We start from the raw sequence: 72,089 nt of genomic DNA, 5'->3' as shown, positions 1-72,089 counted from the left end.
GATTGGTACAGAGAACAGGCATTTCTCACAGCACTTGGCCCCACCATTCTCTCTCAAAGGGTGATCTCTGGACTATTTGCATCAGTCTCCCCTGGGAATTTGTGAGAAATCCAAATTCTTGGACCCATCTAAAACTGACTAGAGCTGAAAATCTTAAGGTCAGGCCCATCAATCTGCATTTGAATTGTCCCTCTGGGTGGTTCTGATATACATTCAAGTTTGAGAACCACTGATATATACACTTGACACATTAAAATATGAGTGACCATCCTCACATTTACACCACGCAACCTCAGGACTGGAGGGTGCTGGTAGCCCAGGACGCTACCTGAGTTGCTCTATGAACATCCTTGTTTACTACTAGTGCCTTATTTTTGAATTTTAATATAAATAGCTAGCTAACTAGACAGACACAGATGTAGATATAGACAGTGGATACAGAGAAGTGTAGACCTGTATTTCAGCCCCAAGTTAGTGATTAATCACAGAGAAGAGAACCCAAGATGGAATGGAAATAGACTTGGATTCCTATAGAGCAGAATTTGAATGAAGGTTGTTCGCTTCCTTCTCTTCTCTCTCTCCAGTCTCCCATAGTGCTTCATTCTCCCCATACCCCTCCAAGCTGATGGTTGTTTTGTCAACATATGTGAGATGAATATGCACATTAAAGAATCTCTTAGGTAAAGGTAGGCAAGCTTTCCCAACCCATTTATTTTAGTGAAGAGAAAACCAAGGCTCAGAGAGACCCCTCTTGCTCAACTGGATTTTACTAACTCTTTGGAGTGCCTCAGATAACCAGCAAGAAAATTCTGTTTTCTAATATATTAGTGCTGGAAAACATGCTCTTCACCCAGGGGACACTCAACAAAACCAGGGAAAAATCAACAAAGAGCAGCGGTTGGTGCCAGTCAGCCTGAATGCAGGCGTCTTGATAACAATAGATGGCAAAGCTAAAGTTCACAAAGGTGAGGATTTAATTCTCTTCTCAGGCTTCACGCTATTTGTTTTCATAATGCCTGAAATGCTCTCTACATCTTTGAGGAAACGCACACTCTCAGTGCCTTTTTCAGAGAAAAGAAAAAGTACAGCATTATTCTGAAGAGTAATTACATTTAAAATATGTTCATCTAAATTATAAAAAAAATCTATAAAATTTTATATAATAATTTTGCAAAAAATAAGAAATATGTATTTTTCATTAAGCTTATGAATAAAATAAAAAGCTTATTCATTCCTTTCTTCTCCAGAGATTTGCATAATGCGTAGCTATAATAGATGCTCACTAAATCTGTTAATTGGATGACTGAATGAATTAATACAGGAAAAAACCCTCACTGTTCATGAGTTGAGTCTCAATTTCTAAGAATTCATTTATTCATGGCTTCTTATCACACCACCATCTGAGATAGAAGGTAATACTTGATTCAACAAATTTCTACTGAGTACTTAATCTATACTCAACACGGACTTCTAAACAAATACTTGTCAGTGTTGGGTAATAAATGCAACAAAAATAGTATTTACTTGGCACTAAAATAATACAGGTGGTATCATTTATTTTTTCCAAAGGGTCAAGAAATTCTTGTACCTAAAAGTAAAATTGAAGCTGGTTTTGAAGAGTGAGTGTGAGTATTGAAAGGCAGGCAACGGAGGGCCTTTCAGGAGCTAGGAAGGGTGTGCACCAAGGTTTAGAGCCTTTCAAAGGTGGCACCTTGCGTCTGCTCTGCTGTGTTTTTTGAATGAATCACAGTGGTCCAATTTCTAGAACTGATCAAGAGGTACATTTTTTTAAACCACATGCTTGAAGGAGGATCCTATACATCCAACAAACCTTTATTCCAAGACACTTTTCTGAATGTTTCCTTGGATACTGGGTGTAGATGCCCTCCAAGAAACCAACTCCTCTGTGAACTACTTAAGTAGTTCTCTGTGTAGATACAGTCCTTGAAGCAAACGGTGTTATCTTACTTTCAGTGATAAAGTACCTGCTGTTCTCTTCTCTCCTAGCCCTGTCCTGATATTTTCTGTAATTGTATTAAACGGATTTGTTCCAGGAACACCTTTACTGTAATTATCGTTAAGGAAATGAACTTCACACCTGAGTATCCAGACCTGCAAGATTTTATCTGAACATCAATGTTGAATTATTAGTTTGTAACACTGGCCAGGTTGGTGAGAAAATAAATGCATGCAGGCCACACTGAAGAGATAAGAATCAGCAAGCCCTGATTACTGGAAACAGCCTTTGAGGTCCTTTGCTAGGCATTGTGCTGTACAGTGTCACTTGAATTGCTGCCTGGCATCATTGGCAATAAAATGTCCTTGCAGAAACGTGTAGTTTCCTGATGAGCATGCACTCACAGCAGGAAACAAAACATCGTCTTACTTCATTTGATTCATTACCTATGTGTTCTTTCATGCAGTAGATTCGCAGAGGTTTTATTACATTTAGAATTTCGGGAGATATTTTATAATGCTCGTTAAAAGGATTATACAACAGAGAATGTCTTTCTCAGGAAGAATGCACTAAAGCCAGTTACTATACCAAGATGTACCATAGACTGGTTAACTTGTGGGTTAAACGACATCTTCCTATGGTAATAATGACTTGCAGAAATATACTAATCCTTTATTTTTACTTTTTTTTTTTAAGACAGGGTCTTGCTCTGTCGCCCAAATTGGAGAGCTGTGGCGATCTCAGCTCACAGCAACCACCTTCTCCCAGGCTCAAACGATGCCCCCACTTCTCAGCCTTGAATTACCTGGGACTACAGGCATGCACCACCACTCCCAGCTAATTTTTGTATTTTTTGTAGAATCAAGATTTTGCAGCGTTGCCCATACTGGTCTTGAACTCCTGAGCGCAAGCGATCCACCTGCCTGCCTTGGCCTCCCAAAGTGCTGGTATTACAGGTGTGAGCCATGGCGCCTGGTCTAGTCCTTACTGTTTATTGAGAACATGTTTAGAAATACCAGTTAGTAAGTGAAAAAGCCATGATTCAAACACTGCTGCTGCCAAAGCCCAGATGCTTCCGCCTTATGTGTATACTTGTGTTTGGGGGTGGAAGGAGGATGTTGTCTGTCTACACTAGCCAGAAGCACAACTGCACGTCTTCAACTCCTTCATCTCTTACCCTTTGCTTTTATCACACTAACCTTTCTTGGGTCCTCTGTCACCTAAACAAGCTGAGTCCCAGTTTACTCATTAAAAAAAAAAATAAAAGGAGTAGAGTAATAATTCTCATTGCATAGGGTCCTTCTGAAGGTTAAATGTAATCATGTCTGTAGATTGCTCGGTGCATGCAAATTTAATTTCGTCTCCGTTTTGTGCTTCCTTGTTATGAAAATTTGCTCAAGGGATTGTGCTTATTTCTGTGTTTATTGTTGTTTCAATCATGCTGGTGTTTAGGATCATTGAAGACCCATGACTACCTTCTTGATTCTAGCCACAGGAGTATTAATATAAATAGGGAATAGATTCTGACTTCAGGGTCTTCCTAAGTGGAGTGCAAAGTACACAGAAACAGCTCTGTGTGTTAAGCTCCACAATAGCAACGTGAGATAAGGTCTGGGAGGTCACAAAGAATAAATAAGCAATTATACATGCAAGTCCTAGGGAAAGAGTGTGGTCCTGATGTTAACACCTTTTGTTCTCCATTTTATTGCCTTAGGCTATTAGTTACTTAGCACATAGCCCTAATAGATATTGATAAGATATAGTTATCAGGAGCAATGCAATCCATCAAAAGACCCTCCTCTGAATCTTGTTTTTTTAAAATACATTGTTGGTTTATAGGTTTATAAAGCATATAAAAATATCTGGATCTACCGTGTTAAATAAGTAAAAAGTAAATGTATTTTGCTGTTCCTTGTTAACTATATTAATTGATAGTATCTATTTGTAGACAATCTGATTGTTAAGACTTTTAAATAATGAGTCTGGTCTGCCCAGAATTGCTGACACTTACTGAATACATAAAATAAGATTTCTGTCAAATGTACTTTTTAAGTGATATTTCCCATTATTCTGACCATATGCTATTGCAATGTCATTTTCTGTGTATCATGGAAACTTGTGCTTCCATTTTCCATGCTGGCGATGTTGCAGGGCTTAGGACCTTTGCCACCAGGAGCATGTACAGCTGACAACACCAGCTCTGTGGCCACTGGGCTCTACCACAACCTGGGACCTCCCAGATGGTAATCATCCGGGACAGGGCTGGCTCGTAGCAGCTCCTCTATCTATCCTTGAGAGAAAGATTGCAGGGAGTGAGATAATAGAGTAGATTTTCCTAGGGTAAAAGCTCTCAAAAGTAAACATTCCAAAGCATTATACATCTGTGTCTATTTTTCTTTAGTCTTAGATTACAAACAGGCAAACATTTCCTGGGAGCGTTGATAGCACAAGTGTGGCTTGCAGAGCAGAAAGGATTTTTCATGTTACCATGGGGACACCTGAGTGTGAAAAAATATAACCTTTCTCTCCCCTTAGCTCTTAAGATAAGTGCAGAGCTTGAAGCCTTTTATCTGTGGCCATTTATTTATTTTTATATATCTTTTAAAAACTACAACTTGCTTCATTTTCTTTCATGACAATTTCATGAAAGGCAGTGTCTTTTAAGCAGCCGTGTCTTTACTGCAGTGTGAGTTTTCACTACAGTGGACGGACCCCTTGCTGGACGTCAGCCCGGCCCCTGGCATGTGCAGCACTGAGCCTGGGCTCCTGCCCCACAGAGACAGGCAGTGGAAGGAGAGCGGCATGACCAGAGCTCAGGACTTTGTGAGACCCCCTGCATCCAGATCCCGACTTTCCTGCTTCAGAGGACAAACATAGTTCCAACTTTCTCACAACTGAGAAAATGTTAGCCAATTGCCTAACACACAGAGGTGAACTGCTGATGATTATTCGTTATAAATGAAGTGACTTTTGACCCAGAATAAACCCTAGCAGATTGCACACCCACCCTGTCTCTTGAGTCAAAAGACGCTGTGCCGCCCAGATGCACTGGTCGGCAGAGGAGCAAAGGCGGTTCCCTGGAGGGAGAGAGGATGCTCCATGTCCCCGGGGATCCAGGCATCCTCCTCCCTTCTAAGGGGCATAGAACATCTGAGGAAAGTTGATAACTTTCTCAAGAATCAGCTCATTTCAGCACAAATCTTGATGTATAGATTTGCTTAATAAAATGAATTTATGAATGAGGAGTGAGGGACATCATGCTTCAAAAGTTGCATTCAAAAAACACCGAAGAAGAATCCCATCTACTGAGGAGGCAGAAAGTGGTCAGAAAGTGTCACTTTCACACAACTGATAAGAAAAAGTTAATATAGTTACAGAATTATAACCTGTCCGAGTCCCCTAAAGAAGTGAAAAACTCCACAGACGAGAGAAAGGACTCAGAATCCCGTTCACATCTGGAAGATTTGGGGGGTGAAGGTGATGGACATAAAGGCACTGAAGAAGGCTGTGGACATTTCATTGCCTTCTGAAAGTCAGGTGTAGGCTGACGGCACAGTGCCTGGGTCCCCAGAGCCTCAGTGAGTCCTCACTCAGGAGTGCCTGCCCCTGGGGCACCAGTCCCCCAACCTCCCACCTCTCCAAGGCCTGGACTACCACACTTGGTTCTCAGTTGGCTGGAGTCTAGAAATCGTGAATATATTTACCCTCCGTCCAGAAGCAGAAAGGCCCTAAAATATTTTCATTCCTCTCTTCCTGTCTTGGTTATATGTAATGGTTTTGAGTATTTTAGCTACGTTGTATTTTAACCTGATGAAATGCTGGTATTATTCTAAGTCAAGCTTGTTTATATTAATTGCATACTTTTCATTCTTCCCTCTTTATTCCTCCTTCAAAACTTTCAGCCGGGATTACTCTCTTTCGACCTGATATACAACTTTTAATATTTCTTTTAAAGCAGATCTTCTGGTGGTTCATTCTCTTATTTTTTGTTTGTCTGGATTTTTTTTCCCCGTCCTCATTCTTAAATTAGGTCATATAATTACAGGTTGAGAAATGTCTTTTCTCAGCACATTGAAGGTACCTCACTGAAATCTGGTTTCCATTCGTGACATTCAAAATCTTGTTGGCCAGGCATGATGGCTCACACCTATAATTCTTGCTCTTTGAGTGGCCAAGGTAGACGGATCACTTGAGCTCAGGAGTCCAAGATCAGTCCGGGCAACGTAGCAAGACTCTGTCTCTACCTACCGCCTCTGCTCCTCAACAAAAAAAATCTTGTCAATGTAACTCTGGCTCTTTTGCAGATACATGTCTTTTTTGTCTTGCTACTTTCTAGGATTTATTTCTACACTATCCATTCCGTTCCATTTATTTATCATTTTGCTCATTGTAGTAAATTTCAGTGATATTTCTGATGTTGAACATGTTTCTTACATTACTGAAATAAATACAAGTTAATTAAGGTATATGTTTTAATACAACATTTATTTGTTTATCTAATACATATTTAAGGATTTTGCATTTACAATCATAAATGAAGTAAGTTCTGAAGTTTTTCATTTTCCTCCTTCATTTTTAGAATCAAACTTGTATTAACATAATAAAATGTTTATTGTATTAAAAAGTAACAGTGGGGAGAGGAAAAAGTGTTTATAAGATCTTTGATGACTGTTTCAAATCCATTTAAGGTTGTTAGTCTACTCAGGAATTTTGTTTCTTTTCAACCCATTGTTAACATTCTGTATTTTCTAGCAACTCATCTATTACACTTGGACCACCAAAGTTATTCATATATACTTATTTTATTTATTTTTTCTGTAATCTCTGTTATCGGCTTGGCTGTTTCCCAATTTCTTAATTTAGTGTTGTATTTTCTTCTGTTTTTCTTTTCTTTTTTTTGCAACGTGTGGTGCATGAGCTTGTTACATCCAACAACTGGAGTTGTTAAACTTCTTAATTGCTTTGTTTTTGACATTATTTGATGACCCGGGCTTGTAAAACTCTTTTATTACTTTTTTTCAGACATTACTTTCTGTTAAACTGATTTCTGCCTCGCATTTATTATATGTCTTTTCTACTTTCGTCAGTATTTTAATTTGTTCATCTTCCAACAATTTCTTTTGAAACCCTAGCTCATTCATGTATTCTGACGAATGTAAAGGTATAAAATTATTTTCATGATCTGATATTAGTATGTGCTCCAAATTCTGACACATAGCATTTACAGTGTTGATTTATAATTATTTCCCAATTTCCTCAATGCTGTTTTTCCTCAACTCAAACTATTTTATAATGTTATATAATTTTCAGATACCAGAAATTTCTTTTTGCTTTCATTTTGTTAACATTTTCTCATTTTATTGCATTCAATAAAGTGGGTATAAAGTTGATCCTTGGAAATTAATGTGTGTGTTTGTGTGTGTGTATGCTAACGCCCAGTAAAATTTCATGAATAATTCATATATTATTTTAAAAATAAAGTCTCTGTTTTGTGTAAAGTTCATGCACACATATCTATATTAAACCTTATTGTTATTCATATCTTCTATGTCTTTGCTTATTTTTTACTTTCTTGATCTACCTATTTAGGAAAGTTATGTTAAAAAAATTCCCAACTATATTTGTTAGTTGATATATTTTACCTGGTAATTTTATCTGTTGTTGTTTTATTATTTGGGGTTGGTTATGCTAAAAATTCATATGTTCATCAATATTATTTCTTCTTGATGCATTTTTTTCTCTTGCTGATATGAAATGTCCCTTTCTATTCATTGTCATTTTTTGTCTTAAAATTAAATCTATTTTTTTGATAGTCAAATAGGTACTCTTCCTTTCTTTGCTCTATACTTCTTAGCTATCTTTTTAAATTTTCAAAGTTTATGTGTCTTATCTTTCTGTTTTTAAGTACTTCTCTTATAAAAAACAAGGGCAGAGAATTGTATGGTATTGTTTGTTATTATTTCATTTTAAACAATCCCAAGAGTTTATATTTTGGTTGGTGGATTTAATTCATTAGCATTTATTGTAATTACCAAATCTTCATTCCCAAACATGCTTTATAACTTTATCTTTGTATTTTCTAGTATTTCTCACTCTCATTTTTTATTTTTATTTTTTGGACATCAAGTACAAAAAATAAATGGGTACTTCTGCTTAGAGCATGAAATCATTATGGGTATATGCAAAATTCTTTCTTAGTTTATGAACTCATTTACTATTTTATCTATTTGCTTGTTTATTTTTCCTTTTCTTATATTCCTGTTCTACATGCTCATTTCTTTCCCAACTGTAGAAAGCCAACTCATTGTGTTCAGTTGTGCCTATCATTACTATTTGACTATGATTTTGTAAAATATCTACTGTCGTTTTATACTGTGACTTTAATTGAGCAAAATACTGTAATATCATGCATCTCCTTCAATTTATTTCTTTTGTCTACTCTTAGTGCCATATGTTGAAGATGCATACTTATTACTCTTAACCACCTTTTATAAGCTTAGACTCATATATCTCAGTATAAACTGGCTATTTACACTAATGGCTACAATATCTCATAAGAGACACCCAAATGGAAAGTCATCAGGTTTACTGAAAATGGGCATTTCTTCCCACGTAAACTATGACATAATCCCCCAACCCCCTGCTCAAGTATAAAAATCTCACAGTGAAAACAGAAATCTAAACTCTATTATGGACTAAGTCCATGCCTTCATTCACTGTATTAGAGTATTCAGTTAATCACCTATTGCTGTAGGTTGTATTTCCTGAACCGCTCTCGGATCACTACCTGTGCCTAAGTGAAGTACCTCATTGCCTCTGTCTATGTCATTGTAAAAATAATCTAAGAGCCCACCTCTTTAAGCCTCCAGAAGTGGCTCTCTAACATCTTACATGTTGTTTCTGGTGGACTTTCTAGAGCACATGTCTGGTCAGCTTATGGGTCTTCAGTGCTTTCTCGTCACATATGGGGTACAGTCTAAGTTTCCTGGTTAAAACCAAACCCTCCCTGTTTTTCCTCTTTCCACTTTTACCTGGACCCTATGATTCAGCCACACACAAAGGCTGCTGATCCCTGGGCCTCCTGCTTTACACCTCCGTGTTTTGCATACGACAGTTTATCCACTGGGCTCCTTTCCTCATTCTTTTTTTGTTTTTTGTTGTTGTTGTTGTTCTTTGCAAAACTACTCATTTTAAAGGATTTAACTCAGAAATCCGCTCTTCTATAGAAGGCTATTCTCCTCTCACGTCCACCCCCAACCTAAATTTAAGCTTTCCTCTGCTAGAGTCCCTTTGTTCTTACATTCCGTTTTCTCTGACATCAGAGCATTTAAACTTGTGGCTTCCTTGCTTGGAATTCTCTTCCACAAGCTATTTGCAGAGGTCAACTTTTGCCCAAATACCACTTTATAAGAGAACCTCTCTCTGCAGTGCTATAACATGGCAACTCCCCTCCCATACACTCTCACCCCTTCATATCGTCCTTTATTCTCCTTGACTTGTAATGTTCATGCATTGCTCCACTGTGGTCTGCACCTGCAACAGTAACAGTCAATGAACTCAAGTGAATTTAACTCTGTTGCACTATGATTTCTCTTACTTTAAGTAGACCTCTAAATTAGAATACATTCTTTGTTATATTCCAATCAAAATGATGAAAATCTTCTAAAACTTCCATTACAAAGGTTATATACTGATTGTAAATGTTTGCAAAACATAAACATAGCACAAAAATATAAATAATAATTACTCATAAGCTTACCACTCAAAGGCAACCATTTATTTCTAGTATTCATCTATCATTGATTTATGTTCATTTTAATGCTTATCTAGTTATTGTTCTAGCTAAAGAATTGTATTATCTGCACTTTTTTCATGCACATGCTATATAAACTCTTCATAAATATTACTTTTAAATTGTTGTACTTTATTCTGTTAAATATAAACATCAAAATCAAAATATAGTTAATAATTTCAAAGCAGTTGGGACCACAGACTATTTCCAATTATATAAACATCACACAAGATGTGTATTTTTTAAAGAAAGAATTTTTCCTGCATTTTTATTCTTTCCTTAAGATAGTCTCTTATACTTATCAAAATAAGAGATATAAATTATTTTAGATTTATTTATGTATCACCCATTTAAAAAATAACTTTTCAAATGAGGTCTAAATTTCAAAAATTCAGACAAATTTTCTGGTCTTAGTGGGTGAATTTTATGGGCTTAGTGTCCCTATGAAACAGTTCCAAAGGAGCTTGTTCTCCCCTTCCACAATTTGAGGACACAGTTAGGGGCCACTGTCTGGGAGCCAGAAAGCGGGCCCTCGTCAGATGCCAAATCTGTCAGCACTTTGACTTTGGACTGTCTTTCCTCTGGAACTGTGAGCAATACACTTCTGCTGTTTATAAGCCACCCAGTCTATGTTATTTTGTTATAGCAGCCTGAACAAACTGGCACTCAAATAGCTGTGGTAATATATTACAGATACCATGTTCCTTTTTCAAGATGATGAGTTGTTTTATGTGTATTTATATGAATGAAATAATTAGTTCTCTTAGTTTATTCACACAAGAGAAATGATCAAAGAGATTTTAATATAATTGCCCTGTGTATTACTCAGTTCTCACACTGTTATAAAGAAATACCTAGACTGGGTCATGTATAAAGAAAAAAGGTTTAATTGGCTCATAGTTCTGCAGACTGTACAGGAAACATAGCAGCTTCTGGGGAGATATCAGGAAACTTACAGTCATGACAGAGAGAGAAGGAGAAGCAGGCACATTTTACATGACTGGAGCAGGATAAAGAAAGAGATGGGGAATATGCTATACACTTTTAAGCAAACAGATCCCCTGAAAACTCTATCATTAAAACAGCATCAAAGGGGGAAACCTGCCTCCAGGATACAATCACCTTCCACCAGGACCCACCTCCAACACTGGGGATTATAATTCAACATGAGATCTGAGTGGGGACACAGATCCAAATCATATCATTCCATCCCCGGCTCCTCCCAAATCTCATGTCCTTCTCACATTGCAAAACACAATTATGTCTTTCCAACATCCCCCAAAGTTTTAACTCTTTTCAGCATTACTCAAATGTCCACAGTCCAAAGCATCATTGGAGACAAGTTTAGTCCCTTCCACCTATGAGCCTGTAAAATAACAACAAAAAAAATGTTGCTTCCGAGATAAAATGGAGTTACAGTCATTGGATAAATACTACAATCACAAAAGAGAAAAACTGGCCAAAAGAAAGGGGCTACAGGCCCTTTGCAAGTTTGAAACCCAAGAAGGCAGTCATTAAACCTTAAATATTTAAAATAATCCCCTTTGACTCCATCTCTCACATCCAGGACACACTGGTGCAAGGGGTGAGCTCCCACAGCCTTGGGCAGCCCCCTCCCTGAGGCTTTGCAAAGTACAGCCCCTTCTACTACCTCAGCTGCTTTCATGAGCTGGCATAAAGTGCCTGTAGCTTTTCCAGGCACAGGGTGCAAGCTGTCAGTGGATCTGCCATTCTGGGGCCTGGAAGATGGTGGCCTCTTCTCACAGATCCTCTAGGTGGTTCCCAGTGGGGTATCTCTGTGGTGGTTTCAACCCCACATTTATCCTCTGCACTGCTGTAGTAGAGGTTCTCTATAAGGGCCCTACCCCTGCAGCAGGCTTCTGCCTGGACATCCAGGCTTTTCCATATATAATCTGAAATATAGGCAGAGGCTCCCAACCCTCAATTCTTGCATTCTGTGCACCCACAGGCTTTACATTAGGTGAAAACCAGCAAGGCTTATGGCTTACACCCTCTGAAGCAGCAGCCAAAGCTCTACCTAGGCCTCTTTTAGCCACGACTTGTGCTGGAGCTGCTAGGATGCCAGGAGCAGTGCCCTGAACCTGTGAAGGACAGTAGGATTCTGGGCCCGGCCAGGGAAACCACTCTTCCTTCCTAGGTCTCTAGGCATGTGATGGGAAAGGCTACTGCAAAAATCTCTAAAATGCCTTCAAGGCCTTTTTCCCTATTGCCTTTGCTTTCAGCATTTGCTTTCCTTTTAATCATGCAAATTTCTGTAGCAAGCTTGAATTCCTCTCCAAAAAATGGGCTTTTCTTTTCTGCTGCATGACTACAATGTAAATTCTCCAAATTTTTAGTCTGCTTCCCTTTTAAATATAAGTTTCAGTTTCAGATCATTTATTTGCTCATGCATATGAGCATAGGCTTCTAGAAGCATCCAGGCCACATCTTAAATGCTTTGCTGCTTAGAAATTTCTTTTGTCAGATGCACTAAATCATCACTCTCAAGTCAAAAGTTCCACAGATATTTAGAACAGGGGTTCAATGCCTCCCACCTTTTTGCTAACACATAAAAAAGCGACCTTTACTCCAGTTCCCAATAAGTTTGCTATTTCCATCTGTGACCTCCCTCAGCTTGACCTTCTCTTTCAGCAATTGTGTAACAAGCACTCAAGCAATCTCTAGGGAGCTGCAACCTTTTCCTCATCTTTCTGTCTTCTTCTGAGCCCTCCAAACTGTTCTGACTTCTGCCCATTACCTAGTTCCAAGGCTGCTTTCACATTTTCAGATATCTTTAGAGCAATGCCTCACTCCTCAGTATTAATTTTCTGTATTAGTCAGTTATCATACTACCATAAAAATACCTGAGTCTGAGTAATTTCTAAATAAAAGAGGTTTAATTGACTTACAGTTCTGAAGTCTGTACGGAAAGGAGAGCAGCTTCTGAGGAGGCTTCAGTAAACTTACAATCCTGATAGAGGGCAAAGGAGAAGCAAGCATGTCTTACATGGCCAAATCAGGAGAGACACGGGGGGGAAATGCCACACTTTTAGAAATTCAGATCTCATGAGAACTTGGTCACAAGAACAGTACCAAAGGGGGAAGCCCTGTTACGTGATCCAATCACATCATACCAGACCCATCTTCAGCATTGAGGATTACATTTAACATGACATTTGGGTGGGGACACAGATCCAAATCATATCACCCTTCTTCCTATATGCTCACAATAGTGAAACCTAGGGCAGTTAATACCCAAACTTTTGTCATAAATATCAGTAGAGTTACAGATTCTTTCTGAATTTTTATTATCTTAATATTTTCTAGCCATTGTTAATCTTAATTATCCAAGCTCTTTTTTACATGGCAAAACTAGAGGAATAAAAATTTTATAACATATTCTGTATATCTAATTTATACAGTTTGTATTTTTATAAATAGATAAACATGACCAATATAGCTGTGTTTATACAAAAATTTTTTTTTGTTTTTCAGCTGTACTAATTTCTGGATCATTACCTGCATAGAGAGAATACACACTTTTCTGAGATGTAGGAGTCTATGCAGAGATCACAACTGAGTTGGCATTAGCTAATGGTTTTTACTATAAAGGCCATAGAATATCATAAGTAAGCATAATTAGTTAAGATTAGCTGTTGCCTTCTCAATAGTTCTGAAGAGTCGTCTATTTAATTTTCTTTACATTAGCTAAATGTAGCTGTAACAGACTTTAATCTGAATCACCACTAACTAGATGTCCCAAAGCAAACTGAGCTTACTTATAATCAATAGCAAATAAAGAATAATGGCTATGAAAGTCATAAAAAGGTCAAATTTCTATAAATTATGTCAGGAAAAAAGTCAAAGTGTATGTTAGTTCAATTTTGGATAATGCACAGCAAAAGCTTGTTATAAATAGCAGAATATGACTTGGTCCTCACTTGATTTATATGGTTAATGGTTATTTTGCTTTCATAGGACAATTTATGGGTAGTTTCAGAAATCTCTTTTATTAGATAAAAAATAAAATTAGAGTGCTAAATAGAAACTTTAAAGAAATAATCAAAAGTACTTTTTCATCTTTAAATTAGGCTTTAAAGGGGGTTAAAAAGTATTGCTTTGAAGTCATGAAATGAATGCTCTAACTCTACACTTTGCATATAGCACTTTATTTTTAGATCACATTTTATAACCCCTTATTTTTTAACATAAGTTTTCAGAAAGAAGAGTATGATTTACGTGTTTAAAACAACCTGACAATACTCTCTCCGGTTTTATAAAATTGAGATGAAAAGTTGAAAATAGTATACCATTTCTTTAAGCAAGAGATTATGGATTTTTACTTTTACTAGAAAATATGTGTACATTAGAAGAACAGGGAGTTCCCTTCTCTCTTGCTATTAATTGTCTGTTTTAATGCTGTCAGCCAATTCACTGCTTTGCCCTGCTATTGTAAACATCAAGGTCATTTTGAGGTTCTGCCAAAATGAAGATCATTATCTACAGAGCAGTATTAAAATACAGTGGCTCAGCCCTGGGGCTGTCAAGAGCTCTGAAGAATGAGCCACTCAGTTAATGCTGTTTCTCTGTAAAGGCAGACTGCTGCTTAAGGAAGATATCTTACATAGTCAGGTGAACTGACAGTAACTGCTATGGAAATATTTTTCCCTTGCATGCAAATATGTGTTCAATGTTGTTTCTCAAAGCCCACATGAAAAAAAGCAATGGTGGAGGGATGTGTCACTTGGGTCCTCCAGGAAATAATTGCTAGGACATCAACTTCTAGTGCAGCAACAGGATGATCTCCCTTGACCATCTCCCCTGAAAAACTAGAAGAAATTATTATCATTACTATTGTTGTTATTTTCAGACAGGGTCTTGCTCTGTTGCTCAGGCTGGACTGCAGTGGTGCAATCTTGACACACTGCAGCTACCAACTTTTAGGCTCCAGCAATCCTCCCACCTCAGCCTCTGGAGTAGCTGGGACTACAGGCACTGTGCCACTATGCTCGGCTAATTTTTAAATTTTCTGTAGAGATGAGGTCTTACTGTATTGCCCAGGGCTGGTCTCAATCTCCTGGGTTCAATTAATCTTCCTTCCTCAGCATCCAAAAGTGCTGGGATTACAGACATGAGCCCCTGAGTCTTGCCACATTTTTTTAATACCACCATTCAGAGGTTCTTGGAATAGTCTTAAGAAAAACATCCAATGAAGAAATATCTATTCAAGAAAATCTACAAAAAACTTGGTAAGACACCAAGAGTCTATGGTATTTGAACCAAGACATTCCCCTCCCTCTACTTTCTAGCTCTGCAAGGTAGAGTCAACTCTAGCCTATTGCAGCCAAGAATGCAGGGCTCCCTCCTCTCTCCCCTACTCCAGCTCTTAGATGGAAGGCTTTCTTCTATTTAGAAGTAGGACATGGCAGTTTTCATTAGACCTATAGCTATGCTTTGTTGTGTCTTAGCCTTGGGCAAGGGCAGTCAAGAGATAAGAGCTTCATTCTCTCATCCAGTTTCCAGTCATGAAACAATGACTTTACCATGGGTATAATACTGGTTCCTTAATAGACATTCCCTTACCTGTAGGTCTATGACGGAAGAGGCAAACTAAAAGGTCCATGCTACTGCCTCTGCTCCTTCCATTAAACTCTCATGTGCTAGAACTGGAATCACTAGACATAAGCTCGCTGTTGTCCCTAATTCCACCTTCTGAGTTCTTACTTGGAGGTTGGGAGGAGGTGGGGAAGCAAGCTAAAGAGTAGATAGCTCCTAATCTCTTCCCAAAGTAACAAGTAACTGTCTTCTCTTGAAACAGAGCATTGAGAAGTTCAAGCCTAAGGGTTCCTTTAAGAAAAAGAGTTTGCAGTGAAAAGTCAATTGTGAAGAGACTCATGGATCTACTAGAGATACAGCTAGACTTCAGGACAGTCCGTTTCCCTGGGTACTGGAAAATAACACAGCTAGATGGAGTCTTTCTGATGTCAGAACAAACATTAAACACTGACCACAGAAGGGAATCCATCAAAAGAGTCATAACTTGATTGAAGTAGTTTGTAGCCAAATTCATGCCCAGAACAATGTAGAAGACAATAAGCAATAAGTTGGCATTAGTGAAGTCTATCAGCTGGATTTGGTCAGGTAAAGACTGGAAGAGATCCTCATCAAAGCTATTGTCATCACAGGGTAAAGGTGGAGATATCCCAAATATCATCATTTTGGAGGAGCAACAACAAAGGATAATAACGATGAGGGAGGAAATAGACTTTACTAAAATAATTCAGCTAGTCACTATTCAAAAGGAAAAAGGAAAAACAAGTAAATAACAACAGCAAGTCTTGGATATATATTTGATGGTGAGACAAATACCTGGAGTTGCTACAATATGGTGTTTAAAATGTATAGTTTCCAACAACAACAACAAAGTACAAGGCATGCAAAGAAACAGTAAAGTATATCCCACACACTGCTAACAATGTAGGCAACCATACATTTCTGTGAGAGTGACCAGATGTCAGGTTTAATAGAAAATAATTTCAAAAGAGCCATAAGAATTATGTTCAAAATCCAAAGGCATGCATGATAAATGAAATAAATTAAGGTGTAAATACAATATCACACCAAATAGAGAAAATCAATAAAGAGATAAAAATTACATTAAGAAAAAAAGAAACTGGAAATTTTGGAGTTAAAAAGTGTAACAACAAACCAAAAACATGCTCCAGAGGGCCTGAACAGTAGGTTTAAACTGTCAGATGAAGGAATTAGTGAACTTGAAAATAAAGCAATAGAGATTATACAATAGAACTAAGTATCACAATAAAACAAGGCATCAGGAAAATAAACAGTAATTTTCAAGGCAATCACAATATAAGATTAACAGCCGACTTCTCAGCAGAAATAATGGAAGCCAACAGGCAGTGAGATAATACATGGAATTCAAAGGCCTCAAAGGAAAATTAAAAAATAAAGCAAACAAAAAGTTTTTAAACAAAGATCCAGCAGAGCTATTTTTCTAAATGCATGTGAAATAAAAACACTCCCCAATAAACAAAAACTGAGAGAGTTTGTTTCTGGTAACCCACCTTACAAAAAATGCTAAAGAAAGTTCTTCAGACAAGGGACCCATACAGTAATCTGGATCCACACAAACCAAAATTACTAGCAAAGGCAATTATGAAATTATAAGAGACAATATGTATTCATATTTTCCCTTCTTAACATATTTTAAAAAGCAATTGTATAAAATAATACATATACAATATGTTAATGGGCATATAACATATAGAAATGAAATACTTGTGTAATATATTTGCCAATAACTTTACAAAGGGTGGTAGGAGAAAATCTTAAGATAGCAATGCAATAATTCTAATAATGCATTTCTGGGTTTATAACATTAATAGATGCAATATGCATAACAATAATACCACAAGAAAGGGAAATATAACAGAACTATATAGCAGTAGTATTTTATTTGGATTAAGCTAGTATAAATCAAGCTTTTTGGATAAGATATGATGTGTGTTGTAAGCCATAGAATAACTACAACAAATGTTTAAATAAATACAGAAACAATGTTTGTTAACAAATGTAAACGTTTTATTAGAAAAGATTCACTTAATACAAAACAAAGGTATAATAAAGTAATAGAGGAACAAATAAACACATGGACAGAAGATATAAAATGACAAACATAAATCAAACTATATCCAGAATAATATTAAATGTGAATGGAATAAATAATCACAAGACAGAGATTGTCAGACTGAATTAAAAATTATCCAATTATATGCTGTCTAAAGGAAATGTTCTTTAGATTCAAAAACACAAATAGATTGAAAGTGGGTTGGAGAAATATATAGTATGCAATCAATCAGTAAACCACAAGAAAGATAGAGTGGCTGTACTGATACCAGACAAAACAGACTTTTAAGCCAAAAAAAAATTTTTCAGAATAAAATAGACCATCTTACAGTGACAATGGATAAAGCAGTTAATTTATTGGAAAGATAAAACAATTATAAACATATATAATATGTATAACAATTATAAATTATATTATGTATTTAAAACTGACAGAATAAAAAGTTGAAATAGATGAGTCAACAATAATATTGGAGATTTCAATACTCCACTTTCACCTGTAGATTAAATAACTAGATAGAGATCAACAAGGAAGTAGAAGATGAAACTACAAAGCAATTATAAGTAACAGGTATGTATAGAATACTTCACTCAACAGTAACACAATATACATATATTCTTAGTATATATGTATATTGTATAAGTATATTGTATAAAATAATATAATAATATAAAATAATAATATAATATATATAATCTAATAATATAATATAATAATATAAAAACACAATATACTTCTCAAGTGTGCATAGAATATTGTTCAGGATAAACAATATGTTAGAACATAAAATGAATGTAAAGGAATATAAATAATTTAAAACATGTCCTTCAATCATAATGGAATGCGCTTAGAAAACAAATGGGACGATTGCAAATATTTTAAAATTAAACAACACAGTAACAAATAACTAAGGTGGAAAAGAATAAATCAAAATGGAAATCAGAACACATATTGAAATGTGGACACAAAATACCTCTACTTATGGTATGGAGCTAAAGAAGTGTTCGGAGAGAAACAGGAGCTAAAAAGTGTTCAGAGAGAAATAGTACATGCTTATATTAAGAAAGATAGGGGAAAGCAAGATGGCCCACTAGTCAGAGACAGGTGGAACAGCTGCCATTGAGGGAACGAGACAACTGGTGCACTACTAACATCTTCAGAGCAAAGGCCCTGAGAGTGAATGGAGGGAAGACACAGAAGCTGAGCTAAAGGAGCAGGAAGCTTGGAACCATGCAAGGGCCTATCACATACTGGGACTTGTTCGTGGCCCCCAGCAACTTTGGGAGAATGAATAAATTGAACTAGCAAGAAGCAACCCGTTCTCACCATGGGCCTCTGTAATCCCAGCAGGGCAAGACCTCTTAAACACTATGGACACTTAAGTCAGCAAGGATGCTGCTTAGCAAAGTGATAGGGGCAGAAAGCCAGGTGATGTGCAACTCAAAGGGTTTGGTGTAGGAGCATCAGTACTGGAGCATGGGAAGGGATAGCCTTAGGCTCGAATTGTTCCCATAGAAGACTTTACCCTTAGTGGAGTTATTGGGCCTGAATTCCACAGAGTGGTCTTCCTCTTCAGACAGGGCTGAAAATAGAATTCAGAATATGGACAGGAAGGAAAATTATTGAGATGCAGAAGCAGGTTGAAATTCAAGCTAAGGAAGCTAAGAATCACAATAAAATGATGCAGAAACTGACAGACAAAATAGCTAGTATAGAAAAGAACATAACCAGCCTGATACGGCTGAAAATGCTACACAAGTTTCATAATGCAATCACAAGTATTTAGTAATAATAGAACAGGACAAGCAGAATAAAGAATGCCAGAGCTTGAATATTGGCTTTCTGAAATAAGATAGCCAACAACAACAGAGAAAAAAAAAAGAAAAGAAAAAAAAGAACCTCTGAGAAATACGGGATTATGTAAAGGGACCAAATCTACTACATATTGGTGTCCCTAAAAGAGATGGGAAGAGTGTAAGCAACTTGGAAAACATGTTTCAGGACGACAACCATGAAAACTTCCCCAACTTAGCTTGAGAGGACAACATTGAAATTCAGGAAATTTACAGAACCCCAGTAAGATACTCCACAAGAATATCCAAAGATAAACATCATCAGATTCTCCAAGGTTAAAATGAATGAAAAAAATGTTAAAGGTTAGGTCACCTACAAAGGGATGCCCATCAGACTAACAGCAGAACCCTACAAGCCAGCAAAAATCAGGGGCCAATATTCAGCCTTCTTAAAGAAAAGAAATTCCAACCCTGATTTTCATATCCAGACAAACTAAGCTTTACAAGTAAAGGAGAAGAAAGATTGTTTTCAGACAAGGAAATGCTGAAGGGATGCATTACTAAAATAACTGCCTTACAAGAGCTCCTGAAGGAAGCACTACAAATGAAAAGGAAATAACATTACCAGCCACTACAAAAACAGACTTAAGTATATAAACCAGTAGCACTATAAAGCAACCACATAAACAAATATGCATAGTATCCAGCTAACAACATGATGACAGGATCAAACACACACATATTAGTACTAACCTTGAATGTAAATGGGTTAAATTCCCCAATTAAAAGGCAGAGAGCAATAAGTTAAATTAAGAACCAAGACTCATTGGTATACTGTCTTCAAGAGACCCATCTCACTAGCTACAATACCCATAGGCTCAAAATAAAGAGATGGGGAAAAAATCTACAAAGGAAGTGGAAAACAGAAAAAGGCAGAATAAGAAACTCCATAGTCTTGGCCCCAAAGCTCCTTCAGCTGATAAAGAGTTTCAGCAATGTTTCAATGTACAAAAATCACTGGCATTCCAATACACTAACAACAGACAAGACCAACAACAATAGCCAAACATAATTCCATTCACAATTGCCACAAAAAGAATAAAGTACCTAGGAATATAGCTAACCAGGGAGGTGAAAAATCTCTACAAGGAGAATTACAAAACAATTCTCAAAGAAATTAGAGATAACACAAACAAATGGAAAAACATTCCATGCTGATATGGTTTGGAACTGTGGCCCCACTCAAATCTCACATTGAAATATAATCCCCATTGCTTTCGGTGGGGTTTGGTGGGGAGTGATTGTGTCATGGGTGTGGTTTCTCATGGCTTAACACCATCATCCCTTGGTAGCAATAGTGAGTTCTCTTGTGAGAGCTGGTTGTTTACAAGTGTGTGGCACCTCCCTCCAGCTGTTGCTCCTGCTTTGGCCATGTGATGTGTCTGCTCTGGCTTTGCTTTCTGCCATGAGTAAAAGCTCCCTGAGGCCTCCCCAGAAGCAGATGTTGCCATGCATGCTGTACAGCCAGCAGAACGATGAGCAAATTGAACTTCCTTCCTTATAAATTGCCCCATCTCAGCTATTTTTTAAAGCAATGTGAGAATGAATTAATACACACACTCATGGATAGGAAGAAAAAATATTGTTAAAATGGCCATACTTCCCCAGGCAATTTATAGATCCAATGTTATTCCTATGAAACTACTGCATACATTATTTTCAGAACAAAGAAAAAAATAAACTTTAAAAAAATTTACATGGAACCAAAAAATAGCTAACGCAGTCCTAAGTGAAAAGCACAAAGCTGGAGACATTATGGTACCCAACTTCAAACTACATCACAGGGCTACCAGAACCAAAAACAGCATGGCACTGGTACAAAAGCAGAAACATAGACCAACGGAACAAAATAGAGAGCCAGAAATAAGTCTGAACACCTCCAACCAGTTGATCTTCAGCAAAACTAACAGAAACAAGCAATGGGAAAAGGACTCCCTATTCAATAGTGTTGAGATAACTGGCTAGCCATATGCAGAAGATTAAAACTGGACCCCTCCCTTACACCATATACTAAAAGCAACTTAAGATGAATTAAAGTTTCAAATGTAAAACCCAAAACTATAAAAACTCTAGAAGACAGCCTAAGCAATACCATCCTGAACATAAGAACAGGCAAAGATTTCATATAAAGACACTAGAGCAGTTCCAACAAAAGCAAAAATTGACAAATTGATATAATTAAACTAAAGAGCATCTACACAGGAAAATAAACCATTAGTAGGGTAAATAGACAACATACAGAAAGAGAGAAAATTTTTGCAAACCATGCATCTGGCAAAGGTCTAATAATCTGCATCTATAAGGAATTTAAACAAATTTATAAGGAAAAATAAACAATAAAATGTGTGCAAAGGATGTGAACAGACACTTCTCAAAAGATGACATACATGTGGCAAGAAGCATATCAAAAAAAGCTCAGCATCACTGGTCATTAGAGAAATGAAAATCAAAACCACAAACAGATACCATCTCACACCAGTCAGAATGGCTATTACTAAAAGTCAAAAAATAGCAGATGCTGGTAAAGTTGTGGAGAAAGGAAAACTTATATACCATTGATAGGAACTTAAGTTACTTCAAGCATTGTGGAAGACAGTGTAGTGATTCCTTAAAGAGCTAAAAGTGGAACTGCCATTTGACCCAGCAACCCCACTGCAGGGTATATACCCAAAGGAATAAAAATAATTCTATTATAAAGACATGCACACATATGTTCACTGCAGTACTATTTACAATAACAAGGAAATGGAATCAGCCTAAATGTCCATCAGTGGTAGACTGGATAAATAAAATGTGTTACACATTCACCATGGAATATTATGCAGGCATAAAAAGAACACGGTCATGCTGTTTGTAGGAACAGAGGCTGGAGGCCATTATCTTTAGCAAACTAATACAGAAACAGAAAACCAAATACTACATGTTCTAACTTATAAGTGAGAGCTAAACACTGGATACACATGGACACGAAGATGGCAACAATAGACATTGGGGGGTACTAGAAGGGGTATGGAGGGAGGGGGCCAAGATTTAAAAAGTAACTATTGGGTACTATGCCCAGTACCTGGGTGATGAAATCATTCATATCCCAAACCTCAGTATCATGCACTATACCCATATAACAAATCTGCACATGTACCCCAGAACATAAAATAAAAGTTGAAATTATTGAAAAAAGAAAGAAAGATAAAAGGTCTGAAGTCAATAACACTGGACAAAGGAGAGAAAACTAAAACTGAAATAAGTAGAACAAAGGAAATAAAGAATGCAGCTGAAAGTAATTGATTATAAAATACAAAAACAATAGAGAAAATCCAAGAAGTAAAATGCTGAGTCTTTGAAAAGATCAACAGTGTTGAGAAACATTTAGTTATAATGGCCAAGTGAAAAAAAGTAAAAAGAAAGAGAAATCTCAAATTACTAGGATAAGTAATGAACAAATGCAGGTTACTATTGGTGCAACAGAAATAAAAAAAAATACCAATTAATATGAGCAATTGTGCACTCATTATAAATTAGGTAACTTAGACGACATAAACACATTCTTAGATAGACACAAACTAACCAAACTAACTCAAGAAGAAATAAACAATCTGAAAATACTTGTAGTAGGTGAATCACTGAATAAGTAATCAATACAAAATAAAACAAAATACTATTTGCAAAAGAAAGCCCACACGCAGATGGCTGCACTGCTTAACTACGCTAAACATTAAAAAAGTGATAATACCAGTTCTTCAAAGACATTTCAAGAAGTAGACAAAAAACAAAAAGAAAAGGAGATAATATTTTCCAGTTCATTTTATGAGAAGAATATTAATATGATACCCAAACCAGACAAAGATATCACAGAAAAAAAAACTATAGATATGTCTCATAAATACAGATCCAAAAATCCTGGACAAGATACTACCAAACTCAACCCATCAACCTATGTAAAGAATTATATACCGTGACCAAGTGGAATTTATCCCAGGAATGCAAAGTTGGCTCAATATTTGAATTGAACTTTTTTTTTTTAGTGGAGGTCTTGCTCTATCTCTCAGGCTGGTCTTGAACTCCCAGGTTCAAGAGATCCTACCTCAGATTCTCAATTATTTAGGATTGCAAATATGTGCCATTACACCTGGCTAACATCTGAATTTCAATTAATACATTACCCTATTTCTTTTTTTTTTTTTTTTTTTTTTTTGAGACGGAGTCTCGCTCTGTCGCCCAGGCTGGAGTGCAGTGGCCGGATCTCAGCTCACTGCAAGCTCCGGCTCCCGGGTTCCCGCCATTCTCCTGCCTCAGCCTCCCGAGTAGCTGGGACTACAGGCGCCCACAACCGCACCCGGCTAATTTTTTTTGTATTTTTAGTAGAGACGAGGTTTCACCGTGGTCTCGATCTCTTGTGATCCGCCCACCTCGGCCTCCCAAAGTGCTGGGATTACAGGCGTGAGCCACCGCGCCCGGCCACATTACCCTATTTCAATATAACTTTTTTTGTTTTTATTTCAGCTTTTATTTTAGATTCAGGGCAGACATATGCAAGTTTGTTACATGGGTATATCGCAGCATGATAAGATTTGGAATATGATTGATCCTGTTGCCCAAGTAATGAGCATGGTGGTCTATAGGTAGTTTTTCAAACTTTTCCCTCCTCCCTCTTCCCCTTCTAGTAATCCCCCATGTCTATTGTTCTCATCTTTATGTTCACGTGTGTCTAATGTTTAGCTCCCACTTGTAAGTGAGAACATGTGGTATTTGGTTTTCAGTTTTTGTGTTAATTTGCTTAGGATAATGGCCTACAGTTGCATTCATGTTGCTGCAAAATACATTATTTATTTCATTCTTTTTTATGGTCTGTGTAGTATTACATGGTGTATATGTACCACATATTCTTTATCCAATCCACCATTGATGGGCACTTAGGTTGACTCCATGTCTTTGCTATTGTGAATAGTGCTGTGTTGAACATACACATGCATTTGTCTTTTCAGTAGAAAAATGTATATACTCCTTTCAGCATATACCTAGGAATGGGATTACTGGGTCAAAAACAAAAACAAAAACAAAATCAACAAACTAGGAAAGAAAGTATATTAATCAGGGTTCTCCAGACAGACAGAACCAATTGAATGTACTGCCTTAGATATAGTTATATGAGAATAAGTTTATTAGGGGGATTATTTCTCATGATTATAGAGACGGAGAAGTCCCATGACAGGCCATCTGCAAGCTAGAGGACCAGGGAAGCCAGTATTGTGGCTCAATCTAAGTCCAAAGGACTCAGAACCAGGGAAACTGATGGTGTAATTCTCAATCCAAAGACATGAGAACCCAGGGGCTGCTGATGCAAGCTGTGGAGTACAAAGGCCAGAGGACCTGAAGTTTAAATGACCAATGGCAGGAGAAAAGCCTAGTTCTAAGAGACAGAGAGAGAGAGAGAGAAGAAAGAGCGAGAGAGAGAAAGAGAGAGAGAGAAAAGAGAGAGAGAGACAGAAAGAGAGAGAAAGAGAGAGAGAATTCACTTTCTTTTGACCTTTTGTTTTATCTGGGCCTCAGCTGATCGGATGGTGAGCACTCACATTAAGTGAGGGCGGATTTTCCTCACTCAGTCCACTGATTCTAACGTTAATCTTTTCCAGAAATGCCATTTCAGAAATAATGTTCTGCCAGCTATCTAGGTATTCCTTACTCCATTCAAGTTGACACTTAAAATTAACCATCACGGAAGAGAATGTTTTCAATTGATATCTATGAAGAAAGTAACATTATACTCAGTGGTTAAAGGCTGGATAATTTCTTCCTAAGATCTGGAATAATAAAAGTATATCCACTGTTGACACTTCCATTCAACAGTAAACTGTATATTCTAGTCAAGGTAATTAGTCAAGATCAAGAAATAAGGCATCCACAAGGAAGAACGAGGAGTAAAACTATTTGTATTTGTAGATGGCATAATTCTGCACATAAAAAATCTGAAAGAATTCACACACAAAAAATTAATAAATGAATTCACCAACATTGAAGGATACAGGATCAAAATGAAATTTAATTGTGTTTTTGTACAATTTCAGTAAGCACTGTGGGGATGAAGTTAATAAAACAATTTCATTGACAATAGCTTCAAAAATAATAAAATACTTGGCTGGGCGCGGTGACTTACACCTGTAATCCCAGCACTTTGGGAGGAGCAGTGGTGGATCAAGGGTCAGGGAGGTGGAGACCATCCTGGCTAACTTGCAAGTGAAACCCGTCTCTACTAAAAATAAAAATTAGCCAGGCGTGGTGGTGAGCGCCTGTAGTCCCAACTTCAGGAGGCTGAGGCAGGAGAATGGAGTGAACCGGAGGTGGAGCTTGCAGTGAGCCGACATTGCACCAGTGCACTCCAGCCTGGGCAATAGAGCGAGACTCCATCTCAAAAATAATAATAATAATAACAACAACAACAACAACAAAATACTTAAAGGGATTATAACGGAAAAAGGATGAAACATATTCTAAAAACTATAAAATGTGATTAAGGAAAAGTAGGGACTATAATATATAATTAAGAAAAAGCTTCCTATGTTCATTGATCTGAGAGACAAAAACGTTAAGATGGTATTATTCCTCAAACTTATCTTCAGAGTCAGTAAAATTCTCATCAGTATCTCAGCTGTTTATAGAAATTGACAAGCTGATTTTAAAGCTCATATGGGATTTCAGGAAAATTAGCCAAAACAATTTTTACAAAGAAAAACAAAATAGGAGTAGTTATATTTCACGATTTCAAACTTACTTCAAATCTACAGTAACTAAGTTAGGGTGAAACTGACAAAAAGTCAATTACATAGGACAACAGAATAAAACTGAAAGCCCCCCAGAAGAAAATCTATCTATTTATGGTCAAGCGATAATCCATAAGAGCACAAAATTATTCGATGAGGAAAGAATAGTCTTTTCAAAAAATGGTGCTGGAAAAACTGTATAGCAACATGCAAGTGGATGAAGTTGGACATTTACTTCATACCACATACAAAAATTGACTGAAAATGGATCAGACCCAAATGTAAAAGCAAAATTTGTAAAATCCTTATGATAAAACAGAGGTATATAAATCTTTATGACCTTAATTTTACCAAAGGAGTCCTACATATGACACCAAAAAGCACAGCATCAAAATAAATATATAAGTTGCATTTTATCAAAATTTTCTTTTTCACAGTTTTGGCTTTCAAAGCAGCATTAAGACAGTAAAACATCAACCCTCAGAATGGTAGAAAACATTTTTAAAGCATCTATCTGCAAGAGACTTGTTTCCAGAATGTATAAAGAACTCTTACAATTCAATAATAAAGAAAAACAACCTAATTTTTAAAAAAATGAGCAAAGGACCTGAACAGACACTTTACTATACAAATGGACAACAAACACATGAAAATGTGCTTGACATCATCAGTCATCAGGGAAATGCAAGCCAAAAATCACAATAAAATACTACATTACACCTTGTAGGATGGCTAAAATCAAAAAGTCACCTAACAACAAATATTGGCAAAGGGGGAAAAATCGTAACACTGGCACATGGCTGGTGGGAATGTTAAATGGTATAGCCACTCTGGAAAACCGTCTGACATGCCCTCAAATGATTAAGCAGAGAATTTCCATATAACCCAGCAATTCCACTACCACATTCATGCCCAAGTAAAATGAAAACATGTCCACATAGAGCTTATACACAAATGTTTATAGTAGCATCAATCACAATAGCCTAGAAATGGAAACAACCAAAATGCCCACCAACTATTAGATTGGTGCAAAAGTAATCATGGATTTTGCCATTACTTTCAATGGCAAACCACTATTACTTTTGTGCCAACCTAATAACAAATGTATAGGAAAATATGTTATACCCATACAGTGAATATTATTTAGCCATTAAAAGGAATTAAGTACTGACACAAGCCATGACAGGGATGAACTTTGAAAACATTATGCTGAGAGAAACTTGCCATGAAGCACAAAATATTGTATGATTTAATCTACATAAAATGGCCAGAATAGGCCAAACCATAGAGACAGAAATCAGATGAGTGATGGCTTAGGGCTGGGGATGAGGTGAGGGACAGGAGGCTAGAGGAGTAAAAGCTAAAAAGTACAGAGTTTATTTTTGAGATGATGAAAATGTTTTAAAATCGAGGATTGTGATGACTGCAGCACATTGGCATTTTGGCCATGGCTACTGTCACTGAAGAGGACATAGTTGGTGCACTTTGAGGACACAGCTGTCAAGGAAGGAAGCTGTGCATCCATGCACGGGCTTTCCAACAGTCACGAAATGGAAATGCCTCAGCTCCTTGCAAAAAATAACGGTTAAGGAGAAGTTAAGATGTCAATATTACTAAATTTAAGAAATGTCTTATCTATGATTTAGGATTCTTTTTTTTTTCTTGCAGTCTATATTACTAAGACTATGAAAATGTGAGTGAAATATTTTAGAATGTTTTATGGAGCCAAACATACAGTTATGCTCATGGCAGAAACACAGAGTGAAAACTAATTCCAGAAAGTTCTGGAAGAGGAGCAAAGAACTGTGTCCGAAGAAAGTCAGGAATCCCATGGTCTCTCATCAGAAAACACCCTACGATGGCGATTAAGGGTAAAATTTTTGGAATTCCTCACACTTTGATCTAGGTCTCTCATTAACAAGCATGGAGTTTCCGAGCAAGTAACAATTTCTGAGACTGTGATGCTTCATCTGTAAAATAGGGATAATATCTATTTAGATAGGTTATTGGAAAAATTATATTAGATCTTGTGCATAAAGTACTGTATTAGTCAGGTTCAATTAGGAAACTGAAGATATAACTGATATAACTGAAAATATAGCAAATATTTTAATAGAAGGTATATAACATATGAGAGAGAACATAATTTTAAGAGAGGACCTGAGCAGGTTTTTATATAAAATTAAGTAGGGAACTGAAAAAAAGGAAAACAAAACAAACAACCACAACACTAATACATGAGGGTAGCAACTACAGGAAGTAGCTTGCCCTACTCTTTAGGACTGGCAGAACTAGAAAGAGAGATGTGTACTATTGGAACTTAGAAGCCTCAAGGAGGGGTGCATGGAACTGAAACATAAGACTCCCAAGGAAAGGCAGTTGCTGGGCTCTATGAGAAGACAGGATTCGTCTCTGGTTCTCTGAATACTGAAGAGCTGCTAAGTGTCTTTACCTGCTGCTGCAGACAGAAGCATGGGGTGATTTTAGGATGATGTTTGTAGGACCAGGAAAAAGACAGGGAAAAAGCAGAAAAAAACAAATCCTTACCTCCTTTTGCCTGCCTTGCTCTTGTAAGCCTTTTGCCAAAACTGAATTTAGAGTCAGCTGGCACAGCAGAAAAATTATCTGCAGAGCCTAAGTCCAGCATCACAAAGCAAAGGAGCAAAGATTGTGTTTGGAGCTGGGAGATAAGAGCTTAATCACCATCACAAGCAGTTTATAAAAAATTAGAATTGATAAGTCTTAATTATTATTGCAAATATCATCATGACCAGTGGATAATCTGGAAGTGAAAGACCTCTAGAGTCAGCTCCCTTATATAAAGGACATCAGATTTGGGGGACTCCTAATGCCTAAGGGATTTTTACTTTTTCATATGCCATGCATTCATAACAGACTTGTCAAACATTGATGTCTCTTTTAATTATTCTACATTAAGAAGCCTAAAAAGGGCTGGGCATGGTGGCTCACGCCTGTAATGCTAGCACTTTGAGAGGTCGAGGGAAGTGGATCGCTTGAGGCCAGAAATCTGAGATCAGCCTGGCCAACACGGTGAAACCCCCTCTCTACTAAAAATAAAAAAATCGTCCCAGCATGGTGGTGTGCACTTGTAGTCACAGCTACTCAGGAGGCTGAGGCACAAATCGCTTGAACCCAGGAGGTGGATGTTGCAGTGAGCTGAGGTCACACCATTGCACTCAAGCCTGGGTGACAGAGGGAGACCCTGTCTCAAAATAATAATAATTTAAAAAGTCTAGTAAGAATGTTGTATCAGCTGTGCCTGTTCAATAGGTCAGTAATCTTTATGGTGCTATAAATGCTGTACTAAGAGGAAATATTTCTAAACTATGCATCTGAAATTATATGATTTCATAATTTAAAAATTGATCAAACTATTTATTATGATTTGGGATTTAGGATTTAGAAAATAAGTTCCGTATACTCATGACACTGGATTTACTGTCATTTTTATCAGAGTCCTGATGTTAGAGTGGGTAGCTAAGCAGACATGAGCAGGGCAGGAGGGGGCCCCCTCTGAGGAATGGAAGGCAAACATCAGGTGATGGTCAGGAGGTTGTTAAACTGTTTGTCTAAAATAATAATTGCTCACATCTGGAGCTAGGGAAAGGGAAATATATATTTTCTATATATTCCAATATATAGAAAATGCCTGAAGCTGATGATTAGCAGCTTCTCAGTAAGATTCAAGGAGCTGGGTGAGTAGGCTTGAGCATGTGCACTAAGAGGCAAAATGGCGTAGTTTAACTGGTATAATGACCCTCCTCTAGGAACACTTGACTGGTAAGAAATGCCTCAAATGACCATGTGCACAACTCCAGTAAACACACTGCATTTGTAGCCCTCCTAAGTGCTTGCAGGCCACTGCTCATTGTGGGCAGCCCACTCCAGTGAAAAATCAAAGAAGGAGAGATGCAAAAAACTCTGAAAGTATGTCAACATATAAAATCACAAATCAAAGGACTAAATGGTGCACTTGAATCTCTCAAGTTGCCCGGCTGGACCTCTTCCAAGGGTACTTTATTTCCTTTTGTTCCTGCTCTAAAACTTTTTAATAAAACTTTCACTCCAACCCTAAACCTTGCCTCAGTCTGTCACTCTGCCTTATGCCACTCAGATGAATTCTTTCCCGTGAGGAAGCAGGAATTGAGTTGCTGAGACCTGTACAGATTCACCATGGCTAACACTGATATTTCCTCTGTAATGATGATTTTAAGATCTAAAACATAATTTACTTCAAGGCTCCTTGTGGCAGACATGGACTTATGATACTCCAATTTACCTTTAAGAACTTGTTGATCAGCTATAAGAAGGGTAATTAGCTGATGGCCTTCAGCAATTGCACCTTTGGGATCCACGACAGCTGGCAGCCGGGGCTCCTTTGGGGCTCAGAGCTTCACTGCACTCTGAGGCTCCTTCTACCCAAGCATCCACCGCTTTTACCCTCCCTTAGTTCAAGTCAGGTCTGTATTATGCTCTGAAGGCTCTCCTTGACAACACTGCTTGCTCTTTCTTTATCCTCCATGGGAAGAACCCCGAATTTTTTTTTTCCTCTAACACCATCTTGGCAACTGTTCCTTTTTGTTTTGATATCCTTAAGTCTAATCTGTTTTTCCTTTTCTTTTTTTTAATAGCTTTATGGAGATATAATTCCCAGAACATAAAATTTACCAGTGTAAAGTGTACAATTCAGTGGATTTTAGGATATTCACAGATACGTGCAAACAGTATCACCATCAATTCTAGAATATCATTATTCCCTTTCTCCCCAACCTCAGCCCTGAATAACTACTAATCCACTTTCTATCTCTGTGGATATCTTTATTCTGGACATTTCAAATAAACTGACTCATATAATATGTGGTCTTTTGTGTTGAGCTTCTTTCATTTGGTAGAACGTTTTTAAGGTTCATCCATATGCTAACATTTATCAGTACTCCATATTTGTTATAGGCAAGTCATATTGCATTGTATGGTCATTTCATATTTTGCTTATCCATTCACCTACTGACAGACATTTGAGTTATTTTTACCTTTTGGATATTATGAATGATGCTGCCATAAACATTCATGTACAAGCATTTTTGTGGACATATCCTTTCATTTCAGTTGGGCACATACCTAGGAGTGGAATTGCTGAATCATACAAAAACCATTAATTACTATGGGAACTGACAGGCTGTTTTCCAAAGGATTTTACCCCATTTTACATTTCTACCAGTAATACACAAGTGTTCCAATTTCTCCATATTCTTGCCAACATTTATCTGACTTTTTGATTCTAGCCATCATAATGGGAGTGCAGTTGTATTTCATTGTGGTTTTGACTTACATTTCTATGATGACTAATGATGCCAAGCATATTTTCTTGTGCCAATTGACCATTTGTATCTCTTCTTCAGAGATTGTGGCTTCTTGGATGAATCTGTTTCTGAGGTCAGTTGTTTTTTTTTTGTTTTTTGGTTTTTTTTTTGAGACAGCGTCTCACTGTCACCCAGACTGGAGTGCAGTGGCACAATGTCGGCTCACTGCAACCTCTGCCTCCTGGGCTCAAGGAATTTTTCTGGCTCAGCCTCCTGAGTAGCTGGGATTACTGGCACACACCACCACATCCGGCTAATTTTTTTTTTTTTTGTATTATTAGTAGAAAGGAGGTTTCACCATGTTGACCACGCTGTGAAGTCAGTTTTTGATATTTGTTCTGACACTAAGAGGACTCTACCCAGCTGTTCTAATCTACAGTTGACCTTTGAGCAATACAGGTATGAGCTATGATTATAAAAAAAAAAAAAATCTACTTATATGTGGTTTTTCTTCTGCCTCTGCCACCCATGAGACAGTAAAACCAATGCCTCTGTAACCGGTGGAAGGTATCCGAGTTACTGATGGCGAATCCTCATGGGGCTGCAGCAGCCTCAATTCTTGCCTCCTCCTCAGAAGAAATTTGACTGAGGGGCACAAGGCAGAAAAAGAGACCAAGACAGGTTTCAGAGCAGGAGTGGAAGTTTATTTTAAAAGGATTTAAAACGGGAAAGAAAATAAGGAAAGTACGCTTGGAAGAGACTCAAGGGGGCACCGAGGTCACGTGCAGTGTTTAACCTTCATCCTAAGACTTTAAACGCTGGGCCCTTTCCCATGGTTTTTCCCTTAGGGTGGAAGTAAGGAACCTCTTACCCTGTGGAGGTGAGCTTGCGCGGTATGGACATGCGCAGTAAAGACGCTCTTACCCTGGTGAGGTGAGCATGCGCGTTATGGACATGCGCAGTAAGGATGCTCGTACCCTGGGGAGGTGAGCATGCGCGGTATGTTTAGGAAGTTGCAGACAAGCCTCTCTGAGGCTTTCTTCCGTTTTCCAGGGGACTGTCCTCAGAACGTCATACTCTGCCGTTTTGTCTCTTAATGCGCACGCTCAGGAAGCTGTGTCTCCGTGGTGCCTGCATTCAATTAACATTTTAGTACAGCACTTGTGAATCTTCCGAAAATGGCCTCTCCCTGGCACCGGCTGCGAATTTATCGCTTTTAAAGAGGCAATGTGGTAAGTGCCAAACCATCACCGGATATTTCTAGTTGGTGGGGAAGGAGCCCTCTCCTGCCCCGCTCATGCTTGTCTAACTACCTGTAACACCTCCTTTTTCTCCTCCTCTCAGCCTACTCAGCCTACTCAGCGTAAAGACGATAAAGGTGAAGACCTTTATGATGATCCACTTTCACTGAATGAATAGTAAATATATTTTCTCCTTCTTATGATTTACTTAATAATATTTTCCTTTCTCTAGCTTACTCTATTATGAGAATACAATGTGTAATACATATAACCTACAAAATCTATGTTAGTCAACTGTTTATGTTGTCAGTAAGACTTCCTGTCAACAGTAGGCTATTAATAGTTCGTTTCTGGGGCAGCCAAATATTATACACAGATTTTTAACTGCATAGGGGGTCAGGGCTTCTAACTTCCGTGTTGTTCAAGGCTCAAGTGTACATCTGTCTTCTGAAAGCTAGCTGGATCATGGTCTAACCTGTACCATTATGTGACTCATAAATTCCTTTCAGGTTTTTCACCACAACTCCATTCTTCTTGAGAAAGCCCTTGGTCTTGACTTTTTCCGTATTTTATTGCAAATGAAGTCAATGCCTTTGGGAAGGGATCAGGAGCTGTTTTAAATCTGTTTCTCCCCCGGCATATCTCTTAACCAGGACTCTGGAGCCTGGGTTGGGACAATGACAAGTCTCTCTTTGAGTGACATCACACTCTAGTCGGTGGTGCTGGGTGGGCTAGTGAAGCAGCCAGCTGAGGGACTCTTGGTTTATGTCTGCAGGCCTAGGATCACCACCTCATTAGTTGGGTCAGGGTTATGAGGAGCCTGGTGTCATCAGCCTGCCATGCTTTGAGTGGGCAGTGCAGTCACTCAAGACTCAGCCCCAACACAAAGTAGCTGGAGGTGAGATGAGAAATGTGGATGTTCTGGGAAGACAGCCTCCAGCTGAGAGCCAGGGAAAGGGACCCCAGTGCTTGGCAGCACCAGCAGTCTGGAGTGGAGAGTCTACCTCACTGAGCTGTAGCCATCTTCATTCAAAATAAGACAGATTCTGTTCTTCCTTGCTGATTTTTGTAATTGTTCTTGAATAGATGTTTCTTTATTTGCTATTTGTACTTTGTACCATTTCCAGGGATCTTTAATTTTTTTTTTATAGTTTTCACCAATTTATCTGGTCAGTGGAGGTCCACACCATCAAGCTATCATAATTCTCTTTTTATTGAAAAAATAACATATGCAAACAGGACTAATTTAGAAACCAACCCACAAACAAACATTGGACGACATAATATCCACCACTCAGAATTATAATTATATTTGAACATGTGTCATGGATGTAAAGTGATTATTGTAGTGCCTAACAAATGGTGCCTATAACAGATAGTTCCAAAGATAATGTGGGAGCTAAGAATGGTGAGTAATTTTTTTAGTAACAGCCAAAGAAATGGTGAGAATGAGCTTTCTCTAGAAACTTGTGATGGAGCAGGCACAGGAAAAGTAAGATATGTAGTTTAACTGAAACACTCCACTGCTTGTGAGGAACAAAAGCAGCATGGGATGTGGTCCCTGCCCTCCAGGGAATTGCAAATTATTTTAGAAGACAAGATGCTGACTTTCAAAATATGTACTTAATCTGTGAGGCCACTGAGAAATCATCTAATACAATGCTCGTATCGTAATATAAATGAGGAAATGAAGGCTCAGGGATTCACTTTCTAAGATTTCTACATGCTATAGTAGAAGCGATCTAACCTAGAATGTACACCTAATTTGACCTAGTGATCATTCTGTAAATAACTATATTGTGAAACTGTCTGTAGTTGGTGTTCCTGAGAAGTAATTACTGCTAGAATTCAGATGTAGGAGCCATCACTACAGTTGCTGTGATTAGAGAAGGCTGCAGCTTAGAGCTGAAGGTTTATCCCAGCTGTGAGGCAGTGGGGTTCAAAATGAATGTAGAATAGAATTAATGAGCAGTTTTCAAAAACCCCACGGACCATACCTCACCACAGGTGTCAGGATTGTTTAATGTGCTCCAGTCGATTCTAACTTCTAGCCCAGGTACGGAAGCACCATTGTAATGGAAAGATAGGAGCGATTAGCAAAACTTAGAGGAAAGTATTTCCAATGAGGAAGATTGATTAGCTAGTGCAAGGAAGTAGAAAATTGCATAATGTGTTGACAAGACTGAAAACATAGACATTTACAAATATATTTATTGTTAAGTAAATCAATACTACCTGTGTACCTATCTGGATTTATTTTACAGTGGTCAAAAGCCATTAACTGTTTGGGGAGGAAGCAATAGAACTGAACCCTATTGCTTAGAAGATTAAAATGGGAAGACACAGGGACCCTCCTCCAAAAGCAGGTGACGTGTTTCTACAGTTCCTGCAGTGACTTGTAGGTATCTGTATCCCAGGGTACAGTCTTGTAGTTTGGTTCTTCCAGCTAGAAGGATTTTAGGCACTCTGAGACCTCTGTTCTCAGGTCTGGAGGCAGTCTTGTCCATTTTGGAATAAGGACAATTGAGGCAACAGGATGACAGCTAATATCTATAGTAGACCCACAAAGGGCATGCACATTATCTCGTCTAGCTCACCGAGTTAGTGCTACGCAAGGAGTCAATAGGTATTACATGCTGAACATTGGCCAACCTGATTACCAGTTTTTTTATGTGATGTGCCCAGGTGTGAAGCTCATGAAAACTATGCTGTCTTTCCCTTTCTCAATTCTTCTAGTGTCACTTCCTATGATACATTATCAATGTGCATTGTGGGTTACATGCATATTTTGTCCTAAATTGGATATCATATTATACCTTTTTTGAATTTCTATTATCTGATACATAATACCCCACAAATATTTGTGTTATTATCACCACTCTATGACTGGAGGAGCTGAAGCTCAGGGAAATAGCTTGCCTGGAGTGACAGACAGATTAAGGCATAACTGGAACTGGAGCCCAGGCTGACTATGGATGCCGGCACTTACAAGCTGCCTCCACTGGGATGTGTTTTCAGCCCTACACTGGTGAGACTGTGCTCGCATGTCTGGCCTGTTTTCCTAAAGCCTGGTGCACCTGAAAGCTAATAGGCTCCAAATAAGTATGTATTGATTGAATAAGATCTCCTGCCAGCCTTGCTTCCTGCCCTAGAACTATGAAGAAAGTGTGGCCAGCCTACAGAGGAGACATCAGCTAAAGCAGAGATATGTTCTAACAGCCCATGGGCCAATTTAATCCATAGGGAGAATCAGGACCATGACAATTAGGTGCCATGAAGCAGATTCTGGTTTCAAAAAAATTTTTTATTTTGCTACTGGACCCTCCAAATTGAAGTTGACTTCATAATGACGAAGGAGATTCTGTGTCACTGGGGCCTTTAGAAAAGGAGGGCAAACTTCCCTTCGGTCTGCATATTATTGAAGATACTCATGCATCAGAAGAGGCAGTTTTCAATATGGATTGCATGCAATATTCATAAGGGAGATTTCGCTAACACCTGGGCTCTGCTTAAAACCAATAAAAACCAACCATCAGCAGGGAGAACTAGCCATTGGTAGTGTCCAGGTTTACCTGGCGATTCCAGGGTGCAGCCAGGATTGAGAATGACTGAACTGGGGAGTGAGACAAGAGTGAGGAATAAATAATGATTGTTATGTGGGAATGCATAAAAATATGGACAGACTCTCGGGTTACCCTCTGAAATATACTAGTTTATGATTCCTGGAGGAAGGAGTTTAAGAAGGAGGAAGAAGAACCTTCTAATTTAAAAAGTCTCCAAGGTGATTCAGATGAGCCTTGCTAGCCCTAGGATGTAGACCAGCATTCCAGAACATTCAGACTAGAGCTCAGTGCTTGTGTGACTTCTCCTGTCTGTCCCAGGTGTGTGGTACCACCCAATCTGGACCATGTCCAGAACACAGGGCCCCTCTAGCAAAAATATTCAGGTACCAGTTCCATCCATGCCCAGCTTATGTCATTGTCTTCTTTCCCCAAAATTGGAGTATACCTTAATCCAAATTCTGCTTGTGCTGGCTTCTGGGTTCCCCTCAGTGTCTTCCAGCCTGTAGGTCCCAGGTTGGTCTGGTCTCTGGGGTCTAGCACAGTGCTGTAAAAGAGACATCTTTCTCCTGGTCTCTGCTTTGACAGCAAAAGCTTTTAACTCCCTGTGTGTTTGATTTTAATTTGCTTTGTAGTATCAGTGCTTTCTGGGAACCTGTCAGGTCAGCATATAAAAAGAGATCTGCAAAAGATTAAGTTATTCAATACTAGGTCTTTTTGAACTGCAGCATACGGGGAGGGAGTCTCATTTTTATAATCTTTTTCTCCAAGATGCAAAGGCCTAAAAGCTGGCCTTTCTCTTCAAAACATGGATGCTTTACCTAAGGGAGAAAGGGTCTTTCTTTCGTGTCAGTTAGAGTCAGCCATCAGGCACAAACACACACAAATAGAAATGCATCAACTCATCATCGGTGGCTCTTGATTGTACACAGCCAGCCCCTGGGCCCTTTTCCATCACAGGTAATTACAGGTGAGCTACATGACAGAGCCTCAGTCAGTGTCATCATTTCTAGAATATGCAATTTTTTGAATCCTAATAAAATTTGTTACAATATATATGAGAAAAGTTAATCATGCTTATAAACCAGTTTATAGATATAGATGTATTTTGTAGATGTACATAATTTCAAAAATAGTCAATATACACACACTAGCAGACACTTCAAAATGATGAATTGATAATTTCTTGCTTATCTTTTTGGCTGTGTGTTAAATAAGCTCATTTACATTTTTATTTTTCATTCTTTTGTTCTCTCTTTCAATGTTTCAACTACACAGAGGTTCAAAATCACTAAATGCAAACACCAAGACATTAGATCTGGAATGTAGTCTTCAAAACCGGTATCCCCCAAGATGCTAGGCACAGGCATTGAGCGCCAAGAATAACCACATTGATTCAGACTTCTCCTTTAGTCCTCAAAGTCTAATTTAAATGCTGATGATGTTTGTACATTGGCTTAAAAAAGAAAAAAACTCTTTACAGAAAACTCTTCACTGCTTTCACATAGGACTCTGCTTTAGATTTTCTCAAGTCTGTCACTAATCAACCATAGAGTCTTTCAATACTGGTAAAGTTAAATATTGGTATTTTTACAAGGTAACTCATGCAGGGATAAGCTTTGGTGTCATTTAATCTGTATCTATAGCTGGACACTGACTGGATCTTTTTTGTAGCTTTTGAGTAGCCTTCTGGAGATTAATCTGGGGATGGATTGTAGCCTCAGAGTCCAATCAGAGTCAGCCCGTTTGGTGGTTTAGATAACCAGGTCTACTAGGCTCTTTAATCTTATCCTAGGAGATATGACTGGCATTTAGGATCTGCTTTCTCAGTGGAAGACTTGGCAGCATCCTTTTGTTGAAGGATGATATCAGTCCACCTTCTAGTATCACCTTGGTTCTGTTCGTGGTTTGTTGTTGATGTAACTCTAAAGTATGAAACAGTGGTTGGCACTTAGGAGATGACTTGTAAGCATTCTTCTTGTTAATGAAATGCTATTGACATGTAGCCATAGTTAGGGTATTATATACTTGAATTTTTTAGATCCTAAGTGTTCTTACCAAATAAAGGTAACTGTGAGGTGACAAATATATTAATTAGTTTGACTCTGAAAATCATTACACAAGTTATACTTATATCAAAATACCACATTTTACATCTTAAGTATATAAATTTTTTATTTGTCAATCATACCTCAATAAAGCTGACAAAAATTAGTTAATTAATTAATGCTATTTATTGCCAATTCTTCCTCCAGCCAAATGTTGATCTACGTGTAGTTCAGTGGAAAATTTTATCTTGGACACTGATGTGGTTTGGCTCTGTGTCCCCACCCAAATCTTATGTTGAATTTTAATCTCCCGGTGTTAGAGGTGGGGCTTGATGGGAGGTGATTGGATCATGGCGGTGGTTTCTAATGGTTTAACACCATCCCCCTAGTGCTGCCTCATGGTAGAGTTCTCATGAGATCTGGTTGTTTAAAAGTGTGTAGTACCTCCCTCTTCATGCCCTAGTGCTACCTCTCTCTCATTCTCTCTCTCCCTCCTGTTGCCATGTAAAGATGTGCTCACTTCCCTTTCCACCATAGCCTTCCGTCATGATTGTAAGTTTCCTGAAGCTTTCCAGTCATGCTTTCTATACAGCCTGTGAAACTGTGAGTCAATTAAATCTCCTTTCATTATAAATTACATAGTCTCAGGTAGTTCCTTATAGCAATGTGAGAACAGACTAATACAGACACATTGCTGTCTCCTTGAACACAATACATCTTAAGCCAAAGCATATTTTCTTTCTTATGTGGCTTTTTTGGCCTAAAGCACATTCATCTCTTAATCTATCTATATATTTTATATATATAAACATATATAATATATAAACATATATAATATATATATAAACAATATATATATGTAATTTAGGAAGCCCTGAATGTATTTAGGGTTATGATGAAAAAAATCACCCTTCCTATAAAGTTTTCCCAGTTCCCCTTCCACCAACCTATAATCATCACTCTCCTTTCATTCCACTGTTCACTGGTAGCTTTACCACATTATAGTTTTGTATTAGTGATACTAATAATTATCATTTACTGAGTGTCTTTGTGACTGGCATGAATGGTTATATTATTACAGATTGGTTATTCCAAGCAATATTTTTATATGAGCTTCCAAACCTCCAAGCCTCCAATCACTCCCCTACTGCCTGTTGACCAAGGTCTGGTGACTTCCCCTGGAGAAGACCCTGCCAAAAGACCAACCCATTGTCCTCCTCATGAAGGGGCTAGACTAGGCCTCCTCGGTTGGGCTGTTTGTCCTCCTTGTCTCCCCTGGCTTCTTGCTAACTACCCCCCACCAAATCCTGAATATGACATAGTAAGTGTTTTACCACTGCCTTAACTCAGGTGCCTGGGGTCAGAAATGGACCCTGGATCTGCGTGGAGATGCTCTCAGATTCCATACTCTGATGTAGCTTTTGGTTCAGTTCCACGCCTGGGTTCTCCACTCTTTATAGTGTGTGTTACTCTAGGGTCTACACAGTGCTTTCATTATTACTTTATTCTTCAAAACAAGGCTGTAAAGGTGAGTAGAGGGTACTGGCGCCTCCTGTTGGTGGACAGGAAGATAAAGGGAGGCCGTGCAGGATGTCCAATTCAAGCATAGAAAGTGCTCAAGTTGAATTTATGTCTGTTTCTTTTCCTGTCCCACCATGCTGCCTCCAGTTCTGGAGACTGCTTGTTTTGCAGAGACTTGATTGGTTCTCAATAAACAATCTTAAGTCCTGGAAATTCTGTCTCCAATATAGTCTCCAACCTTCTGAAATTACTGTGGCAGGTCTGGACCTGATGCCTTCCACTTATGTGGATTTTTTTTTTCAGACACTGGCAATATTGCAAGTATAGTTATCATTCAATCTCAACAATGTGCCTTCCAAATATAAAAATCTAAATAAAAACTGTCTCAAGAGATTTGAAAATACGATAATCATTTTGGTGATTGATATGATTGTTCACAGCTGAAACTCATCAGTTCTCTAATGTCTATTTCAAATAAATGTATATAATTTGGGGCAAGTCAGCTAAATTTGCTTAGCATCAGGAACTTCGAAATTGGTACAATAAAAATAGCTAATACTTATACTAGAGACTCTTCATGTAGCATCTTTTTTGATCCTCACAACTTTGTGAGGCAAGTACTATTATTACTTTCATTTAATGATGGGAAAACAGAGACTCAGAGAGCTTAAAAGTGTCAGGGCCACAAAAGTAATATGTGCTGATTTCAGGAATTGGATCCATGAGCAATGCTCCTAAATACTGTGTTGAATTTTACTGTAATAAAATGGCCCCTGCCATCAAGTACAGTTCTGCTTATTAAAATGAGATGTCGTTTGTTAAAATTCAGCCTATGTCATTGCTCATTATGGTGAATATGAGTTTGCATATACAGTGAGTCCTTCCTTATGTCATCAATAAGTCTTGGAAACTGGGATTTTAAGCAAAATGATGTATAAGGAAGTCAGTATTACTGTAGACTAATTGATATGAACATGACTTAGATTCCTATGGCATGCTTCTGGTCACAAAAACATCACCAAACTTCAAAAATAAAGACCCTAAAACACTTCTAATATTGAACGTTGGAATAAATGTGAGCTATGTGTACTTTTAAGAAAGGCTAATAAAAACAAATAAGATATTTATCTGGTGATTCCAGTTCAGGGGTGCAGGTGACTGCAGCCTGTCTGGGCAGCTCAGGGTCTAAGACCGGAACCAACCCTGGACAGGACGCCATCCCATCGCAGGATGCCCTCATACACACACTCAGTTCGTGCAGAAGGAGGCCACTGAGACACACCAGTGAACCTAACGTGCCCTACTTTGGGATGTGGGAGGAAACTGAGTACCTGGAGAAAACCTACACAGAGAGTTGCACTGGCCGGGGGCAATGTTTATTCTCATAAACTTTATTACAAAACAACATTGAACAGAATGACATTATTTGAGGACCTGCCATACCTCTCCCTTGAAAAACAGGGCTGAATTAACTTAAGTGAAGTGTTTTCCTTAATTAATGTTTCTATGTGACAATATTAGTTTAGAAACACTCTCTGCTAAGAAAGACATTTGGAACTCAAACTTTAAAGACTAAAACATTCTTCTCTCAAAAGCAATTACTCGTGACTGAAAAATGCAGGAGAAAATTTCATGGAAACAACCTACCATCACAATGAAGCACCTTTCCAACGCTTATCGTCGTAAATGCTACTCTTGGAATAAGTCGTTTCTTTTGACAAGACTTTGAAGTAAGTATTATTAGTTTCCCATGCTATAGGTGAAGAGATAGAGGTACAGAGAATGTAAGCCACTTGTCCAAAACTAGTAAGTTGCAGAGCTGGGATGGTAACCCAAGCAGTCCAGCTCCAAGCCTGTGTTTTACCTTCTTCTTGCACTGCCCCTCTCCCAGGGATTGGGAACCATGTAAAGCCAGAACCAGTTTGTAGACATAGCCTTCATGTGGGTGAAGCTCAAGTCAGAGGAATGAGTTCATCCAGTCCCTGTGTGGCGAGCACTCCTTGCTACTGTGATGCTCTCTGTTCACTGGCCACACCCCTGTACAGGAGCACTTGGCTCCCACCTGGGATTTCTCATGGCATTTTCACCTTTGTCTTGCTTGCTCTTTATTCCTGCATCTAAATGACACCTGACTTTTTTTTTTTTTTAATTCCCCATTCCTGCACTGTGCTCACCCCTGGGTCAGATTCCTTGAGTTATTTTCACCTGGCCCTTGGGCTCTGGATTTCCAGAGAACACCCCTCTGACTGTGACCTGTGAGCACTTAACACAGGTGGGCATCGTCACCAGATTCAAATTATGTGAAATGCAATCGTGTGTGATGGGTAGGAAATCGCCACTATGGATTAATACCATCTATGGCGTTGCTTTTTTTAGAATTCCGTCAAGGCTCCAACTATGAATACAAGAGCTCTCACACCAGCTCCGGGCAAGGACTTTTCAAGTCCAATGTACAAAAGAATAGATAAGAAAAACAATAGAGGACTTAGAGAAAAATTCCATTTTACTTGAAATAAAGGTTTGTCTAAAGCCTAGTACGTTTTGGTTCACCTAAATCTTTCTGGTTTGGAAAAAAGGACCAGGGATTAATTTTTCAACCCATGTCTGTAACTCCTATAAAATCAGATTTATTTTACTTTCCATTTGGGAAAGATATTCTTTTTAATGGCCATGTCTACTTAAGAAGCCTTCAGCTGAGGTTTAAATTAGATTGAAATACGACCTGGATTGTGAATGTATCACTCTGTCTTTAATACCATAATCCTTTCATTTCCTAGCGTGGTTCAATAAATGAGAGAGAATTCATGCAAAAATGTACGTCGTTGAAAAGGTTGACTTGGAATTATGCTCATGATTGGTGGAGAGATTCATATCCATGATGTCATACTCATTTGACCCTGTTGCCATTCCTCGACTGGAGGAACTAGAGCAGGAGAACATGCTTGCACCTCACTTATGCAGGACCTGCTTCCTCCAGCCCATGATGTATGGCGCAGCCTTTCAGAATATGTAGAAAAATAAGATTTCTTTTCTTTAAAATTGCACATGAAGGACTCAAAATCAAATATATCATTAATGTTGCTTCGGAAGTTTTAATAGAAGGGGGTTTGTAGCTAACTGGAGAGACATGATTTTGCATGTTAACATGCTGTAAGCCACTTGCTAATTATAGCATAATGCATGCAAGAAAGAACACCATAGTTAAACTTTTAGAAAATATGTAACTCCATTATCTAAAATGCATGCAGGTGCTATAAAACTATAGTAGAAAGCTCATCCACCCTATCCAGTTTAAAGAAATGTTTGTTTTTCCTGCTATATCATATTGGTTAATATGTTGTTATTGATTACGTTTTATGTGACTTGAATTAAATTTGGCAAGTTGCAGCTTATTTGGTATAAAACTTATACTCATCAAAATATCTTTTTATACAAATATATTTATATGGTTATAAAATAATATATGTATTTATCATAGAGAGACTAAAGCACAATTATATAAAATTACACAAAAGTATATAAAATATAAAAACACACAAGTATATAAAATAGGTTTATATTTATACATATATAAATATACACAAATTAATACACAATCATTTATAAGAAAGTGGCCATGGTAAAGAGTAAAATAAAATTTGACTTAGCAGTGTAAGACTCGGACTTAAATTCCAGATCTCTCTATTAATGGGTTTACCTCCCTCAGCTCGGAATGCTCAATTTGTTTATCTAGCAAAAAATAAAAATAAAAAAATCATTTCTATGCTTTCTATTTCATAAACAGAGTGTGAAAGAGCTTGCAGCAAACTCTAAAAAGTTGAATATGTGCATCATGACATCTATGTATATTATATACAGATTACACATATCTATATTATGTGTTTACAAACTATGAAATAAACCAAACCTCTCGCTCCCCATACCGCCGCTCCCTGTTCTCATTTTGAACCTAAACTCCTCCCCCGACATCATCATCAGCCTATCAGCTTCTCTCTCGTAATTTGAAAAGCAGCATACCAGGCCTGGCATGGTGGCTCACGTCTGTAATCCCCACACCTTCGGAGACCGAGGCAGGCGGATCACTTGAGGTCAGGAGTTTGTGACGAGCCTGGCCAGCACGGCAAAACCCTGTCTCTACTAAAAATACAAAAATTAGCGTGGTGGCGGCCGCTTGTAATCCCAGCTACTCGGGAGGCTGAGACTGGAGAATCACTTGAACCCGGGAGGTGGAGACTGCAGTGAGCAGAGATCGGGCCATTGCACTCCAGCGTGGGAGACAGAGTGAGGCTCAGTCTCAAAAACAAACAAACAAAAAAAAAAAAAAAAAGAAAGAAAGAAAGAAAAGAAAGAAAAAAAAAAGAAAGAAAACCAATACACCTACTGGAAAATTTCTAAGGAGAGGACAAAATTGAGCCTTAAATAAAAGATATCACTCAGTGAGTTGATGTCACTCAGTTTTGTGTTTTAGCTGACTTTTATTACTACTTGGTGTCACGTGCTGGTTTAAGCACGTTTAAACTAACTTAATTCTGGAATAGTCATATGACATAACTACTGTTGGCATTTTACAGAGGAGAAAAATAACTCATGGGAAGTTATATATACGTGCTGAAGAGCTTTTATTTTTTTTTTTCTGTTTTATGATTGTTGTGGCTGTTTTATTTTGTTATGAAATTTAGTTTATGTTAGGATGTTCAGACAAGTGGATTACAGCAATATTCATGTAGCTCCATGAAATGCTCATTGTTCAATGTGCTCAAACAAGCGAGAAGCCTCCCAGGGTGCCAACTGGGAAATGTTTATAACCAAACACGTTTTTAAAACATGCACACAATGGAAAAGGCACAGAGAAATCAACATGCTTTTGTACATTTTTCCAAAATAACAAGAAAATATTGAAATCTTGAGAAAATTATTTTTAATGACTTCTCTATTGGAAATTTTTGATATTTACTAAATGTTATCATTTCCCAGAATAAACTATTGTTTCTACAAAGTGCTTTTCAATTCTTCCTCCAGAAAAATCCTATGAACAATTATTTAAGGAGAAATGTAATTCAGAATGGAAGAAGAAAGGGATAAGACTAATTTACCAAGTTGCCAGCAATTTTTGGTATTCATAGTTATTCAATAATAAAATGTTCTTATCCCAGTCTTTAGAGGAATTAAGTTATTTGACTAAATACATATTTTAAGGAGTAAAATTAATATTTGAATTTTTAGTAGATTTTTGTAACTCTAAGTGCCATGATTTTTCATTAAAAGAATAATAAACTCAGTGTTTTAAAATTGTGAATTATTATTCAATTTGTGATAACATTTTTCAATTAATTTTCAGGCACACAAGATAAACTTATCATAAGTCTAAATATAAATATTTTTAGATCTATTCCACTGGACCTAATTTGTATCTCCAAAAAATCCTAATAATTAAAATGGTTATTGGTATCAATAGCATAATTAGACCTTGAAATATAATTCTTCTGCTAACATTTGTTGAAAGACTAAAAATAACACTTTCCTGTATCTATTATCATGTGCTGGACCCTATGCTAAGCCTTATCTGCTAACCCTCATTGCCACCCAGGGTGAAAACTGCAATCCCCATTTTTATTTTAGAAATCAGGATGAGAAAGGCTAATTAAGATTTTCCCAAGGACTTACTGTAAATTAAGTGGTGATTCCAGACTTTATATTCAGCTTTTACTGACTTTAAAGCATAAAGTGGTTCCATCAAACCATGAATCATGTATGACTGAGTCCACGAGCCCTGTGGAGTTCATTAGCGCTGTCAGAGTGACCCTTAGCACTTTGGGGAAAATGGTCTGATTTTCTGTGTCCCACAGAGTGCTTTGGACATCACATCTGTCTTCTTCATATCTCCTTTTCTGATTACCATCTTAGTCCACCACATTTGTGAGAACCATGCACCACCTGCTACAGGAATCAATGGCCAACTCTTTCGAAAGATGCACAGAGAAACTTTTTTTCTCTCCAATCTTGAGAGTCACTTGTCAGAGAGGCACAGATAAACATAAAAATTTGAGAAAGAAAAGCCACGTCCAGCTGGAGAGGTGGAAAATTTAAATATACCATTTACATTAATAAACATTGAGTGTCTCTGTGTCTAGAACTCTGCTAGGTCTCTTTCTGGAGATGGATAAATGCTATTCACTTGTCAGGAAAAGAAGCTGTTCAGCATGGCTGGCTGAAGAATAGGATACTTACAGGAGAGAGTGGCTGGAGTTATATGTGCAAGTTGAGTAGAGAGTGTAAGAGTCTGTGTGCTCTATTGAGGATTTTAAACCTTACATCATCAGCAATGAGAGTCAACTAAGTTTTTAGTAGAAATGATGTGTGTTCAATTTTGTATTTTAAACAGCAACTCCAGGAGAAGAAAGGTGTGAGATTGGAAGCTATAAACATAGTTGCTGGCTGTTGATCAGATTAGTTTAAAAGTGAAGAAGACCTGAGCTAATATGAAGATGAAAATTGAGCGGTAAGACAATATTTGTAAATTACTTTTCTGGAAAATTACAATAAACTAAAGGATACATTGGACAGAGGGGGCAGTTAGGAAAGAATCAACAAGGCTGGAGGTTTCGAATTTGAGTGACTGGGCGGATGATGGAGCCATTAACTGGTTGGAAAAGGAGCTATTTTGGTGGGCCAGTTGAGTTTCCTTTTGGAATTGGGACTTAAAGTTGTTTTTGAATAGCCAAATGAAGGTGCTTTTGGACATAAGTGTCTATGGTTAAGAGAGGTAGAGGCAAGTGACTTGAGAATCTTGGCTATTGTGTAATAGTGAAGTACTTTCAAAAAATTGATGCAGGCAATGTTTCTATCTAGTGTACAATGGTTGGTTATCTTTCCAGTAACATTGCATCTTTCTTACCAGATAATGCATTCAGCTAATTTGTTTTTGTTATCCATTAATGAGGATATAACAAGGAAAGAAAATCAAAGAAATGGTATGATACTGGTGGGTGCTGATCCTCAGTAGGATAAGGGGAAAGACAATTTCTGCCAGATACTACTTTGAAACACAATGGATGGTGGCTCTGATGAGAGGAAGTAAGAGAGTGGGGAAATGTAGAATCATAAATGTTTTTTTAAGTGTAAAATGAAACCAACGTCTTCGAGAAAGATAGAAGTGCGAGGGAGCCCAAGAGAAAGTAGGATTGAGAATAGAGCATAGATACACTTTCCTGGGAGCAGTATTCTTCTGGGTGAAAAATGGCATACATCATCTATAATTTTAAGGCATATTGCCTATTTCAAAACAATGCTGCTATCAATTATTATGTAAGATTAAGTGAAGTTAAAATGTTACTTTAATTTCTTTATTAAATATCGTGTGTCTAAATAGATAAAAAAAGAGGGGGCCGAAAGGTGCGTCACATCATGCACCAAACTTTTCAGGGTGGCTGCGGCCTTTGGTGTAATTTATTTTACCCTGAGTGGCTTGGACAGACCTACAGTTAAACACTGTCCCCCAGCATATCAGCCATGTGAGCTTGTATACACACATGCACACACACCACACACACACCAGACACACACACAGACACTAGACACACACATACATACACACACACACTTTTCCTTAACCTCAGTTTATTTAATCTTATAAAGTGCATTAATATCACCTATGAATATAGCAGGGATTAAAATAAACCAGGTATGTAAAGAACATTAATCTGACAATCCTTTATGTTACGTTTCCTGCTTTCAGTTTGAGAAGAAATTTAAATTACATCATCTGTTGCTTTCCACTTATTATAGGCAATTCTAAAATACCACATCCACCTAAAAAACTTTGCTTTGTCTTTGACTTTATCCCTTGGTTTTTCCCACTGCATGTCTAATGGAAAGACTGTTCATTTTCCCCAGTATATCTCATAAGTTGCAGATGAACAACTGTCTTCTAGTCAGAGTTCTCTCAGGAAAACGTTTATATCCATAAAGAAATCTGACTTCCCATCAGCAACTTCCTGGCTTTATCAGTTTCAAATATCTCTGCATACCTACAGCATTTAATCACAGGAAGTATCTTCCTCCAAAACTTTCATGGGTAAAAGGAAGGATCTCTTTAATTATTTTTTCTTCTCTCTCTCTCTCTTTTTTTTTTTTTGTCCCCTGTTGTCTAAGGAAGAAAGGGTCTCTCTGTGTAGCCTTTTTCTATGCACAGGATGTATGTTAGGCTAATGTTAAATTGAGGCACAATAAAATTTTAATGAGTTTATTTAAACACACAAAAATTCATGAATCAGGCAGCTCCAAACCAGAAGTGTCTCAAGAGCTCCACCGAGGGGGAGGCGTTTATAGGATGTACGTGGAAATAAAGCAAGGAAGATGTTTGATTGGTTACAGGTATACAGTGGCCTTAATTGGTATATCCCGTTGGGAAAAGTCCCTAGTTCCATAATTATAGGTTTGTTGGCTACTTCTGATTGGTTGAGCTTGAGTTCTGTTTTTTTCTTTTAATGTAGGTATTTATAAGAAATAAGTTAAGTTTTGCTTATGTTTATAAATCAAGCAAGGTTGAAATTATTTATGACACCACACTGGTTTTGTCTGTTCAGGGATTCTTCAGGCCTGGTCTTCATTTGATTATACTTTGACCCTAATAAGCAAAATCCTTTTCTTTTTTTTTTCTTTTTCTTTTCTTTTCTTTTCTTTTTTTTTTTAAGACAAGTATATTTGACTTATTGATTTTGGAACTATGCATGCTATTGAATTAGAGACCAGCAGTGAATGTCCGTCTAAACTGTTGAGTTAAGGAAGTGGTTGGCACATGGTCCCAGCTGAGGTGTGATAAAGTTTGGTATCCAGAGACCCTTTCTTCCCAGGAGACACTGCAGAGAGTTGGTTCAGGACCCAGGCATGGTCCGGGTCTGGCCTTAGTGAGAAGCAACATTTGAGTGAGTAGCTAGGAATGGGCTCTGCAGAGACAGAAGTCAGATAGGAGAACAGGTAGAGGCCCTTCGAGTATCCAGGAGGGGTCAACCTGGCAAGAAAAAACAGGGAAGGCGGCAGCCATCCTAGGGAGGCCACGCCCACTCAGTAAAGTCAAACTACATGAAAATATGATCTTTATTTTCTTACAGTGGTGTCTTCATGCATTCTGCCCAAACAAGAAGCCTTCCTAAATTAAAGAAAGAAAGAACACTGCTTGCGGTTGATTGTGGTAGTCCTAGGCCCCCTGGGTCTCAGTTGAAGGACTACATCCACAGTGAGAAGTCTAGGTGCACCATCTCACAAGTGTACTTACCTCCATTATAATAGTTATTTTAAGGACATCTTTGTCCAAATCCTTAACTCTTTTCCTCCAAGCCACAAATTCTCTCAAAGCATAGTAATCAGGTTTACATTAATCAAATTTGCATCCTTGGCATGTAACTGGCCATAGAAGTGTTTGGAAACTGTATTTATATTACATTATAATAACACAGCTCTGTTCAGTATATACAGTGACTTTCACTGATTCATAAGGTGTGAGAATATTTAAATGTAATCTCTGATTGGTTTGTGTTTGTTCTTCATTTCATTCCTATTTCATGTCTGTGTATCTCATTGCTGTTTTCAAGCCCAAAGTGCATCAAGTACTTATATTTACATACAGAGTTTCATTTTTGTACAATCAATACAAATTATATGGATGAAAGCAATGCATACTTAATTGGTACATATTTTTATAGAATAATCTATAGCCTAAATAATGATCGTTTTTAAAAGAGGAAAGTGGGATTTTTTTGTTCTTGTCTTTTTCTTCCTCATTTCCTTATGAAGTAGTCTCTGCAAGTTGAATTGCAAAGTCAATATAATTTTTTAAATATCTGAAATAAAATATATAAAAGCTTTCATTAATTTCCATATTAGGCAAATTGAGATTGGAAAATCTCACTTTGACTAATTAATGTGAACTATAAAATGTGTAGACAAAAGTTAAATATTATGGGAACAAACCCATCCTCCTTAGTATTTATATGAACCTTTTATATACAGTGAGGTAGTATAAATAAAAGCATAAAGGACATAGTCTACTGCATGAGGTGCTTGATGTAATTTAATTTATATTCTTTCATTTTTAACTTCAAGTAATTATCAAATATGTGCATAATAGAAATTGTCTTGGAATTTGCTTTACTTAACAGATTAAAAGAGAAATCAATAGAGAAAGCCATTTGCCATATTTAATGGCTTGTTTTGCTTTTATTTTTTAAACTCCACTATTCAAGAGGCATCTAAGTGTGCAACTTACAATCAGGCTATAATATGAATTACGTGTTGGCAATTTTTGCATTAGGGCAAATGTGCACCATTTACATCTCTGCAGTTTTCTATTCCATTTTCAAAGGAAATAATTTTATATTGTAATTTACTGTTTTTAACTTGCATCACCATTTTTAGGAAAATGTAGAGGGAAGAAGCTCAGGTCAGATGAACTCCTTGGTTCCTCCTAACTCTATACCACTATCATTTATTTTCTAAGGGCATCTGAAATAAGGGCAGAACATTTAAAAGCAATCTCTGGGAATATTCTAAGAGATGGTTGCATCCAAAGATCTCTTTTAAGCATAACCTCTAGTGTATTTTTGAAAAGAATATAAGAGAATACGATCAAAATGCAGAAAACGTTTGGCTTTTACGTTTATCATTCTCTGGACACAAATCTCTCCTGATCTGTGTGTCAACAACAAAAACACAAACAACAAAAACCACACTAATTGCAGGACACACACCGCTCCTGTGTTTTCTGCCTAATTCTCCTTCACAGGCCATGTGTAATCCTTATTAAAATCTACAAAGCACATTTTTTTGTGAAGTATTTTCTTTCGTGCTACATCATTTTTTACAGCTGTGAATTAATGGTGTATGGGGGGGAGCTGGCTGACTTAGAAGATAAGCAAGACTCCAGGGCTAATTAGCTCACCCAGCGGGTCATCTTGGACTAGATAAGAACACCAAGGCGGGAACTCAGGCTGCCAATTGATATTCATGGTGTTCATGTGGCTAACCAGATAAACTCTGTCCCTTTCTGGCTTTCCTTGAGTCCTCAGCCTTTGGGCAACTGTATAAAGCTATAGGCTTACATTTCTCATACCTAAAGATACATAAGCATCAGCTGCCAGGAAAAGGTCTGTTTTAGGCCAACTAAAATGCATAGGAAAGGGGATTGGGTGCTACTTCTGTGTCAGTAGATGGAGGTTGGATTTCTACTCTACAGTCTAACAAATTAAATTCAACGTATGGTAACTGATCATCTATTAGATGCTTTTAGGCATTTTAAAAAACACCTCCTGTTCCTAAAGAATTCACAGAATTCTGAAGAGGTCAGATGGGGACACACCAAAATCATTATCATACAGATTCTGCATGCATTAAATCACAAGGTGCAAAGCCCGATTTGGCTATCAGGAGAAGGAAGATGGAAGAACAGCCAGAGCTGGCTCTGCAAGATGAGTAGGAAGTACCTGCTAGATTCTGAGGAAGAGGATTTCTAGCCGGGAAGACAGTTAGTGCACAGCTGTGATGGTAGAAACATAACATTCTTGAAAAGTCTGAGAGTGAGTAGTGAGCCCAAAAGTGCCGAGGTGAGGGTGTGGCAGTAGCAGCCTTGCAAGGTCAGAACAGACAGGGTATCTTGTCAATGACTGTCAGAAGCTTGAAAAGTTTACCCAAGTGCCACACACTTATGGAGAGCTTTCAGTATCCCCCATCTTCATAGGACCATTTTGTGTTATTCGTAGAATTACATACAGTTCTGTGTACATGTACATGTCAGTCAGCTCTCAGGAGATCTTGGTAATTGGAAGTCAAACATTGGCTAACAAAAGTATGACTCAAATTTCCCATTTTCTCTACCGTTTTTAACCTGCTTACTTTGCCCCCAAGGGTGCGACACCCCATTTGCCTGTTACTAAATGACTGTCTTTGAATGAGACAAAGCAAGTGTGACAAAATCATCACTTCCTTCAAACACTGTGTAATCAGTAAAACTGACCATTTAGAGGCATTTTGTATAAAGTGCATTCCAAAATCAGAAGAAACAACTGAAATAAGTGTTTGACGTTTAATGAACCACTTCAAGATTTATTATTCCTGTCTTGGAAGATGAGTATATTAATGGTTGAGATTTTTCTTCTTCTTTCTTTTTTTTTTTAACTAGTGAAAAGATAAGAGAAAAAAGAAATGAAAGACTTATTCTTAATTCAAAGATAATGAACAACAAAGCCATATTTCCAAAGAGAATATTAATGCTCATGAAGACACTCATGCAACATAATTCTGTACCCAAAATACCATTTTGCAACGCATGCAAAGCAGGTGAAAGTTCAGAGTGTAGGTCGTTTTTAAATAATTCGCCATCTCAGTAACCTACCCATTTTCATTCTGCTTAGAGAAAACAAGAGTCTAGTAATTTTATTTGTATGATTCAGAAAACGGCATTGACACTGGAGAGAGGTGAGTTGATACCACAGTGCCTGGCACGTGAAGATCCTTAGTAAGAGCACATTATGGGAGCAAGATGGCAGAGGAGGAGGTGGGCCTTGGGGTTAGGCAGACAGGAGTTCAAGTCGTGATTCACCCCTCACTTTCTGCGTTTACGTTTTCGTCCACTCAGGCTGTTCTAACAAAATACCATAGATGGTTTAAACAACAATAACTTTTATTTCTCAAATGTCATGCAAACTGGGGAGTCCAAGATCAGGACTTAGAGCCTGGGGTGGTTCCACTCCCTGTTCTTCATCAACAGTCATCTCCCAGGGCAGAGAAGAGAGAGCGAGGTCTCTTGTTTCTCTTCTTATAATGACCCCCGTCCCTCTCATGGATGCTCCATCCTCATGACCTAATGATCTGCCAAAGTGCATAGCTCCTGACGTCATTCCATTGGGGTTAAGATTTCAGTGTATAAATTATGGAGGAACACTCCTTCCATAGCATATAGAGAAGATTTTCAACCGTGTTAAAGCTTACTGTTCCCATTTTCAATGTAAATTTCACTCTACTGTGTACTTAATATTAACTCATAACTGGATCTCATGAATGGGTAAATGGAGAAATGTTAATCAGCTGCTTAAAACTTTTTCATTTTATAGTATCAATTTGTGAGTTCATTGAGTATTTGGCACAGCATATTTAGTGAACAAAAAACCTTAGAAATAAACACTTCACAATTATGTGTGTGTGTATTCATGCGTATCTGCATCTGTGTGTACATTTGTGTGTGTGTGTGTGTGGTACCTGTGTGCATCTGCAATTGTGTATTTGTGTATTTGTATGTGTGGGTACCCGTCTGCATCTGCAATCTGTGTGTTTGGGCATGTGTATGTGTGGGTACCTGTGTGCATCTGCATCTGTGTGTTTGTGTATCTGAGTGTGTACCTGTGTGCATCTGTATCGGTGTATTTGTGTATATGTGTGGATACTCATGTGCTTCTGAAATTGTGTGTGTGTTTGTGTATGTGTGTGTAACTGTGTGCATCTGCATCTGTGTATTTGCATTGTGTGTGTGTACCCAAGTACATCTGCAGTTGTGTGTACCTGTGTATGTGTATGTGCGTGTGTGCTTTGTGTGGATCTGCATCTGTGTATTTATGCATACATGTGTGTACCCATGTATGTATCTGTACCTGTGTGTATTCCTATGTTTGTAGGTGTGTCTCCATGTGCCTCTGCATCTGTGTATGTGCCTGTGCATGTGTATGTGTACCCGCGTGTGCATCTACATCTGTGTGTGCATCTGTCTGTGTGGATGTGTGTACCCATCTGTATCTGCATCTGTGTGTGCATCTGCATGCATATTTGTGTGTGTGTGTGCCCATGTATGCATCTGCTGTGTGTGCATCTCTGTGTGTGTTCCTTTGAGTAACAGACTGCTCTCCTTGTATTCAATGTAAAGGTCCTGATAAGAAATAATGAGCATAGGTAAACTGCTCACAGAGCATAAGGGTTATGGAAAATAACTATGAGCTTATGGCACCTAGGTACAACATAGAGGATAACTGAGGCCAGTCTTCTCAAGCTTGGAGCTTATGTACATAGATCCTAGAAACTTCTCTCCCACTGAATTTGGGCATCACATCCTTTGCAGAGGCCGTGAGGAACATAGCTGTCCCACATGTGCCATAGCAGGCAGAATTAGATTTGTGTACGTATTTTTATTAGGAATGGTTAGTGAAATTATAAGACTTTAGTTCTAGATATTAATTAAAAGTCAATGTAGGTCAACATTTTCTTACCATCAATTTATAGGCAAGCAAGGTCTTCCCCTTTTGCTTTGTAACAAACAGCTTTCTTCAAATAATAGCCATGGTCTCACTTTCCCTTTTTTGTCTCCCATCTTGCTGGAGTCATGATAGAGATCTTGTATGTGCCAGCATAAAGCAGGATAATGCACGTTGAGAATACAGGTCTTGACCAACTCCCTCACTGTGTGTAGCTGGTTACAGTGAAGCTGTAGTGGCTCATCTCAGCTGCAGAGCTGTGTGCCTTTCAGAGTCCCTGCATCACCCTAGTTGGCCTCATACAACCTACAGGTGGTGTCTGTCCCTAACACTTCCTCACTGTATCCCCAACTAGGCTGGCTGTGGATTTTCAAAGTTTTAATTTCCCTAATATCCATCAAATTATATCGGCCTCCAATGCAGAGAAAGCCATTATATAGGTACTTAACTAGTTAAAATGAAAAATATTGTATATTAAATTTAAGAGTAGTTAATTTTCAAGCTTAGCCAAATCAAACAGTGTGGTGTGGTGGCAGTCGCTGTGGTCAGGGAGCTGGGAGACGTCATCCTGGCTTAGTTGCCCGTTCACTCTGTGATCTTGGTGAATATACATTTACTCCAAGTTGTCATTTATTTTTTGGTTTGGTAAAATAAGAATTTTGGAAAATCTCCAAAATTTCTCTGACAGCATAATCCTACAAGTTTTGTTTTAAAGTTAGTAGCTGATAAACGTGTCCTTTCTCTAGAAGTTTATTTCTGAAATATTTCAAAGTATAGGAAAATAATGCTCTCTTCCATGTGAGGTCAGTTTCTTGCTAAAGTACATTCTGTAGTAGTTCCTTGTACAATCAAGGATATTTTAATTATATTTTTAATTTGGAGATATTTGTAGGTTAACACGTAAATATCAGAGATATCCTCCACCTTTTACCGAATTTTCCCGGAAGGCAACATCTTGAATAACTGTCCGGCAGTGTCACAGCCAGTGATACAGAACATTTCCAAGAAGTAGAATATTTCCACCCCATGAGTTCTTTCCAGTTGCCCTTTACCACACCCCCTTGCTCCCTGCCTACATTTTTCTCTGTAACCCTTGGCAATTAGTAATGAGTTTTTCGTTTCTACAGTTTTCTTATTTCACACGTTATAAACACGTTTCAAATGTTACATACAGTCCTTCTGGGAGGGGTTTTATTTACTCAGCACAAAGCACAAATTCCGGAAGTGGAATTCAGGTGGTTGATTGCATCAATCGTCTGCTGGTTTTGTTTGCTGAGTCATATTTCACGGTAGAGTTGCACCACAGTTTGTTTGAACAGTCACCTGTTTAAGGACATCTAGGTTGCTTCTTATTCTTGGCTATTAAGAATAAAACAATCCTTGATATTTGTGTATGGGTATTTGTATGAACACACTTTTTCACTTCTCTGGGACAAAAGCCTAAGTGTGCATTACTGAGTTTATACAATTGTTGCATGTTTAGCTAAACAACAATTGAAAAACAAAAACCTTCCAAACTTTTTTTCCAGAGTGCATGTCCATTTTACACCCCTCCCAGCCAAGTATTTGTGATCCCATTTATCAGCCTCCTCACTAGCATTGGGTGTCATCACTGTTTTTTATTTTAGCTGTTTTCATAGGTGTGTGGTGATGTCTCACTGTGGTTTTAATTTTCATTGCACTAATGGCCAACATTATGGGCTGAATCATGTTTCTCCAAAATTCATATGTTGAAACCCTAACCCTCAATATCTAAGAATGTGGTTATATTTGGAGACAGGTCCTTGAAAGAAGTAATTAAGTCAAAATGAGGTCTCTGGTTTAGGCCCTAATCCAATCTGATGTGAGCCTTTATAAGAAGAGGGATAAGGACACCAGGGAGACATCTCCAGAGGGGCAGCCATCTGCACAGGATGCAGGAGGGTGGCCATGATGAAGCCCCAGAGAGAGGCCTCAGGAGAATTCAATCCTGCTTGATCTTGGACTTCCAGCCCCAGAACTGTGAGAAAATAAACGTCTGCTGTTTAAGCTGCCGGTCAATGGTGGGTGCTATTATGGAGGCACAAGTGCACTAACAGCCAGTGATCTTGAACTTTTAATTTCACGTGTTTATTGAGCATTCACACAATCCTCTTTGGTGAAATGTCTCTTCATGTCTTTCGGCCCACTTTGTAATTGGAACGTTTGTACTTTTACTATTGAGCTTTAAGATTTCATCTATTCTAGATACTCATTCTTATACTCATTCTTTTTTTTTTTTTTTTCTTTTTTTTTTTTGAGATGGAGTCTCGCTCTGTCGCCCAGGCTGGAGTGCAGTGGCACAATCTGGACCCACTGCAAGCTCCACCTCCCGATCTCGGCTCACTGCAAACTCACACCATTCTCCTGCCTCAGCCTCCCAAGTAGCTGGGACTACAGGTGCCTGCCACCACGCCAAGCTAATTTTTTGTAGGTACTCATTCTTAAAAGCTATGTAGTTTACAAGTGTTTTCTCCTAGTCTATTGCTTGCCTTTTTATCCTGTTAGTGGGGTTTTCTACAGAGCCAAAGATTTTCATTTTGATGAAGTCTAATTTACTACTTTGTCCTTCCGTAGATTATTTGTTTTAGTGTCAAGTCTAAGAACATATTGCCCAACTCTCAATCTCCAAGGTTTCCTCTTATTTTTTTTCTAAAAGTTTCATCAGGTTACATTTTATATTTAAGTACAAGATCTATTTTGAGTTAATTATTATATGAGCTGTGAATTTTAGGTCAAAAATTTTTTTAACTCTAAATATTAAACTGCTCCATCACCATTTGTTAAAAAGGGTATTCATTTTTAATTGCATTGCCTTAGCACTTTCATCAAAAAACAGTTGGTCATATTTATTTTGGTCAATTTCTCTTCTGTTCAGTCGATATATGTGTCTCTCGGCCAATACCACACTGTCTCAATTAATGCAGCTATATAATAGAATTTAATATTGGGCGGAGTGATTTTTTCCACTTTCTTTTTCATTTTGAAGGTTATTTTTAAGCTATCCTGTGGCCTTTGTATTTTCACATAAATTAATAATAAGCTTGCCTACAATGGAATAAATACTGCAGGAAACGCTGATCTAGGAGAATCATAAACTTGTGTCCAAGCCTAAGTCCCACCTAAGCCATCTGGACACAGGCATTTGGGAGGCCAGCTTCTAACACCGAGTTCAAAGGATAGGGGAAGAATTCTGAACAAGAAACAAATCATAAATGGCCTGGTCTTGTTTCAGAAGAGGGATGTGTAATAAAAGTGTCTTAGCCATAACTCTCTTAGTGACAAATGACAGAAACCTATTCAATTTGACTTAAATAAAAAATGAAATAGAATACGTCAAGAAACTGAGACGTTTGAGGTAGAAATTCAATGGATCCAGGTGGTCTTTATTATTCTTTCAAGTGAGATTGCCTTCCTGCAGACTCATACATGTACAACGTCCATACCCATCAGCACCTCCTAGTACATTCTTTACAAATAGCAGGAAGTCTCAGCATGAAGACAATGACCCTTTCCCAACATTCTCAGCAAAAGCAAAGGGAAGACTTGGTGAACTGGCTTTGGTCCCATGACCATGACTGAGGCAGATCCCATGGCTGCTGAATCGGTCCTTTTATTGCACTAACATTTAGTTAATGTATACTTAGAATTTTCAGAATTCCAGCCATGGCTCGAAAGCCCAGACCTGGAACCTGAAAATTGGGTGATCTCCTCATTTTCAGGTTCCAGTACGTTTCCCATAGTTCCATTTCCTGAGAGGGTGTTTTGCTGAGGGAAGAGATTTGGGTTCTGAAACTAGAAGTTGAGCAGCTGGGCAGTGAGACAAAATAGAATGAGAGCAACAGCAGCAACACACATTCAGCCTAGGAGGAGGATCTGGTACAATAGTCATCCCAAAATAATAGCTGCCACTGATAAGTTCTCCTGTGCCTTCCTTTTCATTTATCCTCATAATCATCATTGCAGTTGGAGTTATGAAGGATATTTTATTGATGAAGAAAATCTACTCAGTAGCTTAGATCACACAGCTTGTGAGTACAGAGCTAGTCTTTACATCTCGCTCTCTATGATCAACGCTCATGCACTTAATCAATATGCTATACTGTGTGGATATGCCCCATTGGCTTACAAATAGAGTGCCTAGATTAATTAGAACATATGTGAACAATATGTCCAGAAGCACCTGTTCTCTCTTGCTTGTGAACAGATCCAGAACTAAACTATTGCGAATCTGAATTTCACACTACGATTCAAACTCAGACTTTTCAATCCTGTCTAATGTTCTTTTTTCTGTATCTACCATCCAGTGATTTTTATGGTAAAAACTGACATTTACACAATGTGTAATTTTGTCTGCTATATGTTTGGTGCAGATCTTTGAAGTCTATTTTTTTTTTTTAAATTTCAAAGTTTATTCTAGATGAAAAGGTATACATGCAGGTTTGTTTCATGGGTAAATTGTATGACATTGAGACTTGGGATTCCAATGCTCTCGCCACCCAGGCAGTAAGCATAGTTTCCAATAGGTGGTTCTTCAGCCTACATCCTCTCTACCTCCAACCTCCATCTAGTGATCCCCAGTATCTGTTGTTCTCATATTTATGTTCATGTTTATTCAATGCTTAGCTCCCTGTTATAGGTGAGAACATGCCGTATTTGGTTTTCTGTTCTTATGCTAGTCTGCTCATTTAGCACAGTGACCTCCAGCTCCATTTATGTTGCTGCAAAGGACTTGGTTTTATTCTTTTTTATGGTTGCATAGTCGTTCGTGGTGTAAGTACACCACATTTTCTTTATTCAATCTACTGCTGATGGGCACTTAGATTGACTCTATGTCCCTGATATTGTAAATCACTCTGCAAAGAACCAATGAGTGCAAGTACCTTTCTGATAGAATAAATTATTTCCCTCTGGGTATACACCCAGTGATGGGATTGCTAGATTGAATAGTAGCAGAGTAAGACAGTATTCAAGACATTGGTCCACCCATCAGCTGTTTGGTTCCAAAGATATGCACCTCCAAATCACAATTTCCCACCTTTTCTAGGATAGCGAGAGACTCCTACTCAAGGAGATGACTTATCCTCTTTGATTCTCAGAAACTCTGACTGGCACAGGAAATCTGCAGAAGTTAATGGAAACATTTTGCTTTCTCTAGCCTAGGTCCTGCGCCATGTCTCTAAGAGGTAGGAATATGCTGAGATGAAAAGAAGATGCTACAGAAAGGGGTAAAGAGGAGGACTGTTTTTACTCCACATGGTGACAGCCTCTGTCATTTGAAACAGTGTTTTATGTGTAGGCATTGGTGCAGAGAAACTAATAAATGAGTTTTCACATTTACCCAGAAAGAATTCAAGTTCCCTGCATCCTTTGAGCCAACAAGTCTTATGCCAAGGTAGTGCCAAACTACTAACAATCTCCTGGGCTTCTCTGTGGGTCCCCATGCTGTGAGTGAGATAGCCAGCTAAGGCACTCTGGCTTCCAGGAAACTCATACTTCTCTGAGTTACAATACGTAGTGCACATTGGAAGCAAAGAGATCTTTATAAATGACAGTACCAGAGCTTCAAAACACAACACATAGAGTGTGGCATTTTATACATTTGCCACAACACTAACAACTATGTAGAATTCAGGAAAATGCCGTGTTTCACGTTTTCAAGTGCCATACCTTACTTGCAAGAATACAGAATTCAGCACATTAGAGAAACTCTAAAAGAGAAAATCTACATCTGAAAATGATCATGGTAAAAAAAAGTTTTTCTTGTAAAAGATACAGCATCTCAGAAAACTGAGGAATATAGGAAAGATAAAATTGCAGTCAAAGTGCTAACCTCAGCTCTGCATTCTGCACCCTTCGCCATGTTTTTCCCATCATTCTTCAGTGAAACACTGTGGAAAGGTAGCACATGGAAGCCCCAGGTCTGTGATGAGAAGCAACCTGGCCCTTTGCTGAAAGGCAGTATTGAGCTTTTCGCCATGAAAGCAAGGACAATATATACAGCATTGTCTTAAAGTTTGAATGGCATTATCTATAGTGATCTACATAGGGAAATGGGTAACATTGCTATTTTTAACAAACATGGTTTAGTTCAACATGCTTTCAGCATCTAAAAAGTCATAGTGCTTTTACTTGGCACTAGGGACACTGAGATGAAAAAATAGTCTGCCACTGAGGGAGAGGCAGCAACAGAGCAGAAATATTAGTGCGTGTAGCAAGGTGAGTGACTGAGCTTGGAAAGCAAGGTCTAGATATGCAACTATATTTTCCAACGAAATGACAAGTCAGTGATGAGCTTCTGTGCCTCAATTTGCTGCAAATTGAGTATGGAAATGTTTATGTTTTACTTTGCTCCCATTTCCTTTCCTCTTTCTTTCCTGAAGTATTTGCATCTACTGGGAGAAGAAAAATACTTTTTTCCTTAATTATCCTGAGTTTTTCATTGAAATGAACCCCTATAACAAAAGACAGACTAACAAGTGAAAGACAAACAGAAGTTTATGAACATGCATATTTCACATATACATGAGAGATGCCTAGGGAGTGAGACATTTTCAGTAAGATGGCTCTGATTTCCAGCTTATGTAGCATCCTCAACAAAGAGCAGTAAATTTTTAGACAAATGACAAGACAAGGGAAAGGAATCTGAGTTCCTAGGGGTGGCAACCATTGGGAAGGCAGATAACTGGCAGATGCAGGCTAGTTAGGGAACTTGGTTAGTGTGGAGTTTTTTCCGCCGTTCTCCAAGCCAGAAAGGGTCTAAACTTGCCTTAAGGGGGTTAACCTTTGTTTTCCCTTGTAGAAAGGGAGGTGGAATATCTCTGGTCTTCATAAATCAGTTCCCTGCATTTAGGCAAACAGGGAATGCAGAGAGCACTCTTGCATCTGCTGTTTCTTAATTGCCTTGAGCTCAACAATCCTTAGGCAAAAGAGGCGTATTTTGAGGTGGCATATTCTGATTTTCTGCATATCTTAAGAGGGGAGCCTTGGGGACCCCAAAGCTTCATTTCAAATCCTGAGAATGGCAGTGGAGAAGGAAACTTTGAGTCAGGGTTCAGTGCCAACAATTCTATCATGTCTTCATCCACTGCTACTTGTGGTCGATATCACTGTAAATGGTAAATCCAAGGGAATTCTACAGTCAGTGACATGTAACACCCTGGACAACTTATTAGGACCACCCACAAAACAATATTAATCTTCCACCAACTATGTTGACATGCCATTTATATATAGCGTATCTCAAGATGTTCTGTTTCTAATGAGACACATTACGTGTAAGATTACGCATTATGTGCAGTGATTACTCATTGTGTGTAAGAAACTCATTGATGGGAATCTGTGTTCATGTCAATGGCTTTCTGATGAGAGTCCACTATCAATAATCCAGATCCAGTCCTGAATGTCTGGTGCCCTGTGGGCTATCTTCTTAAAGTTTGCTCATGTGACAAATAAATTTAGTTATTCCTCATTGCACTATTAGCTCAGTTTTTTCTTAATATGGAGCCTGGTTCCAATGCCAGAAATCAAAAAAAGAAGTAATCTATATCTATATCTATACATTTATGGAATGGAGTAAAATTCCGGTGACATTGATTCTTATTATTCAGATCTTTCAAAAGATACGACTTACTATAGTCCTTGAATCTTTGCAACTCAAAACTAGGCTTCTCAATGAACCGAAAATTAAGCAGATGTGCAAGTACAGTGGCCTAAAGAGAAATCAGAAGTTCTTGAATTTTTCTTCTAAATGATACAGTTTGTTAACTTTTCAAACAGAGCTGAAGAAAATAGTTTCAGCCTTCCGGTTCCCCATCCTTAGCTGTCCTGCGGCACACACGTGGAGTAAGCAGAGAGGGGCGTGGTCCAGCCTGCTGCATCGATGATGGTGCTGCCTTGTGCCTGTTCAGCATTGAAAACTATGTTCATGTGAAAATCACGAGTAAAATTAATGAATCATAAATGTAGGACCCAGCCAGGATCTGATTTTAAAGCTAAGGTACTACAGTAATACTTGCACTGCCCTGCTGTGGGTTTTTAAAATTTTTATGTAATTATGTCTCCATTGTAATGATGAGGAGCTTTAAAATGCCTGGGTTGTTTGTAAAGGTCCTTATTGATTATCCTAGTTGCGTTCTGAGCCTCAATGCTTTTACGTTCGTTAGGAAGAATAAGACGAAAAAATACAAAGCACAACGGCACTTAGAGATTCAGCTCATGCTGGTGCAGGGGGTTGAACTGCGTGCTTTTTTCTTTTTAAGGATTCATTCTTCATGTGTATCAAACTTAGAGATTAACACAGTAGCTGGGACAGGAGATAATGTGCCTCATATCTATTTTTTCCTAAGCAGAATGGTCTTCACTGACCTCAGGATGTTAGTCCCTGGGAGTACTGATTCATTTTACCTTTATTTCATATGACGTGAATGGGATTCACTGGTACTTTAGCCTGAGTCACAAGTGGTTTTTTACAGATAATGAAAACCTTTATCCATAGTTAGCAGATTAGCAGATAGAGAATGGCAGAGAGAAAAAGGGTGTCCCTGAATCCTAGCTGGGGTGTGCATAGTGCTCTTAATGGAAATTGATTTTGATTATTTTGACTTTTCACAAACTGCCAGGCAGAATTGTGCATATAAATGAATAAGTCAAATGTTAACAAACAGCTTCTCACTTGATCGTTTGAAATCTGAAGGCCTTCAGCAGTTTTCCCCCATCCTAGTGCTACGTTATCATCACCTGAGAGCTTTTCAAACCCCACGCGTGGTCCACACCGTAAAGCAAGGACAACAGATCTTCAGGGGTGGCAACTGGGCATCTGTACTTTTTAGGTCCCTCCCCGGCTTCCAAGTACAGTAAAGGTTGAGAATTACTACCTTAGGCATTAAATGTGGAGTCATGTACTTGTCATTAAGGTAGAACTACTACCTCAGTTAATAAATTTGAAGTGCATTTAAAAACAGTGTGGTAAATAGTAGTATTAGCAGTAGCAGTAGATAATTATGATGATGGTGGTAATAAGAGTTCTTTAGTAATAGCTACTTAATTTCTATGTTCATAGCCCTGTGATAAGCACATTATATTTATTTTATCACAGATTCCTCACAGCAACCTTAAGAGGCAGGAATTTTTACTGTCTCCATTGCATAATAAGGGAATTTGGGTTAGAGAAAATGTAGATAACTTGTCCAATATTATATATTTATTCAGAGGTAGAGCTGGGCTAGGATTTGAATCCAGATCTGTCTAACTGGAGTTGTAGAGCTTGACCATTGAGGTTCTAATTTCAAAAAGCCCTGCACAGCTAATATCCCATCTTCATTCTACTAAGATGTGTTCATTTTACCTAACTCAGCACTAATTTTTTTCACTTTTCGGCATGGAAGAACACCCAGTGATTCCAAATATACCCCAGCAACCTATATTCCTAGTCTTTATTGAGATCAACACACGTTATGTATTCCAGAAATGAACACTACAAGTTTACCTTTCTGATGTACAACTGTTTCATTCTTGTATTCACATCACACACACACACACACACACACACGACTCACGTCTAAGTTTAGAACTTTCTCTCTTGCCAACTACTTTGCCATATATAGACACAGAACCTGACCCCACTTAGTTCCTGGTCAAGTGAGATATACTGGCATGAGCACACACAAATGTATAATATCATATATACAATGATTGCAAATAATATAAATATTAAGATGGTGTTACAAAATAGCTGGAGGACTCTAAAACCATGAAAAATATTATGTAATTTTTTTAAGAATGAAAAAGAAAACAATCTGTAAAAATAGAAAAGAAATAGAAATAAATGAACCTAAAATATATCAACTAAGTAGTACAGGAAGTCAAATAATGATTAAGTTACTCTAAAACCCAAGTATAATCTAAGCTAAAAGTAAACACAAGGTATCTGGTATGGTTTTGACATTCGTCCCTCCCAAATCTCATGCTGAAATGCAATCACCAGTGTCAGAGGTGGGGCCGGCTGGGAAATGTTTGGATCGTGGGGGCAGATACCTCATGAATGGTTTACACCATCCACTTGGTGAGAAGTGAGCTCTTGCTCTGATTTCACAGGGGATCTAGTCATTTAAAAGCATGTGGCTCTTTTCCTTACCTTCCTTGGTCTTTTTCTTTTCTTTTTTTTTTTGGAGACGCAGTCTCGCTCTGTTGCCCAGGCTGGAGTGCAGTGGCGCGATCTCAGTTCACTGCAACCTCCACCTCCTGGGTTCACACCGTTCTCCTGCCTCAGCCTCTCAAGTAGCTGGGACTATAGGTGCCCGCCACCACGCCCGGCTATTTTTTTTTTTTTATTATTATTTTTTATTTTTTATTTTTAGTAGAGATGGGGTTTCACTGTGTTAGCCAGGTTGGTCTCCATCTCCTGACCTTGTGATCCACCCCCCTTGGCCTTCCAAAGTGCTGGGATTACAGGCATGAGCCACCTCACCCGGATGGTCCTCCTTTTGCCATTGATGTGTTTGTTCCTCCTTCACCTCCTGTCATGGTTGGAAGCTTCCTGAGGCCTCTCCAGAAGCGAATGCCAGTGCTATACTTCCTGAACAGCCTGCAGAACCATGAGCCAATTAAACCCGTTTTCTTTATAAATTATCCAGTCTCATGTATTTCTTTACAGCAATGAAAGAAAAACCTAACACAGTATCTTATATTGCATCTGGTAATCTATAACAATTTTGTTATAATATATTTGTTCTGTCAGCAATATTGACATTACTACTTTGTTTTTTTGAGACTATTGCATATGCCTAGCATAGTTTAAATAGGATAAAGAAAATATGTTTTTATTAGTATAATTAGAAAGGAAGATTTTCATCATAAGAGAAATGAAATACAAAAATAAAAAGAATTTCAATAAAAGTAAAATCATATAATCTTTACATAAATTGAAAAATTATTACACACTCGTGTTTTTTTTCTCTTTTAAGAAATATATATTGAAGTAATCAAAAGCCAGGACCAATTAACATTTCATCCCCTATGATATCTAAACACTATTTCACTATAAGGAACCAGGACTCCCTGAACTAGCTCACTCTACTATAGGAGCAAAATATGTATTAGTTTGAAGTGTATTACATTGTCCCTTTGTAGGTCCAAAATGATTGAATTTCGGCAATTTAAAAGGTCTCATCTAATAAAATGTGAGCCTGGGACATTTGGTCATGTCGAAAGCAAATAAATTATCACAGATGAACAAGAGGCCATCTGTATAAGAAGCAACTTGCAAAACGGAGTTCTACTGCCCTTGATGAGAAGATTTGAGCAACCAAGAGAATGTCAACTGCAGTGGAGTGAATTATACCATAAAAATCTTTTGAAAATGTACACACACATATACATACACACAAACATGTACACGTCCATTCATTTATAATAATACATTTTTAAAAGTAATAACCTTATTGATCAACTTTGGAGTTTGCTAGGGCACCCACTGATTATTCTAAATATTGCTAAGTAAAAGAAGATAACAACATTTATCCTGCCTTTCTAATACGGACTGCATTTTAGAAAAAAAAATACTTGGTGAGGCTAAGTTTGTTACAGAAAAAAATTACAAAAAAGGACAAATGTTTGAATTTGAAATTACCATTTTGCTACTTCCAATGAAATAATGGTGCTAGACAACAAATATTTGTTTTCTTTTGTTTACTACTTTACCACGGGTGAAATCCACTGGGAAAGATAGACAGGGATGTCATTAATGAATGGATCAGATTGATAATGTCTGAACCCAGACATTAACTTTACTGTTTTAAAAGTGGAACAATAAGATTGTATGTATTTCCTTGAGATGGTGCAATAGGAAATGCTTGATACCCCATTTCAATTATTCACATATACATACATACAAAATGTATTTAATCAAGCATTTAATCAAGTTTCATCTATCTATATATAAAGACTGAATGTAATCAAGCATCTAGACTTAATTGCCTAGTTAATAAGAAATAAGATAAAGGAACATATTAAATAGCAGGAGATGCAATGAATCAAATCCAGACTTTGAGAAATTCTACCATTTCTTCAAGAAAGAAAAAGCATGGGGGAAATGTCGGAGGTAGGTGGGGAGCCTGTTGTAGACTGAGGGGGATACAAGTTCTACATCAAGAAAGTACAGTATGAGAATCTCCTCTAATTCTTATTTGAATAAGCCAACAGAAGATACATGTTGAAAAAATTGAGGACAATTGATGACATACTGGGGAAGAAATGACATAGTCATAAATAGGTTACAAATGGGAAACAAAATGTTTTAGAATGTATATGAACATATTCACAGATGTCTAAAATTTGTTTTGAAATTTTCTGGCAAACAGCAACACAAAACCAACAAATACATCAAGGAAATGATGGAAGAATCACAAAGGACTGAAGATTGACAAATGTTGAGGCTGGAAGAAATTCTATTTTGGGGTGTGTTTGGGCATTAAATACAAAGCTTTAAAAAATATGGAAAGGTGTCTGGAAATGTGATACTAAGAAGATGATGACAATGAAGAATTTTAGAAGATCAACAGGAGCTTCATTGTTCACCTGGAGAAGAATTCCAAGCAATCAGAACAGCCTGTGCAAGGCATGGGCTTCTGGAATCACATGGCAGGTCTGTTCACCAACAGCATTTCAGTGTTACTGAGGCATCAACCACAAGGCATGGTGTGGCAGGGGAAGGAACAGATTTTTTAATGGACAGAGAGACAGAGTTGGAAAAGAAAATAAAATGGAAAAGAAAACAGATTTTGAAGCCAGAATTCCAGCCTAGCACATTTTAGATTCATCTTCAAGAAGAGTCACTTAACCTTCCTGAATCTTCAGTTCTTCATGTGGAAAATGAAGTAGAGCTTGTCTACCTCTCAGCATAATCAGGATGATCAAAGAAGGGAACAGGTGAGCAAATTCATTTCAGACTCCAAAGCCCTGTGCATGTGTTAGCTCTCATCACTACTATTGTTGGTTATGTGCAGTGCGCACACAGAAAACTCGGCCTAGAAAAATGGTTTCTGAAGTTAGAAAATATCTAACTCCACTTCAGTTTAGTATTTGCTGTTTTGTTGATATTGTTGCTGAATCATGGTAAAATCATTTCTGAATGTACTTTGATGAATTATAATCATGAGATTGTAATGACCAAATAGTACTTGTTTCTGTCACTAAATACCTAACGCAAAATTATGTTACATAATTAAGCATATTCTGGGATTAGGTTAAAAAAACTAATTTACTAGAAATTGAATTTCACCATTGTGCTCTGAAAAACATCCATTAAATATTTGATAACTTCATTTAAAAAAAAAAAAACTCTTGTAATTGATTTATGAAATTGTTAATTGAATTTTTGCACAATAGAGAGAGTTATAGGGGATACAAAGAAAGCAATTGGAAGACTCATAAGGAAAACATTCAATATTTTATTTTTTTATTTTTATTCCTTTTTGCACAATACTGATCTATCATCCTTCTTTAATGCATAACCTTTGCGGGTGTTGGTGTGTGTGGGTGGGGTGTCAACAAAGGCTCCTTGATTTTGGTCACAGCTCAGGGACATCTGGTGGGTCCCGATACTCAGCTGTGATGCTGTCAACATGCAGATCTTTTTAGTTTCCTAGCAGTCTGTGGCTCATAGACAGCCCCATTAACTCAGCCTTCCCTATTCTTTTCACGTGTCATATAATCATGATAATGAACCAGGAAGTGGCTATTTGAGAAACGCACAATAGACAGAACCAATTTATCATGTTTTGTTAAATGAAAGAGTAACAATAAAAACAAAATTGCCCATGACAGTGCGAAGCCTTCTGAAGGATTTATGATGAGTGGATGGCAGCACAACAGCCTTACCAGCCGTGGCCTCTGCCCAGAGCAGCAGATGACTCTTAAAAATTTATGGCACGCATCAGTAACCTTTAACAACCCTGGACAAGGCATGCACACTTATTTACATATGTGCAAACACCCTTCATTGAACTCTGTGACACTAAGAATTTTTGTAAATAGATGTCAGAGCCTTTAGAAAGAAGCTAAATGAGGAAGGAGCGTTGGTCTTTTGTGGGAAGTGAGCTCCCTCATTCCAGATTACAGAGAAGATTGGCATAAATATCAAAGGACCAATATTTATAGATTTATGGAACTGGAGAGTTGGAAAGAAACTTCAAGATTTTTCCATGTGTACTAGACATGCTCATTAGACATTAATGATATGTTTCAGTCCATCTTGATGGTTATGATAACTAGAAAGTTCTTTCCTGTATTGCATTTTTACTCATCGGTGTTAGTTGTGCCTTCTGGGGTCAACAGATAAATTGTATACACTTCTCAAATATTTGAAAACATAAAAATAAGTTCGCTTATTCTCTTAGCAAATTTTTCTGCCATTTTTCTCCTTCAAAGGATTTGTTTTCTTATTCTTTTACCATTCTGACCAGGTTCACCTTGGCTTAGCTTAGTTTGTCCAAGATTTTATGTAATTTATTTGAAAAACAAAATGGGCTATAAGCTCCCAGGAAGCCAAAATAAAATGAAAAACAGTTACATATTTGTCATTTTCCTGGAGGACATATGTATGTGTGTAGCCCCCACGCCCTCAAAATCTAAGGCAGAGCTCCACATATAACTTAAAAAATGAATTCAGTTAGATAAGCGCAGAAGTGAATATAAATTAATATGATCTACATAAACAGTACATCATATTCATTCCCAAATCATGCAGCTTGAATTTACCAAATCATGCAGCTTGATTTGGGAAATTAATATGAGGTACTCTTTATGATGTTTTTTAATATGATGTACTTGCTTTGGGAAATCAAGCAGCATGGTTAGAAAACTGATACATATATACATACATACATACATTCATATATACATATATACATAACTAATACAATGTGATATGAGATCTACTTTTGTAAATGTCTCAGTGTTAAAGTATTTTACAGGAGAGCTCTGGTCCTAGTACATATTGGCAAACCTTAGAGATAAACAAGACCCAAGTTGAAAGGAAAATGAAGTCAAAGTTTATCTCGTTTCTCAGGCCACTGTCTTTCTTGCTTGCTTTGTTTTTCTCTGTAACATCCCCGCTACTTAATCTATCATCCCTGCTTTGAATCATTCATTTACTCCACTTGTTTATCATCTGTCTGTTCTCACTGGACTATAACCCACCTGGTAACATGGTATCATTTTTTAAACTGCTCTATCCTCAGTTTTTAGACAAGTGTCTAACTTGTAATAGGTATTTTATAAATATTGATTGGTTGAGTAGTAAAACAAACAGGGAACCACATTTATTTGCAGAAATCATTTATAGCTGTTCACTTGAAAAAAATGTCTTATGTTAAAAGATCTCTGAGAAATACTGAGTTTAAAGGAAATAATATGTTATATCCCAAAAGAACAATGCAATATGCCAAACTTCCAAAGTTGTTTCTCCTCTTTATGTTAAAAAATCATAAAACATTTTAAATTTCAAACACACAGGAAAGCAAATAGGAACCAATATATGCACAGCTGAGGTTAAAGTGCGGTTAACATTTTTGCATTATATGCTTTTTGATTATTCACTTTTTAATGAGACACATTTAATAGGTATATATAAGCCACCAGCTTCTAATGCTGTCTGCATTCACCACCGTCAGTGGTAATCGCTTTCCTGGAATTGGAGTGTGGATTTCCCATTTGTTTTACCATTCAATAAACTAGTTTTATTTAATAACAACCACAAGTTAGACACTGTGTAAGAAATAAGGATGAAGCAATTTTAAAAAAAGATATTAGGTGGTTGCAAAAGTAATTGTGGGTTTTGCCATTAGAAGCAATTGAGGTTTTTGGCCCTCACTTTTAATGGCAAAAACTGCAATTACTTTTGCACCAGTATTATCACATAGGTAACAGTTTACTAGGAGCAAACAGATGATTAATGAGATAAATAAATGAATGAAGACATGAATATTAGATTATGTAGTGATGATGCTTTGAAGAATAATAAAGCAAAAGACAGACAGTGGCCTGAGAAAGCTTCATTGAAAGTGGAACATTCTCATCAGAATCTGAAGGAAGTGCTGCAGTGGCCCTCTAGCCATCCGGGGAAGAGGGTTCTCCACAGAAGGAGAGCCATGCAAAGACTCAAAGAGTGACCTTGCCTGGCGTGTTCAAAACCAGCGTGGCAGCCAGTGAGACTAGAGTGGAGACAGTCAGGGGGTGGTGGCCAGTAGAAGGTGAAGCCAAAAGCAGAACTGGGAGTCTGATGGTTTGGCCTGAGACACTGCTGCACTTCAATGAGATGAAGGGATTAGGACAGAAGTGTCCCCTGATCTGATGGTTCAGAGTGACACAATCACACTGGAAATTTCACCTTCTCTCTTGGGCCTTGCCTTTCTCCTCAATAATATGCTTTGTTGAATATTCATGTTGTTGAAGATAACTGTAGTTATTTTATTTTATATTATGTAATATCATTTGTATAAACATACCACAATATATGTATCTATTCTATAAGGCATAGTAATTTGAGTAGTTTCTAGGTTCAGACTATTTCAGAAAATGCACCTATGAATATTCTAGGATATATCTTGGTACTCATGAGCAATAACTTCTCAGGGGCAGATACCTAGGAGCAGAATTGCTGATCATACATTCACACATACTCAAGTTTTACTGGATATTGCCAGAAGACTGTCCCATGTGTTTGCACTGGTTTTTATTTTGGCCAACAGCGTACAAGAGTTCCCATTGCTCCACACGGCCGTAAATGTTTGGTCAGACTTAAATGCATTCCTAGTTATGGTGTCTTGATGTAGATACCTTGTTTTGTCAATTTTATTTGTTATTTTTAATCCATAGCTGTATGTATCTTTTTTCATTGGTATATTATAGTCTCTTTTGTTTTTTACCATAGATTGGGTATTCATTCTTTGTTAGCTATATGTTTTGCAAGTTTTTCTTCCCATTCTGTGGCTTGACTTTTCATTTTTCTTACGGTATCTTTAATTTTTTTAATCTTAATTTTAGTAAAGCAAATTTTACAATCTTTTACTTTATACTTAATAATTTTGTATCGTTTTGAAAACCTATTTCCCTGCACTGAGGTTATGATCATATTTTATATTTTATTTTAAAGGCTTTTTGCTATTTATATCCTCATTTTTAACTTAAGGGGAATTAATATACCCATAGCCTAAAATAAGTGTTTAATTTTACTATTTTTAATAACCTAGACACCCAATTAAATAGATTAGTTATAGCTTTATTTAAGTCAATTTGCATATTTACATAAAATGTATAAATTCTTAGAAAACTACAACTTAACAAAACTAGCCCACAGTGAAATCTAAGTAATCTTAAATTCAATAAAACCACATCTGCAGTAAATTCATGTCACAATCAAAATGCAAAGCTGAAAGACTTTACCAACAACTTTTGCCAATTATTCAATAACAACTTTAAAAATTTTTAAACATTTCCAGAAGATAGAAGATGAGCAAATACTCCTCAACTCATTTTATAAGGTTATCATAACCATGTTAATCAAAGAAAAGTAACAAGAGAAGATACTGTGAGAAAGAAACACCACAGGCTAATCTCACCTATGTCAACATGGGTAAAAAATCTAAACAAAATACAGACAATCAAATTCAACAATATTTAATAGGGCTCAGTTAGAAGATAATCATAATCCCAAAAGGCACAATCTCAGGTGCTAAAATCTTGAGTGCTGAAATCCGGGAAGACTAAAATCCTGAAAATATAATTATGTATATTTATATGATCGTATCTTTAGAAAGAGAGTTATTCTCTCTTTCTAAAGATACAAAAGAATATGCTTATATATTTTTCATTTTTATTATTTTTCTAGCCATATGTAGAAAGCTGAAACTGGATCCCTTCCTTACACCTTATAAAAAATCAATTCAAGATGGATTAAAGACTTAAATGTTAGACCTAAAACCATAAAAACCCTAGAAGAAAACCTAGGCAATATCATTCAGGACGTAGGCATGGGCAATGACTTCATGTCTAAAACACCAAAAGCAATGGCAACAAAAGCCAAAATTGACAAATGGAATCTAATTAAACTAAAGAGCTTCTGCACAGCAAAAGAAACTACCATCA

The 72,089-nt window shown here is 37.6% G+C and overlaps 1 long non-coding RNA gene across 5 annotated transcripts; it reads left to right on the top strand.

Annotated features, from left to right (window-relative positions):
- The first annotated feature begins 31,641 nt into the window (after nucleotides 1-31,641).
- LOC103881157 lies at nucleotides 31,642-71,861 on the top strand. 5 transcript variants are annotated; one of them, XR_002519738.2, is made up of 5 exons: nucleotides 31,642-32,558; nucleotides 32,671-32,744; nucleotides 41,292-41,426; nucleotides 46,079-46,195; nucleotides 48,807-53,437. It is a non-coding gene; the product is annotated as an uncharacterized LOC103881157 (long non-coding RNA). The 5 variants fall into 5 exon arrangements; XR_004178169.1 differs by having other exon boundaries at nucleotides 31,643-32,558; nucleotides 32,671-32,704; XR_001898873.3 differs by lacking the exons at nucleotides 32,671-32,744; nucleotides 48,807-53,437 and adding an exon at nucleotides 66,305-71,861 and having other exon boundaries at nucleotides 31,645-32,558.
- The last annotated feature ends 228 nt before the right edge of the window (nucleotides 71,862-72,089 follow it).

Source organism: Papio anubis, chromosome 14, assembly GCF_008728515.1.
Source record: "Papio anubis isolate 15944 chromosome 14, Panubis1.0, whole genome shotgun sequence".
NCBI lineage: Eukaryota > Metazoa > Chordata > Mammalia > Primates > Cercopithecidae > Papio > Papio anubis.
This window is presented reverse-complemented; position numbering and strand designations above follow the sequence as displayed.